This window comes from Amphibalanus amphitrite, unplaced genomic scaffold (assembly GCF_019059575.1).
Source record: "Amphibalanus amphitrite isolate SeventyFive unplaced genomic scaffold, NRLGWU_Aamphi_draft 000816F_arrow, whole genome shotgun sequence".
Lineage (NCBI taxonomy): Eukaryota > Metazoa > Arthropoda > Thecostraca > Balanomorpha > Balanidae > Amphibalanus > Amphibalanus amphitrite.
In genome coordinates, this window is record NW_024882310.1 from 1 (window position 1) to 52,316 (window position 52,316).

Sequence of the window (52,316 nt, forward strand, 5' to 3'; positions counted from 1 at the left end):
CGCGTGCTTTCAACCTCAATCGATGACGCAGTTGCAACTAGAACTGTAACGCGATATCAATCGATACAATTGGATCTTGCCTGTAAAGTTAAAACATACAAACGTCCCTGACAATATCCTCGGTCGCCTAACCTTATTGCTGAGGAACACGCTGCTCATGGAGATGACATAGAGCTGGCTGCGCGTGGAGGCGGCCACCAGCGTCTCCTCGGAGGGGCTGACCGCCAGGCCGGTGATACCCTCCTGCGGCGGCGCCTCCTGGGTGACCGCCATCCTGCCCGGGTCCTGCGGCACGTGTACCGTCCGCAGCAGACGGTAGAACTCGGTCGTCTGGTCTTCGGCGCGGTCAAACACGTGCGCGATGCCCACGCCGCACACGGCCACGAAACCCTGCCGGATGGGATGGGACTGGTCAGGTGATGCCACTTATCGTCACGGGTCAGATCAGAAAAGAACGGCTAAAAATGACGGGACAATTGGCTGTGGAAACTGCTTGAGATCATGCCAAGGGAGGATCATAAAATGTTAAGCTTGGAAATGTAGTAAAAAGGAACCTTTTTTAAGCACATTATACAATTCAACTGAATCCGTGAAAATTCATCAATTTCTGGACGTTCTTGATTAATTTTGTCACAATCGTAGTCGCAATCAGCAAGCGACATTCAATTGACGATACCGCTGAAACCCATCACACAAAATCAGAAGACATCCGAGCATAGGCACCTCACCAAGCCTGCACCCCACGCTCACCTTGGAGAATGTGACTATGCTGGTGACGGGTGTGCCGGCGCCAACACCTCCTCCGGACACCACCGAGCCGGAGCGGGTACCGTTCACCGAACGACGATCTGCCTCCGAGGAGGAGTCCTTCCCCAGCACATCGCCCAGCCGGAACTCGGCCTTCAGTTCAGCAGCGTCATACAGCACCACGCGACCCTGGTCCGTACCCACCAGCAGACGGTTCTGACCTGAGGAACACACAGAACCGTGAACACCAATCTGCCTCATGTTGCATCATCTTGCTGTGGCTATTACCTACGGTCAGTTTCAGTATGTACCTACCTGCCCAGGCAGCGCACATGTAGTTGGTGTTTTCGACGCGCTGGTGGCCAAACTGACGCAGCGATCCTTCGGTGAGTCGCAGCATCTTCAGCAGGTGCTGGCCCACCACCACGATCACTGCCGGGTCCGCTGGGTTGTACACCGCCTGCGAAGGGAAGCGACGTTCAGTCTTGGTAGCAATAAAGCCTACACAAAGCAGCGATTGATATACATTGCTCAAAAGTCAGGATCTCACGTTCAGGGCAAGGAAGTGCATGCAGCATCTCCTTATTTACAACCCGATGTTTTATCTCATTAGGTATCTACCGCATCCTCTCACCTGGTTGACGGCTGCCCAGGTGTTGGGCATGTTCGGCTTGAGCGTGGTGACGATCTTCCCCTTCTCCCAGAGGTAGACGACAAGCGTGTAGTCCGGGCTGCCACCGAGCACCAGCACATACTTGTGGTCGCTGGAGAAGGACAGAGACACGACGTCCTTGGACTGCACCTCTGTGCAGTAGAGCGTCTTGCGCCGTTTGCTCGTAGACAGGTCATAGATGAAGATGGTCGGCTTGTCAACGCAGTCAGAGACGGCCAGATAACGTCTGAAAATAATGACAATCGTCAGGAGTTGTGGAAGTATTAATAAATTAGACTGACAACATATAAGAAAATTCACGTTGCATAAGACGCCCATCCATCAGAAGAAACAGATAAACAAAACGATCTGCTGGTCAGAAGAAATTGTGAAAATAATCAATATGCATCCTGAAAAGTCAACAAATATACTAAGTGCACCATAACGAAACAGCTGAGCAGTCAACAGCGTACACAATGCCTACATTTGTACCTAGCCGTTACCCCTGCCTACAATCGATCTAACAACCAGTAACGAGCCACGCCTGGCTGGCGTGAACTTCTAACGCATGTTGTAACCCGTAGAGATACATAAAGCTTATTTACGAGTTACGACAAAGCTAACGGAACTCACTTGTTTTGGCTCAACGCAAAATTCTTCAGATTCCTGAGCTTTCTTAGATCATCGAAATGCGTTTGATGCTTGTGAAGCACATTGTAGCTGAGTATCGTAGATCCAGCTGGGTAAATTATGTTCTGATCATCGCAGTAACATACGTTATTCGGAATGTCGTTCCTAAGCCCAAATATATGGACTAACGAGACCTCAGCGATAGACATTGTAAACCGTTCGAAGCAGTTCAATTATGTAGATTCACACACTGTCAAAGTGGACATTATTAGCTCTATATTATGAAAGCTATCAAGCTTCGCAGTGCATACGACGATGAGTAAAATGTGAAATCCATCAGTATGTCCAAAACATCTTTCCTTATGTTTCAAAATTTTGGGTGGCGGGATCGCATTGCACGTTCTCTTTGTCAGCCTCGTACTACTTAACGTCTGTAACAAAGATTCGGTAAGTTAATGCATTGCAGTAATGCAAGTTTCCAGAATTATGCTATAGCTGTATGTAGGGAAAAGCCAAACGACTTTCGTCTTTCACCAAACCACTTTTACACACCGGTCTTTCAACACGCTGCGCCACGATAGACAGCAGAGCGCTACTTCGGTCAATCGTCAATAACAACGGTTGTCATGGTAACAAACGCCCGGAGGGTACGGTTTCCGACGAAAACGGTTCCCTGACAGAACTGAACGAAAACGGTTCCCTGGCTGAACTGAACTGAACTGACATTGGTTTGCACAATGCATACCTATATCAACCTTACACGAAACAGCATGAAGGTGAATTAACCCGCGCCCCGCTGGGGTCTGCCGACCAACGCGCCCTGCTGGGGGTGGGGCAATTTGCCCCCCCCCCCCTAAGATCTCGAGAACCACGCAACATAGCGACAAGCGGTAAACGGTGTTAGATAGCCCCATCAGGGAACTACCTTGTAACCCAAATTCGTTGACCTAGGTCAAACCGATGACGTCACAGGTCAGGTCAAATGTCGAATTTTCACCGTTTACAGGCATTTCAAGAAATGCGTGGTAAAATCGAGTAAAATGCATTTCATTGAAAATCATCGATGGTGAAATGTTCGTCAAACACAAATTTTGCTTTTTGAGGTCACTGATACCAGGTCAGGTCACAGAGGTCAGGTCACTGAGGGTCACATTATGAAAATATCATGTGATTCATGTTTTATGGTCCGTTTTATATGCCAAATACGATTATGTGGGTCAGGCAGTCTTTAGGGTCAGTTTAGATTATGTTTCGGTAAAGGCATGGTGTGTCAAAAGTGGAAATAGCCGGTGCGCCGTCTGGCAACCCGGCAGCCCGCCGCCATAGGGAAATTCATGCTTTTTGTCGCTTTTTCGCTCCTTATGAGTCACTTGATCTAATTAGAGCTTAACTAGGAACGAGGCGGGTCACTTGGACGTATTCGGGAGCCGAATACGGGGTTTTGGAGCCAATACCTGGGAAACCCTACCCGCCCAATGCGAGTATTTAAGAGTCTGCATGCCCAAATTAACGCTGAGCGCGGCCGTTTTCGGTCGGTTTTCCGCGACCTTGTGGCGAAATCGCCTAATTTATTCAACCAGGGTGGGCTAATTCGCTTAACCCTATTAGTGGCAGGGGGGGGGGGTTGTTTTTATCTACCCCTCAGGTTTTTCGGGAATATCTTCGAAACCGCTGAAGCTACGATGCTGAAATTTTCTGACTTTTCCTAAAACTAAATTGGGCACGTTCCCTGTAAATTTCAAGTTCATAACTTTACCAGGGGCGGTTCCAGAGCACTGGGAATTGGGGGTCCTATTCGTGAAGCGAGTCATTTGGGCGAAGATCACGATGCTGCACCAGTTTTACGAACAGTGAATGAAAGGTATCATGTGATAACATATACAGTTATTGTGCATCCTCTTTTGACACGTTTTTGCTATAATAGGCGGATCCAGGCGTCCAAAAAGGGGGGTTATGTTTTACCCCCCAACATAGGTGCCCTGACACCGCCTATGCATGACCAATACAATTGTAGTCGTTCTCTCATAAGAAAATTGTAACATAACAAGACCATTACCACCCTTTTTAGAAACAGTACAAACAAAAACCTTATTTACCATACTTTTTGTGTACCCCCAATCTCAATGATCTGTATCCGCCTATGATTTTTGAAAATGCATATTTTTAGGATCCATGTGAATTCCTGGTTCATTCTCTATCGATCGGCAAAAGTTGCGTTAAGATTTGTTCAGAAACCTGGCCGTGATAAACAGTCTAAAATGTATCTGCAATTTGCCTGTTTTTACCCCCCTCTACCCCCCCTATTGACATTTTTTAATTTTTATTTTTTAGAAATGTAGATCACGTTGAGCGAAATCGAATGCCGTTTGAATTTTGAAAATCGGCCCGTTAGATCTCGAGATATCAAGGGGGGGTCGTAAACAGCCCCCCCCCCCTGCCACTAATAGGGGTATGCCAGGAGCCTGCCACTAATAGGGTTAACTAGGAATGAGGCGTTGAAGAGAATTATTCAAGGAATAGAGTTGTGCAAAAATATTTTTTGTATTGTTAAAACTGTATCCGCCCTCGAACGATAAATATTGTTGACCCATCAGGAACACATCCCCTGGAATGCGTTTGGACTTGGCTGGATCTAATATTAGCGAGTATCTGCTAATGCAGTTTCTTGGCTTACACAGTACGTACACAAGTATACACACTTCCTGCCCTTGGTTATTCCTCACTTGAATGAAAATTTTGCTATAATAATTATTCCAAGCAGTTAACAGGTTTTAGTGCAGTGCCAATTCGGAACCGTTCAGCGCCGCCAGTCTCCCAGGCGGCGCGTAACGGCTGCCGCCGGCCGCCGCTCTGGCAGGGTGTTTGACTTCATATCTCTGTTGCTAGAAAAGTTGTGGACTGATTTACTTGATTCTTGCATGAAAAGATCCGCCATTCAATTCTTAGCAGATAACGAAAATTTGACGTCAATTGCACGATCCGCTGCCCATATTGTGGTACTGCCATCTATTGACAAGGCTGGCGAACTAAAGCCGGGCGGCTATTTCCACTTTTGACACACCATGGTCAGGTCAAAGTTAGGTCAAGGTCAGGTCAAATTAGGTCAAATTTCAAAGTTGATATTTTTGCATAAAATGGTATCGATTCGATGCAGCTCGTCACGGGGAGTTCAATGGTGGTTTTTGTGTTGCGCTACGTGGTTTAGAATGACTAAAAATTGAGTTTAAAAATATGACGTCATCAATTTTGAACAGTGTTTTGAGTTTTCGCTATAACTTGGCCAAAAAGGAGGTATCGATTTAAAATTTGGTATGTATATAGAAGAGCGCGAGGACTATCACATGTAGGTAGGTATTCCGGTTTTTTTTCGAAATTCGGAAATTTTTTGGATTTTTTTAGTTTTGCAAAAAAAATCAATTTTTTGAATTTTTGGGGTCAAAATCTAAAAATTTTGAAAATCCGAGATAGCAGTTTTGTAGCGCTATCTTTTGTCTACATAACCATATAAAGAATTTTGAAATTATTTGGTAACTGTAGCTTTTGTGAGCGTTTCACGATTTCATGTTTTTGCTCATTTTTGCTCGAACATGACCTCAGTTTGACCTCAATAACTCCTGACCTAAGGTGACCTAAGACTTGAAATTTGATGTGAAGGTGTCAAATTGATGCCTGGAAAGGTACTAAAATTTGGCGGCACTGCGCGCCGCCGTTTTCTAACTATTTAGGAAAAACCACAGGGGGGCCAAATTGCCCCCCCCCCCAGCGGGACGAGGGTTAATATTTGGCTCAGAAACAATAAATGATAATTTTTCATTGTCATTCATGCAGGCAATAAGCTCATGATGCATGTCTTCATAATTACCTACACCAAAGTCGATACCTACCTACACCTTTCATGTCACGTGTTAAGCCATGTGTTCAATCACCGTCAGTGTTAGCGAGTAGCGCGGCTGCGTATGAGGGCATGGATCACGGTCACCCAAATATACGCTAATGGGCGTGTGGTCGACTGACGTTTCCATTTTATTGTAAACTACCGCCAGGTTCAGCTGAAACATCATGACGCGAGAACTTTGACACCTCATTACGTCAACACAAGGCTTTGAGAAAATATACCTATCACAGCAAAAAAAAACCTGCTTATGACGCAAAAGTGTGAATTAATTATTTGTGAAAAACGCACTGAATTCATAACTAACAATCACGCTGATTAGAGGAGTGCAATTATCAAAATCACCGTTATTTGCCTCATGCCCTAAGCTCACTCTCATACACAAAGTCGTCTGATCCTGTAACGCTGGCGGTTACATTTTCCCAATTTTACGGACCTCAACATAAGACTACAACTCAACCCCGCGGCGCGACTCAAAGAAGAGGAGAGAAAATGTAACGTTAATGCGGTTACATTTTCTATCATTCTTGCAAATAGCATCATTGGCTGCAACGGAGACCTTTTTCTAACTTCAATTCCGTTCTGTTCCTGGCTGCAAACACGGGCTACGACACTACGGCCGATCAGCGTCCCATCTGGCCACCAGGTCCCCACCGCGCCGAGATACCGAAAACATCCATTCGTAGCCCGGCCACATCGTCAAAAGGGTGTCGGAGCGGCATAACGGGCTTAGGGCCTGTTCCAGCGCCTCCAGAAACCTCCAGAAACCTCCAGAAAGCTCCAGAAAGCTCTAGAATCCTCCAGAGAGCGTTCCAGCGCCTCCAGAAAGCTCCAGAAAGCTCTCGCCAAAGCTCCAGAAACCTCCAGTAGCCTCCAGAGAGTTGAGAGGTCCAAATTTCTCTGGCGGCTCTGGTCTACAATTATGGTGCACATGTGACAATCACGAATGTAAACAAAGGACATTTGACTGATTATTTTACAACTTGAATGTAAAGAAAATTACATTGCTATAATTTTATTTATCTTTTTAACTAAAATTGAAAAACAAATTTTGCGTTTCAAGAGGGAACAATCGTCATTCTTTTGGTATCTAATAGTGGTGTCAATTTCAGAAAATGTGTGTCCAATGTCCGTCCAATTTCCAATGCTTACGTCGATTGTCCGTCCAAAAATGTCCAAGCCAGCCATTTGTCCAAAGATGTCCGAAACCTACGCAATAGTTTACACTCAACACTATTATTTAATTGTTTTTAATGTACTATTGCCAGCTTTAATGTGTTAATCATATCAAAAGCTGAGCTTTCTATTCGCCAATCAGTGTTAAACACGATTGCTTTATAAAAATGCTGAGGTGTAGCAAGTGATTGTCCAAAGTTGTCCAACGCCTGCCGTCATTGTCCAACCGAATTCCGAATTGGACATTGGACAAAATCGGAATTCCGAAGATTCAAGTTCCGATTGACACCACTAGTATCTATGACGCCAATCTCCAGAAATCTCCAGATTGCGTTCCAGCGCCTCCAGTAAAACCTCTGGTAGAGCCTCCAGTCAAGAATTTCTTCTGGAGGCGCTGGAACAGGCCCTAGTACCGTTATTCGAGATCTGGAATCGCCGCCCGTCTGCTGAACAACAACTTTTACAAGCATTGTATTTCTCGGTTCTAACATTTCAAACGTTTCGGCACAAAAGCAAACTGCTTCAAACAGACACCCGCCACGACAGCTGTGCGGCGTCAGCGACCAAAAGCGCGGTCATAACAGCCGACCGCCGACAGGACGCGAAGAGGGGGGACGGCCCGGTCACACGGTCGCGCATAACGGTACAGCACCTGCGCGGCCGGGCAGCCGGCACCGGCGTTGTCATGACAACGGCCCCTCCGGAGGCTGCGCGTCAGAAAACGGCGGAGTAAGGTCGACCAGCCTGTATAATAGGGTGGTTCGAAAAAATCGATTTTTGGAAAGTGCAGCCTACAACAAGTGCAAAAGTGGCCTCATACCTTTAGAACACCACATGCAAATTTTTAGTGCGATTGGAAAAGTGTCTACATGGGCGCTTTGCTGTTGAACGAAGGTCTGCACTCACGTTTCAGGCGTTGCAGTCTCCTATAGTGGGGCGGGCCGGCGGGTTGTATCTAACACCAGGTGGTGCGGCAACTTCTGTTAAGTATGCTGGGAAACGTTTTCTGGGCCAGATTGGTGATTTATTGTTACATTACGACTAAATGGAAGCATAATCATGCATTTATGGGAATTTTTAAAGTACAATTAATTATACGTAGTAAGCTTGCATTGTTGCTATAGTAAACAGTCAATAATACCAACCTAGTGGCTTCGCTGAGGAGCCATATGCTAGCAATCCTCCTGGGGTTCCTTGGTACAAGTATATTAATGCCCCTAAACGAGTAGACCATTAAGAAATTTGATATTTTCCTCAGTTGTAAAATTCTATGAAACTATTTATCCTTCGATAAAAGGTGTTTCCGGGAGGAGATTTTCTCCCATTGTGCTCGCTGTTTTCATCACTCCTCGTCACACAAGGCAGCCGGCAGCCGCCCCGTGCCCTTCTCGCCGTCACATGCCCGACCTCCAGGCGGCTGCACGAGCCCGTCGTCGCCCATGTCAATACAAAATGCAAGCTCACTGCATGTGCCAGAAAAAAAGGCAAGGTGCCTCCCGCTGAATGGAATTTTTTACGAGACTAAAGAGGAAAAAGACAGCAGGTGATTGGAGCAGTAGACGTGAAAGGGACACGAGCCATAGCTAGAAGGAGACGACGATCTGCAGGTCGGGACAGTCCTGCTGATGCCAGTGGTAGCACAGCACAGGAGCTGCAGGAGCACGCTGATATTAGCGTGGGTGCTGCACACCCAAGTCCTGCTGACTCTGTCAACGAGGCTGAAAATACGATATCAGGTACGACAGCGACGTCCTCCGAATCGGTGCAGAACCGAATTGTCATATCAAACTTCAATCCACAGTGTATATAAATATCAATCAAACTTCAATCAAACTTTTCAAAGCGCGGGTTAGACCTCACGGCAAACCACATCGGCGCGTAGACTTGCGTATACCTTACCAGGTGTACTAGGCTTTCGCTGGGTTCGTCTGTCCGGGTGTACAGTATCAGCAGCCGGGTGGCCAGTGTTAACCAGCGGGACAGGGGCGTCGACGCGTAAGGAAAACTGGTCCGACTTTTTCTCGGGGGGCCCCCACCGGTGGGGGCCCCCAGGGGCCCCCGTGGCCGCAGCAGGGCCCCCGAGAGCCCCAACAGGGCCCCCCGCGGCCGCAGAAGGGGACCCCGCGGGCCGCAGCAGGGCCCCGCGGTGTCTAGCAGGGCCCCAGAGGCGCAGCAGGGCCCCCGCGGTCTGCAGCAGGGGCCCCCGCGAGCCACAGCAGGGCACCGCTTAGTCGAAAAAGTGGTCCGACTAGTCGGAAAAGTCGGACCGGTGTCGACGCCCCTGCAGCGGGAGTAGTTTACTGGTCTGGGCTTTCTTCGAGCAGTGGTGACTGGTATCCGCCCAGCGGCGAGTGCCTGGCAATAGCTCAGTAGTAACTGCTGATCGGCGGAGAGATCCGACTGTGCGTCACCGGTCGGTTGCTAGACGTAGGTGGGTATGGGTTGATACTCAACCACGGGGAGCTGGTAGACGTCCCCGCACAGCCTCTGTCCCAGGGGACACTTTAACGTTTTTGGTCCAGTAGTGCCATGGCCACCGTCCATTGCCGTAAACAAGTGTCTGAGTGGCAGCTCATTCGCGTTAGGTAAGCATATCAGCCACTGGAAGTTTTAATCTCAATGTCCCTCTTACTTCGACTATTGCGCCGTTTCTCCAGCCTGCAGTGTTCACATTGGCTCCATCCGCTAGAACACCTTGCAGAGTGTCTTTAGATTCTGTTTCTCGAATGCGGTCAGTCACATTTCTCGCTACAGTCTTGCTGGTGCCAGAGTCGCGGGTGCTGTGGTCGATATATGTGCAGCCAGGCTCTGCCTCGTATATGTACTGGATGGTCTTCCCGTTTAGTGTTTTTAGGTTGAATAATTTCACCACCTTCGACGGTTTCCTCTATCACTTGTGATGTCTCGTTTACCATCAAAACCCACATACGTAGCTTTCCTTCAGCAGGGTGTCCCCAAAAAATGTACCTCATTTGAGATTAAGATATCTCAGTGTCTGAGCATATAATGATCCTAAATTTGGTACCATATGAAAGCTCATTCCATAGCATTTTGTTTGATATAAACTATTTTACTGTACGTTACGTGACAGCCGAGTGATAACGGAAGAGCAAAACCCTTGCAATTTCGCACTTGAATTACTGCCAAAGTATTTCTAAATTGTGTCTCATGTCAACTGAAGACATCTCAGAAAATACGCACGTGATAATAGCTATAATATATTTTATTAAAGCTTATTTCATGGCAATCAATGCTCCACATTTTTCATTTTGCACAATGGGGCAACTGAGCAAGGAGGAAAGGATTCAAGTTGCAAAATCCTACCCCCAAACCGGCTCTGTGCTGCAAACACAGCGGAAACTAAAGGCCCACTTCAAAACAAACAAACAAAAAAGCTCCTCCCAGACGTGTGCAAAAAGTGTGTGAACACCATCAGCCTCCAATGGCTACACCACACACTTCCGAGATCAACGATGGTCTGGCTCAACGAGCGCATGGGTAATCGGATCATATCCCAGCGTGCCAACGTTAGCTGGCCGCCACACTCCCCAGACCTATCGCCCCTTGACTTTTATCTGTGGGGGTTCCTCAAGAGTGTGGTATACGCAAAGAATCCTCAAACTCTGGACCAGCTAAGGAACTACATGCATCCGGAAAATCCCGCTTGAAACATGTGCCCGCGTAGCCCAAGAGTCCTAAAGACGCTCCGCCATGTGTGCCGAGCAAAAGGGAGAGCACTTCGAGCGTTAGCACGGCTGAACCTTTAACTGGGATGTGATGCGATGTGTGCTTGTTATGTTAGCAATGCATGAATGAAACCTAGTTTCAATATTTCTAATTGTTTTCTTCTGAGTTGCTGAAAATATCGGCAAAACAATTGAAAGCTTTTTCCCCAGGAAGACCCGTGGAAATAGTTGAAGAGCGAAATTGCAAGGGTTTTGCTCTTCCGTTATCACTCGGCTGTCACGTAACGTACAGTAAAATAGTTTATATCAAACAAAATGCTATGGAATGAGCTTTCATATGGCACCAAATTTGGGATCATTGTATGCTCAGACACTGAGATATCTTCATTTCAAATGAGGTACATTTTTTTGGGACACCCTGTATTTTTTCTCTCTCTAGGTGTCTGTACACTATTATTAATGTAGACCTCCTCACCTTGGACCTGGTAATAAGGCTCGACTGGTCCGTCTCTGAAACTATTTCGACGTGTCATCAGTGCAGAACCCAGTGCGGCAGCAGCTCCGTCACTGAGCTAGTACCGGTCGCATTCTCGAGCGAAGTTTGATATGACGATTCGGCTCTGCACCGATTCGGAGCCCGGAGGACGTCGCTGTCGTACCTGATATCGTATTTTCAGCCTCGTTGACAGAGTCAGCAGGACTTGGGTGTGCAGCACCTACGCTAATATCAGCGTGCTCCTGCAGCTCCTGTGCTGTGCTACCACTGGCATCAGCAGGTTTGTCCCGACCTGCTGATCGTTGTCTCCTTCTAGCTATGGCTCGTGTCCCTTTCACGTCTATTGCTCCAATTACCTGCTGTCTTTTTCCTCTATGGTCCCGTAAAAAATTCCATTCAGCGGGAGGCACCTTGCCTTTTTTTCTGGCACATGCAGTGAGCTTGTATTTTGTATTGGCATGGGCTAAGACGGGCTCGTGCAGCCGCCTGGAAGGTCGGGCATGTGACGGCGAGAAGGGCACGGGACGGCTGCCGGCTGCCTTGTGTGACGAGGAGTGATGAAAACAGCGAGCACACTGGGAGAAAATCTCCTCCCGCAAACACCTTTTATCGATGGATAAATGCTTTATAAGAATTTTACAAATGAGGAAAATTTTAAATTTCTTAATGGTCTACTCGTTAAGGGGCATTTATATACTTGTACCAACCCCAGGAGGATTGCTAGCATTTGGCTCCTCAGCGAAGCCACTAGGTTGGTATTATTGACTGTTTACTATAGCAACAATGCAAGCTTACTACGTATAATTAGTTGTACTTTAAAAATTCCCATAAATGCATGATTATGCTTCCATTTAGTCGTAATGTAACAATAAATCACCAATCTGGCCCGGAAAACGTTTCCCAGCATACTTAACAGAAGTTGCCGCACCACCTGGTGTTAGATACAACCCGCCGGCCCGCCCCACTATGGGAGACTGCAACGCCTGAAACGTGAGTGCAGACCTTTGCTCAACAGCAAAGCGCCCATGTAGACACTTTTCCAATCGCACTAAAAATTTGCATGTGGTGTTCTAAAGGTATGAGGCCACTTTTCCACTTGTTGAAGGCTGCACTTTCCAAAAATCGATTTTTTCGAACCACCCTAGTATAAATCTACAAGAGATTCAACCAAATTGAACCGGCCAGCGAGACCAGCCAGCGGACTGATAGTCTGGCGTTTTTCGTGTGTGCGAGATGTGTGTTTGAGTGCATGATTATGCTACGTTAGGTTATGTTTTTAGGTTAGGTAGGTTAGGTTAGGCTAGGTTAGAGTGAGTCGGAGTGTGAATGTGGTATATCCAGTGGGAGGTACCCCTCCGTGCAGTGGCCGGGACTGTGATGTGAAGTGTCGTTTCTTCTGTTTCAAGTAAACGTATTTAAAGGGGGGTCCCAACCGGGTTGAGAGAAAGCCTCGGGCAGCCAACCTGAGAAAATTAAATCATCCTCTTTGAATGCCCGATAGCCCAATGACCCATCACCGTACAGTGTAGCAGCCTATATGCCCCAGTGACTGACCAGCCTCGCAAACAAACAAACAAATAAATCTCTTGCAGCCACGCCCCGCTACAATCCCTGTCCGATACCGCTATCTCGCAGTCCGTGTATCGGTCCACTTCCCACCGAGAGGCGCTCTCGCGGTGTCGGGTACTGCCGGGGGTGACCGGGGAGCCCGGCGGAGCACCCGGCGGAACACCCGGCGGAGCACCCGGCACTGCCGACGGTCGAAGATCGGATCTTATCGACGGGCCGCCATCGAGAGCCCTCCACAGAGGCCGGGGAGACAAGGTCGCTTGGTGCGGACTGCAGGGGGATGCGGCACGAGCGCCTGGTCTGCGTCACTCCCCGTCACCCCCCGGGTCATTTGGCCAGCCGTGTCGACCGGGTCATAGAAAACACCCAGAAGGTGTGTTAGATGCCTGCCGCTCAATGTCAACTGCAGATGGAGTAAAACTGCAAAGTCGGCAAATTCTGTCGGAGCATGCGGGCGGCATGATCGTTGAACTGGTGGCACATTGAACTTGAACTGCCTTAAGTACCTACTGCTGCCTCAAGTCTCGTTTCATAACTAAACTTATCATTCCTTTCTGATGTAAGAGGCTGTGTATCCATATGATGTATTCTCAAAATTACCAAGTCGTTGGACCATCCAGAGGCCCTCCAATAAGGATCCCCAATTGACAGTTCCTTTATTTTTACATTTAAAATAATTTGTAGACTTTCAAGACATTTCACAAGTGATAGATGTCGATTTAGGTTACGTAACATGAGTTTTCAGCACAGATGCTTTCAAATTGATTCACTAATTTAATAAAGCACCTCGTCAGTGAGTCAGACATTGCAATAATTGACCCATGACCTGGTCCGTTGATAAGCGTCTTTGTTCGGTACGCGCCAACCTTGGAGGTGATGTGACCGAGAGCCTTCTCTGCCCTGTGACAGCGCCAAACGTGTCTGCGGGCAATCAAGTGTTGCCACTAAACATGCGGACTTCGATCCCTCTGGGTCACACGATATCGGCTTTGTTGCGGACACACTTGAAGGGTCGTCGTCGCCGGCGGCTCGGGCTCGAATCTGAGTCACTGTCGGTGTCTGGGTTCGGTGTCCTAGCTGTCCCAGGCACGTGACACGGTGCCTATGGATGAGGGCTGGAGGGACAGCCATAGCTTGATTCGTGGCTGCGGAGACGTCACAGACAGCCGTAGCTGGAGAAGTCGCAGTCATCTCTGAGTCAAATTATAGCGACAAACACCAGCATTTTTTTTTTTAATTTAAATTATTGTTTAAAAAGTGTCTTACCTGGATGCTTGTGCTCCACTTTTGACTTCAGGCCCACTCTTGGCAGATATTTCCTGGCCAGTAATAAGCAACATTTTCATAAGCAGCACGTCACATTTTCCATTTAGCAAAAAAAAGCTTTGTTTAGGTTACATTTACCATTTCCATTTCCTATTTAGGTTTTAAAACAAAGTGATCAGCGTGAAAGCGTCTGAGATGTGCATAATTATTCAGCGGAGGAGCGATTTGCCAAAGAAACACCGACCGCAAGCATGATATGGAACAGACTAGAAACCAATCGTAATGCTTTTGCTACAGGACGAATAGTCAGACCCTGTCATCTGTCCCCACACAGTGCCCGCCTCTGTAGCCGCCAGCTGTTTTACACAGTGTGTGCTGCCATATTTGACCTATACGAGCCTTAAAGTCCAGCGTCGTAGTGATCGCCAGCGTGTGAAATACGCAGAAATGGCAAACGTGTTATTGTGGAGGGAACACATCTGGACAGTGAGCAGAGACTCGGCGTGGGATTTCCGCGCAGTGGAATTGTATACAAACGCATTCACTAAACGAAGAAGCGATATCAACGCTCGCTATTTACGTTTAGTGACGACAGAATGTCAAAAGAATGAAGGTCACAGCATTCTTCGTATGTTACTAAGTCACAGGGCTACGAAAACCTGAAACTTGTCGAAAACAACGTTTTTATCCATCTGCATCTGTTAGGCTCGAACACCAACTGACGCTATTTCAAGTGTCATATGCACGTGTGTGTACAGTCAGAGATGGTCTATTCACAATTGGGCACAACAAATCAACAAATATTCTGTTGATTCAAATATTCTGGTCAACAAATATTTTTGGGCTTCTCCCATTTCTAATGTGTTTTTCGATGCCTTTAGCATATTCACGACAAATGTCATCAACGCACGCCGTGCGCCGCCGTTTTTGGGCACACCTGTTCATACATCTTTCCTATATACGTTGTGAGAATTTTAGATCCTGGTCCTTCAAGGTCAGATTACCATGTCACATCAAGTGACCTTATCTCAGAGAAAAAAGTTCCAATGCTCACTATAGCTACACCGAGCTAAAGATAGCTTTGAAACTTTCAGCGATGGATGAGAGTAACAGTATGTATAAAATGTTTATCTCGGAATTTTGATACCTGATGGGTTAAGGGCATGTCAATTTTGCGACCTCTCAATTATTAGTCTACGGGAGAAAATGGAAATGCGCCTCTTTTGGACCAACGTCGTTCTAAACACTTTCGAACATCGGTTTATAGTTAAACATGACGCAATGAATCGGGAAATTGCACCCGTTACCCCCTGTCCATGCCCTTAAGGTCATCTCAGGCCATGCAAGGTCCCCAGCAGTTTTTGTTTTGACAATGACTTTTGAAAGACATGCTAGAGCAGTAAAAACACCAGTTAGATGTGTTCACCTCAACGATACGGTTCGACTAAAATGCAACATGACCTTTTCCGGCCAGGTCGTGACCTCGTCTTGGTATCAAATTCTCGAAATGACCTTTAACCCTCGCCGGACCTATTGGTTTTCTACATACGCGCCGGCCGAGGGGGGGGGGGCGGGTACGACCCCCCCTCGCCGTTTCGCCCCTGGTGGAGCTAGCGCGTCGCGGAAAAAACGAGCGTGTGCGCCGTTACGAGACGCAGAGATTGGTACCCGATTTTAAGGTCCTAGGTCAACCGGTGACCTCTGAGGTCAGGTCAAGTGCCCCAGGGCACGGTTCAGTTTTTGTGAATAACTTCGCAAAAAACGGCCGCAGAGCCGCGATTTTGGCGGCATCGTGTTCGCCTCGCTCAGGCGCGTCGAATGATATACTTTTTGTTTGGGCCAGGTCAACTTGGGGTGTTGACCTCAGGTCAAGGTCAGGTCAGCACCCCCAGGTCACGAAGTAGGTCGAAAGAGGTCATGTCGCATATCATTCGATTCGGCAGGTCTTCCTGAGTCCATTGGCGGGTTTCTCGACTCGCTATCTCAATTTGATCGGAAGTTATTGACGAAAAACTAATATGACATTGATGACGTCATAAATGACGTCACGCAAGGTCAACATTGCAAAAGTGACGCATCTAACCTTGCAAGGAGTGCATCGAATCACGATTCTGTGTGCTTGAGATAGTTGGAGATCGTTCCCGGCGCCAGAATAGCAGTTTTCATTTTTCCCCATTGACTTATAATGGTGAGGTCACGAAAATGACCTGACCTCACATGACCTTTAGGAAAAATCCGAGATATACAAGTTGTGAGACTCATAATGGATACTAGATCCTGCAAGTTTCATTTCCCTGTGACATCTCCTCTGGCAGTGAGGGCATTGCGAAGTTGCGACATCTGAAGACCGTGCAGAGGTTCACTTATGACGTCATAGGTCAGTGACCTGACCTGACCCAAAAATGCGGTTGGTGTCAAAAGATGCGGCTTGGATCAAAGGTCAGGTATGCCAAGTTTCAGCTCTCTATCGCCAGCGTGTTTGGAGCTATCGCGAAAAAACCCTATGGGGGGCGGCACCCGCCCCGCCCCCCCCCCCCTCGGCCGGCGAGGGTTAAAGGTCAAATAATAGTTCCTTCGGCGCGTCTCGACGAGAGGAACACTGATGGCAAAAGTAATGTCGTGACTCTCTTGAGACAAAAGTTATTACAGGGGAGGACAAAATACAAAAAGAGCGTTAGAGGGGCTATCGAATGCGCTTTTCCGCGGAGCTGTCGCTGTTGAGTTCCCCGACCTCTCACGACCTGACCTTTGAACTGGCCTAAAAATGGCTGAAGCATTTCCTTCATTATTTTTTACGCTCTTTCGAATGCCCATTACCGCGTGTCGCTAAGTCACCCAGGAGCATAGTTAGACGGGGGGGGGGTTGAAAACGCCCCCCAACACGACACGGAAAACTTAAGACTACCAGCACGGCGCGGATTTTAACCCGCGCAGTGAAAAAAAAGAAACTTAGACTTCGTCGGATTTCAGCTGACCGTTCACTTGCAGGGGCGGCGGATTCGGGGGGGCAGGGGAAGCAGCTGCCCCCTGGCAAATTCGTGGGGGGGGGGCAAAAGTATATTTTTGCCCCCCCCCCCATAATTTGTGACAAAGCTTAGACAAGAAACCATATACCTGATTATGCTGTTCGATCATCTGAAGATGTAACCAGATGCCCATATACTTTATCATATACGTTGCCTTTCTTAAATGGCAAGCGTTCGCGTTCAATTGAAGTTTTCCTCTCTTCAACCTAGTTTTGGAGGCATTATAAGCGTCAACGTGACGCAGCAGCAACCCAGGCCTTCAGTGACCGCTTTGCAGGGGCGACGGATACGGGGTGGCAGAGGAGGCATCGTCCCCTAAGAAACTTTTGGAGGAGGGGCAAACGCATATTCTTGCCCCTCCATAATTTGTGCCCTAAACATGAGGAAAATTTCCATAACCTGATATTGCAGCTATGCGCTCCTACAGTTTGTCCAACAGTGCCTTTCGAATATGTGTAAATGCTAACCATTTCCGCTTTATATCATTTTTTGTCTTTTCAGATTCGATTTAGAGATATTTTAAGTGTGCAAGAGACGCAACTCATACCTTCAGTGGTCGTTTGCCGCTATTTTGTACCTACATAAATGCCAAATCGCAAGCGAGCGGAGACGGAAGGGCTAACCATTCGCTTGCGGGTAGTTAGGACTAATGAGCGCTCATAATAAGCCACTCCCCTGTTTTTTTTTCGAGCGCAACAGTTTCCAGCGCATAAAATGGTAAACGCCGAGGTCGTACACATTGACCACATTGACCAATGCACGGTATGGTATGACACCCAAAGGCCAGTCAGCAGAGATCTGCTTTGGGCATTCGGAGGCTTGTGTGGGGCCAGTGTAAAAACTGGATGTTCACAGTTCAGTGTCCGCTTTATTTCAATTTCACTATTAAAAAAGTAAAAATTAATGTTGGAAACTTTTGAGGGTTAGGGCACTGATCATTAGTGGGCCCCCCTCTGTCTAAAGGCTGGCTATAGAATAAGGTGCATCAAACACGAACAGTAGCGGCGGAACACCTTCAATTAAGGGGGGGGGGGGCACTGCCGACTTTTGGTCCCATTCTTTCCATGCAACTCCCATATCGCTAACGTTAAAATGCCAAAATCAAAGGGGGCACGGTGCCCCGGTGTCCTCCCCGTTCCGCCGCCTATGAACACGAAAGCAAAATCTAAGGCATTTTGGAAAAATGAGCATGCCCCGCAGCGTCCGATAACTACCACCTTCCAGTGGGTCAAGCCAACGGGGCCCAAGTCTATAATGGCACTTAACGATAGCACTAACCTTGTCTCACTTTTCGTTGAAGTCTGTTCCGCCAATGGTTTCGGCCACAGACTGCACTGAGAAAAATCCTGACTCCGCATGACACCCCCAGGGGGAGTTCACCAAAACGACACCCCAAAACTCCCAGGTGGTACTCCTCATTACACCCCCTCCAAAACTCTCCATTACACCCCAAAACTTCCCTCGAGAAACTCTCTGTAACTCTCCCTACCGTTTTAGAAACTCTTCATTACTCTCCCTTACCCTATCAAAACAAACAACATACTCCCTGAAACTCCCTTCCATTACTCTCAATGACTCTCCTACTGCCTCATAATTACTCCCGATTACTCCATTCCATTATTCCCCAAAACTCCGTTTACAGCTTCATGGTATACTTCTTGTTACTCCCCATCAAACCCACCCAAACTTCCCATCACTCCACTCCAGCCCCCCCCCCCCCCGAAAATAAATATTGGACGAATAGCGTAACCACCCAAAGCTCGTGTACCGAAGTACAGATAAAAAATATATTTCAAGAAATGTGTATTCATAGTCCGGGGCGGTGGGAGGCTTAAAAAAAACTAACAAACGCTTTCGACATCCCGCCGCGGCACGCTCTCCGGGGATCTCACTCCATATGCTTCACGGTCGCGAGTTTTGATGTTAAGAATCCAAAAGGCGGCCTACCACAGCGGGAATGCTTGGTCTGGTGGTGCCGCTACCCTACCACCTCCTGGGCCTCGACGAATACTGCGTCTTCTTCGTCCGGCTCTCCTTTCACGATGGTGGGATGGATATTTTGATGGCCTCCGTTGGCTTCCGACGTGTCTTGCGGGATTGCAGGCTCTCCAGCTCATCCCCTGCAAAATGTTAATGACCATGAAATTATAGGTACACTTAACATTGCGTGGGAGGAATGGAGGAGAAAGAAAAAAGAGAAGGAGGGAAATAATGAAGGAGAAAGGGACGGATGAAGGAAGGAAGGAAGGAAAACAGGAAGAAAGAAAGGGAGAGAGAGGGGAGGGAAAGAGGGAGTGAGGAAGGAAGCGAGGAAAGATGGAAGGAAGAAATCCATCAAGAACATGGGGTTACCATATTTTCTCATCACAGCATTACCTATAACACTTTGCACTATAAAAGCATGATGAGAAATACAGCTAAGCTTACCTTTAAATCCAAAGTAAGGTCCAATTATCCGTCACTGTATAGGTCAGGTCCGTCTAAGTCAACACGCTCTTCACTAGCACCTCGCCCGCCGCCCCGCACAACGTGCTGTGTACTAAGCGCAAAAGATGGCGGTCACCGCGGCAGCCTCGCGACGTATGCTAAAACCCCTTCGTAACTCCCCTTTTACTCCTGTCGGAACGTTCGGGAAAGGTTTTTCGGGAGTAATGTAGAGTTGCGTCACAGAGTTATGGGGTGTCACACATGGAGTCATTTCGCCATCCATTAAGAACTCTTGAAAACTCTTTCGCAAAATGAGGAAGGCTCGAAGTTACCCTAGAACACACTCGATAACTCTGCTGGAAAGGGAGTTATCAATGGTTTTAAGGAGTTTTCAGGGGAGCATTTTCAAGAGTTTTGACCCATATGGAGTCAATTTTTTTCTCAGTGTGGCTGCACTGAGGTCGTTTGTTATGTGCAACTGTAATTAAAGCCACCTGAGGCGCCCTGACACCAGGCTGAAGCTGGGTTGGAAATGCTTCGTCTTTGCAGATATCACTGGCCGCTGATTCTCGAGTGCCTGAACCGGTAGATGTCGTGGCAAGATTCGGTGTGATAATTTGAACCTTTTACCGCAGTCAGCGCACCCTAAAGCCCTAATAAAGAAACGCCCCACCCAGAGCTTCTGGATTCTCGTTCCAGGCCACCGTACCTTCACCCCAGCCCGCCGCCGCGCTCCCTCACCTCAGCTCTCCGTTCCCAGCTTGACGAGCGTTTGGGCCTTATTAAGCCTTGCTGTAGGCTTCCTGTATAAACCCATCGAGATAGCCCGTCTCGGTGAGCTTATGTTGGCGAACCACACTGAAAGAAAAAATGACACCCTGTACGGGGTATTGACGGTCATGTCAAAAATAACACCCGAGTGGGGTGTTTTGAGGGGAGTCGCTGAGCTATTATAAATGGGGTGTTTGGCGTACACCCCAGGAGGGTTTCGACGCATAGTGGGGAGTCGCAGCCGCAAAAGGGGGGTCAGCGCCGGCCCACATGGGGTTCCGTTAGACTGCAGGTGACACCCCTCAAATATCAGCCGAGCACCCCTTTTTGGTCCCTAAGCACCCGACAGGGTGTCAAACTCCCAAATTAGGGTGTAAAATATAGCAGCTCAACTCCCCTATTTTTCTGATATAACTCCCCATATTGTTCCTGACCCCCACGCGGGGAACCGCGCGCCTTCAGCGGGGAATCTCTCAGAGAAGTTTCACTCCCCTATACTTCCGAAAAACTCCCGGCGAGGATTAAATGTCCTTCGGAACGAGAATCTCAGACTATATTTATAACCGGGTGAGGAGTTACTCTTTCCGTTCGCGGCCTTGCGGCGCCCTGTAGTGTGCACGACCAACGTATGACACGGTAATCAGTCTAGATATCATCATGATATAGTTGGCCACTCTACGCTATGCACGCTTTTGCCTTAGCTCCAAACATGCACCAGCCATTCGTGAAAAACAGGTCCCGATTTTACCAACTTTAGTTTGCGCCATCTATCGGTAGGATTTGAAGCTGAAAACACGGGGTGTCACTCCAGGATAATGACACCCCAGAGGGGTTTCAACGGGGGTGTCTCAGCGACACTCCAATTTTTTGGCCTGCAATTTTTGGGGAGTTCGCTAGCCGAACCTCTCCCAAGGGGGTCATGTACATTTTTGCGGCGTCAAAAGGTAATGGGGCTCCCGTGTCGGGTGTCACAACACCCATGACATCCTAAAATCATGAAAACGGAGCCTAATTTAGGAGTATTTTGGAGTATGTGGTGTCAGATTGTAAGAAATGGGGTTCCCCGATTTTTTTCAGTGCACTGCCATTGGGGAGGGTTTCTGGCGGATCGCTGTCCCAATAGGTTTAGATGCGACCGACTGTCTCTGAATGTTTGAGCAGTCTCCTCCCGCTGTGAGCAAGTTTCAGTTGATATCTGTCTCAGAAATACTTTTTAAAGGAAGGTTAAACGGAAATCGAACGTAAAATGAACAGAGGATATGCAGTAACGAGTTACCTCATTGAAGAATAGCGCTCGCCTACTTCAAAAGGGTTGGCACCGTTCTTCAACATCTGATATGCGATCGGGTTATAGCACAATTTTTCCCATTGGAGCTTTTTTTCTAATACAGCAATAAGAAAAGCGTTTCATCGTCCACTGGCGGATCCAGGGAGCGGGCATTTAAAGCAAATATTTACTCCCCCTCTCCCTGGCCCCTGCATCGCCCGAAATGGACAAAACGTACCTACCTCAACCTTATGTTTCCTAATTATAACACTTTTCTTTGATCAGGATTTCTGTGATCAGGATTTTCTTTGCTTTATACTGTTCAGCAGTAGGTATGTAAGGAATCGAAATCCGAGGAGTTTTTGGATTTTGGACACTTTTTTTGGGGGGTATGTCCCCTACAGCGTCGAAAACTTCTTCCTGGATCCGCCTATGACATCATCTCGACTGGGATCTTGCCCCCCCACGCCAAAATCGAATCCGCCGCCACTGTTCACTTGTGCATTTCGTATATACGCGCTAATAGAATCCACATTTCATAAATATCACAAAAAGTAGGTGTACCTACATAGGTAATCGGCGAAGTCATTGTTATGCTTTGTCATAGACCTCGCTTTGCTAATGAAATCGCTGAACCATTACAGTGTTCGGTTTGCAGTACTAGGAGTTAGGACACTATCAGGCCACGTTTCGGCATCTATGGCAGTCGCTCCACCTGATTCGACAGTCGACACTTCTAAGTAATACCCTGCGATGTCCAACCGGCTGGGTCATGCTCCCCCTTACGAAATTTCCGTAAGAGTAAGCCGCATAATGCACATTAGCTGAAACTAGCAGCTGTTCATTCAGCTGCTGGTGTTAGTACCCAGCCATTCAGTCAGTATCGGTGGAAGGGGAGACCCCGCGGGTCCCCTGTCCACCACCCCAGAATTAGCCGCTCCCCAACCGACCAGGGTACGGAGGGGTGACTCCAGTGACCGACAAACAGTAGGGGTGCTGCGGAGCTGCCCCTCTCCGGTCCAGTCCGCACCCGATGACGGTCACAGGGGAGGGAGGTTTGTCCCAGTCAGCGGGTACCTACTGAGGGGTGTGCGGAGCGAGCAAAGCAGAGCGGTAGAGGGAACACGAGTCGACGGGAATCCCAGCGGGCACTGCAGCTGGCCAGAGCTCGTAAGAATTAGGTACATATGTACGACAAGGTGGCATTGAAAGAACATTAAACATGGCATGTAAGTGCTAAATGCTAGGCTACTCTGATCCGCATTCTGCAGAGAGGAACACGTCAGGTAGGAGGCCTTTTCCTGGAGGTTTGCCCCTGCCAGCGGGTACGTAGGTAGTAGGTAGGTACTGAAGGGTGTGCGGAGCGAGCCTTCCATAGCCTGGGGCGTGGTAACCCCCTTTTAAGCCGCAAAGCCTATTTTTTAAAATGAATATGAAAAATGGATAGTCCTGTCAAAGATCTTCCATGGGCCAGGGCTTTCGTATAGTTGTATACGAAAGCCCTGGCCCATGGAAGATCTTTGACAGGACTATCCATTTTTCATATTCATTTTAAAAAATAGGCTTTGCGGCTTAAAAGGGGGTTACCACGCCCCAGGCTATGGAAGGCTCGCTCCGCACACCCTTCAGTACCTACCTACTACCTACGTACCCGCTGGCAGGGGCTCAGACACAATAGCCGTTTTCACGACGGGCTGTCTGGCGAATGCGCCTAATTTGACCAAAACTACACCAAGTCTCTTTTACAGCAAATATCGTCAAATCATGAATTTATTTCAATGTTTCAATTGATAATAATGCCTGATAATATGATAAAGCAGGCATAGCAGCAATTGGTGCAACCCTAGCTAATAGTTAGGGTAGCCTGGGGCAAGACGCCCCAGATAATTTATTTTGCTACATAACTTTTGTCCTACATCACCTGGAAGGCCAAATTTGTGCTCAATGCGTTCTTTGGACATTTTACTTTAAATTCCACCCCTCAAATTCATTCACTCATGATCGGACTCCAAGCTAGGAAGTGATTTGTGAAGCAACTGCAAATGGGGCATTTTGCCCCAACCCCAGGGCAAAACGCCCCACGGCCCGGGGCAAGAAGCCCCATACTCTAGATTAAAGATTAAACATGCTAGTTGACCAAATCTTATATGAGAGGTCCGTTAGACCTTGGGAGGCACGGCACTGAAGTTAGCACCTTCCATCCTATCAGGTGTTCAGCTATGACACTATTGTATGAGCAGGTTTTTCACCTGCCTCATAAGGCCAAATAATAAATTATTGCCATGCAACTGTCAACCAAATACTTCCTTTGCCATCCGGTTGCTGAGAAAACTACACATAAATGCATAGAAACTTACTGTTTGCCAGCTACCGAACATTAGGAAATGGGTAGTACGAACAACACATGAGGCAAAACGCCCCATGAGGCTTTTTGCCCCGCGACCTACTGGGGCGTTTTACCCCATCACGTAGTTGGCGGTCAGAAAACAACGCCTTGCACTCCAGCAAGACATAATTTAACACGAACCAACCCGGCATTATAAGCGTTAGATAATAGTTGTTCAAAATACATAAAAGTCGTTAACCTGATGTGGACCATAAAAGAACGCCATGATGCATAACATGACAACAAAACATAAAAATCACTCCAAAAACACATTTTTGGCTATATCTCCCTAAGGAGTCATCACAATTTCTTTCCAGTCTGGTCATATAATGATCATATAGTGCACGTTTTATAGAAGAGAGAATATTTCCCCAGATCCTTGCCAGTTCCGAGAAACATCGGTGAGGCGTTTTACCTCGGCGGGGCGACTTGCCCCGGTCTACCCTACTAAGAAATACTCCGAACCTAATTTGACCAAATGTGCACCAAATGTGTACCAGCTGGCCGTCGTGAAAACGGCTAATATAAATATTGTTCTGCATATTTCTATACATAAAAAGGTACATATCTGACGCTGCGCGTCACGAGAAACACAAAGGTATTTGGGGATAACATTATACATGAGGTCGAGAAATGCTACACTGTGCCTGTGTACAAAGTGAGTTCGAAAAAACGTGGGTACGTCATCAACGGTGAGTAGTTTTGATCGTCAGCAGCACTCCCTGGCAAAGGTAGCCCTGACTGTAAGTTATTTCCCACGATTGTTTGGAATAAGTCAGCCATGGAGAGCCAAAAGTTATCTTGCCTACCTGACCATTTAATTAATAATCCGAACACTTCTGCGCCCATCGCATGTTCAAATCGGGTCATGTCACTGACCCATGACGTCATAACAAAACCTCTTAGATGGAACCTCCAGCGGAAACTCGTTTCCGAATTGGCATTCTGATTCAATTCAGAACCATAATCAATGTATCCTGAATCTTACACAGATCACAGTTCAAAACAAATGCTTTCTTTAACATACTATAAGAGTAGGTCAAACACAGCCCCCGTTCACGAGCTCCAGAATCCCTTTATCGTGACGTCACCAAGGCGGCGGTAGAATCTCCCTTCACCCATAGGCATGCATGCAAATTTCATAATCTTTCGAGCGAGCTGGAGAAAGACAAGGATTATGTGTCATCAAAAGTTGTACCAATGTAACAATGAGTTCGCATCATTACGATGAATGGAGCTGAAACTAAAAAATAGGACTATATCGAGCCAAAATCAGCAATTCTAATGACCCCTTCATTTGAACGTGAAGGATTTCCTCTGATGGCGTCACCACGGCGCCTTTATTTCCCTAGTGCACCAACCTGAGTAGTAAAGGAATCTTGGGTCAAACATGGGTCAAAACATGCAAGGAATGGGTAACTAACCATTTATAAAGCTTGAAACTTGTCAGGCACCTGATTTCTGAGCGGTCTACTAATGATGGTCACAGGTGAGTTAATAAGAGTTAGGTGGATAATGGCCCAGTCTGTACCTAGCACAAACACAGGCACGCGCTGCACTGGTGACAATAGAGGTATACCGTCTCCCCTCGTCTGTGGCCGGTGACCCCGCCTTCCGGCCGTGACCCCTGGGTCAGCCGGTCGGTGGGGAGGGCAGGTCACAGGGCCCGGTGACCGCTCGGCCCGAGTGGCCGCACTCAGAGCACTGCGGACCGATAGCAGGGCGAGAGGAGCCCGGCATGGACTTCGCTCGGCCGCTCGAGCCGCCGCGCGGGGCGCCCGGGGCGCGGGGGGCACAGGGGTCTACATAAGGAGGTGCGCCGCCGGCGCCCGCCAGTGGTGACACTGGTCGCCTTGTGGTCAAAGTCGTCGACGCGACTGGGCCATCATGCGGCGGGCCGCCATCCTAGTGGCATTCCTGGCGACAGGAGCGCTCTCAGGTAAGCACGGGCCGACGGACGGCAGGGAAAGGCTCGCTTCATTTGTAACAGGAGTTTAAAGCCGACAACTGTTTCAGCTTGACATGGTTTACTGGATGCTGTGGTAATTATCAAGGTTAAAAATATTACATTTTGCAACTTGGCATAGGGGAACATAACCAATGCTCGTTAAGCTTATGCTAATGTTTACGACAGCCGATAGTTTAACTTTAACCAAAACAAATTCATTTATTTCGGATTTTGCTGTAAAAAATGAAATTCTGGCATCTGATCAAATGAGGGTTCGTTACACTTCAAACAGCGCCTCATGCAATGAAATAAAGGGGTATCAGAAGCTGCAATGTATCAAAATTGGTTGGTAAATCAAGCCTGTTTTAATTATTATTGTTTACCTCGGATGTTCAAACGGTTATCCTGATTCAGTGTAATGGGTTAAAATTGATTTAAGCCCAAGTCTTTTGCAGCATTTAAAAGAAATTCTGGCAAATGCTTAAAATTTCTGAAGCTTTGATGACGTTGTCGGTCATGCTTTAAGGACAAAATTGTATTATCTCATGTGACTGCAGTAGGTACCCTGCCGCAATCATTCAAACCATTCACGGGAAAGTCTCCCCTTGAGTTCTGGCTTCACATTTAAACATTAGAAATGTAATAAAAGCTGTTAGTTTTCTACAAAAACTCTTCAAATCTTGCGAAATGCTGGTCTTTATTTTCGAGGGGAAAGTAATCGGTCATTAGTCGAGCAGTTTACACCCATCTACCATCATTTTTAATTTAATTTCCTCCCTTTAGGTAGTCGAGCCTCGGTCAGTCGGTCAGTTCTCTCTAAGCCCCGTGACACGCACCCCACTCCCACCCACTTGGTCGGTCTCTGGTGTGCTGCGCAGGACCCTCTGCGCTCTTTGTGCGACGTTTCTTGTCCGAAACTGTGGCCATTCGCGGCCGTGTAATGTTTACCTCGTCAGCAGACGGCTCGGACAGACTGCCTGTGAGACCGAGCTCTGCGGCGCTGGTGTGTGTGTCCGCAAACGTCGGATCATCCCGGCCGGGCCGGACTCCGTGACCTTAGGCTCAGAGGTGCTGATCGATGTGGGCACCCGCCAGTCTCATATGTACAATTTAGTATGAAATGTCGTTTTATAGGTAATGCCGTATAGGCGTGTAGGACAAAACGTGAGACATTCCGTTATGCGTAGAATGATAAAGGAATAGCATTAGCATATGTCAGCATATGTAGCATATGTCCCTTAGCATATGTCACAACTCACAGTTCATTACGCACGCCATTTAATTCGAAATCCTGGCATAAAGTGGTTCCAGTGACAAAGTTAGAGTCAATAATGGTCTCACTTTATTTCAGCATTGCTATTTTATTTACCTGGCAACCTTCTCGAGTGCAGGAAAAACACTTTTCTACGCCACTGTAGCTTTATGTAACATTGGGGTACGCCTTGGCTGTTGAATTTCTAATTTGTTCACATGTACCAGCTCAAAGGGCATTTTCATCCATAGAAATAAAGCACTCCAACACTTATTGCACTAATGACACAATTGCCCTTGAAAGTTTTTTTTACCTTTAAAAATGCATCAGTTTTCAGTTAACCTTTTTTCATTTCCATAATTAAGACGATTTAGAATCCATGTTAGAGGTCGGCATGGGAAGGATCGGGTGCCGATTGTTTTTGGAAACAGTACAATGTAAATTAACTACACCTTTTTGCACTCAAAATAGGCATCTTTTCATTCAATTTCGGTGAATTGCATTCAATTTTAGCGATCTCTCATTTGTTTCGAATAGAGAGATCGCTAAATTGAATGCAATTCGCCGAAATTGAATGAAAAGATGCCTATTTTGAGTGCAAAAAGGTGTAATAAGATATGTCTACCCAGTATATAATAAGCTACTGGTATTGCCACAGAAAATATGGGACAATGGACATGGGAACAAAAGCCTATCACTTTAGGTACTTGATAGTTGATGTCACACATCATAGCTGATCTTTCACCAATCCGGGCCAAGGGGTTGTAGACTGCGTGTTTGCTCAAATTTCTGCTTCAGCGTATTAAGTACGTACATAACCCTTGCCAGGCCAGGGCTTCTTTCATGGCGCGGACAGGACTTCAGGAGATGTGTCAAATAAATACCCCCGCCCAAAGGGCGTCCGAATTTTGGTAGCGCTACGTGCCGTTGCATGCTCCGCGAAAAACTATTGTTCTGATGCAGCCAAAATATTCTAATTTCACCTCCGACTATGTAGGTGCCTACCGGCTTTGTGACCTGGGCCTCGTTTCATAAAGCGAGTCCGTAACTTACGCCGGTTTTTGGCATTGTATTGCAAGTGCATGTGAAGCGATGACGATAGCTTGAATCGTTGAATTTATTTATCTGGCAAGCAAGAACAGAAGGAAGAAGGGCAAATAAATTTATTGCTTCACATGCGCTTGCAATACAAGCCCAAAAACTGGCGTAAGTTACGGACTCGCTTTATGAAACGAGGCCCTGGTGACCTGATCTGAAATGAATGGAAATTTGAAATTTTTAAGGAATGTCAAAAGGATGTCCCATAGGTTTGCCGAATTTGGCAGCGATACGTGCCGCCTATTTACGAACAACTTTGGGGATTGCACCAATCCCTCCCTCCCCCCCCCCCCGCCTGGCTGGGCAAGGGATAATGTGTGGCACCCAAAGACAAAAACCTTCGTTCTGACCCGATATTAAATACTTAGTAGCATGCTTTGTTCGATCATTTGCTGCAAAAAGGATAGCATTGCAACATATCCGATTAAATGTCATGACATTAATCATCCCTGATAAACATTACACTGTTGATCACTTCGAAGCGTCGCAGATTCCGCCAGAGTTTACCAGATCAGCGAGAACCCCCTCCCCCGCGCTACAATCCCGGTCAGCTGCCTGTCGCAGTCGACCAGATAGCAGCGGCCTCCACTTGACGTTTGATCTGTTTGCTCCCGATCGCACCGAGTCACTTCGATAGCCGGGACAAAGTGCGGTCGACAGCCGGCTAACAACGCATCGCCACTCGAGCGGCCACTCGAGGCGGCAGTCCGGGCACAGCCCCCCACCGGGACATGGGGCCGGGAAGTGGCCAATCGGACAGAGCGCGATCCAATGAACTCACGTGGCACCGGGGCCGAATGTGAGATGGTTTTCATCAGTGAACGAGCGAGAGGGGATCAAGGGGTTCGCCTGACCTTGGACAGTGTATATGAGACAGACAGATCCAAATAATTTCATTAAAAAAAAAAACACTAAAAAATAAACAGTAGGTTGATGTAACCGTCCACTCAAATTGTTGCTAACTGAGCCATGCCCTTATTTAAAAATGTATGCCAAACATCATTGAAACATATTCAGGTCATCATTCAGCGTAATTATTTGCTCCTTAATTATCAGTTCGAGAGACTGAATATTTATTCCAAATGACGAGCAAAAATAAAAAACGAGGTGGTGTTTGTCCTGGCAAACATTGGCCAGACTTCCAGTCGACACGAGCACAGCCGTCAGCTGGCCGTGGTCACTACAAACACTGGCGCAGACATAAACTATTCCGAGGTTGGGCGAAAACCTCGGAGGGCGTTCTGTGCGCGTGATGCCCACCGTCCCCCGTTTCGCCGCGCTCATGAGACGGCGAGAGCTCGCGCTCCCCATACTGCACACTCAGGGTTCAGTGTTTCATGAGGAAGACAGAGAGGCAGAGGGGAGCATTTCGGGAGCAGCTGGACAGTCACAACAACATAGGGGGAGAGTGACACTGGAGTAGCGCGCACTGCGGACGGGGAGGTCGGGACGACGGTAGGGGAGCGGGCGCCGGCAGGGGCGTCCCCTGCCCTACCGTCGACTCCGACACGAGGCGGGCGGCGGGCCGTCGGTTCCGAAAGCGGTCGGCGGCCGGTCGGTCGGCGGCGGCCGGTCGGTCGGCGGCGGACCGACCGCGACCCTTGGACCTGTTGACAGCGGAGCAGCGCAGCGCTCCATCGGCCAGTCGTGCGGCGACAGCACTTTTCGAGCGCTGGTGTTTATCGAAATCCGCCTTAGCTGTACGATAAGTGCCACACCGGCCACACTGGTCGGACCTCAGAGAGCTTTCTATGTCTCCTTAGCACAGTGTAGAAAGGCTAAGAAATATTTGAGAATTGTTATGATGTAACGTAATTTCAATATGCTCCAAGGATGCAATGATGACTTACACCCATCAAGCTGCCATCACGTCATAGAAACATCACCTGCCCACTCAAATGTGGAAAGCTGCAAGTCTAAAAACATTGCTGCAAGATTCACTACCGCAAAATCATTCTAAGCATCAAGATCTTTGTTCGGATGAGTCAGAGTCGCGGAGCGTAGTATGAAGCAATAAACATTTGCAGTATTTATCTGGTACGAATCCTGCGCTAGTCATTGCACATTCCTTTACGACACAACGCATCATCTCCTGTGAAAGTCTGGGTATAGCAGCAGACCGAGCCGTGCACTCGTCTGCACGTGCGTGGCCCGTGCCGTCCTCGGAACGGGCAGCTGCACCGAATGACCAGTGAAATGAACTGCTCTGGTTCACTCAGAGATTCGCCGAGACAGGGGACCATCAGGGACCGACTAGGGACCACTATACCACTAGGGATACTAGGGGGAGGACCACTAGGGATCACTAGGGACAATAGGAGACAAAGAAATCACAGGGGAGCTGTGGGCCTCTACCGGGGGAGACTGTGGAAACCTGGGAGACCGCGGGGGACGATCAACTGACCACAACAAAGAAGGCCGCCCTCAGTACAGACGTACCAGTGCGCGTGGCGGCGGTGCACTCATCAGACTGGCACGGAGGGGGAAGTTCCAGAGCAGCGCTGACCGACAGCGAAAACTGCGTCTGTTCTGTGTTTCTGTCACAGTGCGCACCCGGCTGGTTTGCAGCGCTTCAGTGCAGTTGCACTGAATAGTGTAACGTTAGGAAAGCCATTTGCTGTTCAAAACTGGCGAATAATTTAGTAAATACAAGCACAATCCGTTTGTATTAGTCATAGTTTTAGCTATAATTTTACGTCGCACATCATGTCATTGACATGGAAAATAGAATTGGCAAAACTGTCATTTCAAAACACAGCTGCAGTTACGTTGCTTGCCCAATCATCTCAATCATTAATTGATCCATATTCCCTTCAACGCCTCCTCTGTGTTTGCTGCTCTTTTACGCGACCTTCTACGTCTGTCCTCCTTTGTCTCTCCTTCCCCCTCCCCCATTCCTCGCAGCTCACCCCTCCCCTCACTGAAGCAGTCACCGACCGGAGGTGCCCAGTTGAGCCGGACCGCCCCAACCATGGGACGCAAACAACCCTCTATTGGATGGTTCCGCCCCGCTAGCCGTCGCCGGATCACCGCGTGAATCATACATCAGCCGGACCCACGTCCGATAACTCTTTTTAGTCTGACCTTTTCTGACCTTCACTGTACCGTAAACCGGGGTGAGTTGATATGGATTTTGAGGTTATTCTAGATTTCGTTAAAAGCCACATTCATTTACGGAATTCTTTTTGTGCCAGTTTCATGGCACATGCCTTGGGGAGGCAATCAGCAAAAATGAATAAAAAATGTATATTTTAAGCCCCTTTTTTAAAACGCCAAAGTTCATATCAACTCACCACCCCACAGGGGGTGAGTTGATATGATTTTGGATTTTTCAAAATTTCTCGGCTAAAGAAGCTCAGAGGTGAGTTGATAAAATGCCAGTGTTTAAAAAAAGGATGAGAGAACACATCCTGAAAGAAACCATTAGAAAAATGCTAGTAGTTTGGCAGCAGACCTCACATTCATGAAAACGCAATCATGTCCAACACAGCGCGATCAAAATGGCTTGATTTTAGCAGCATCATTTTTTCGCTTTATGATACTTAGTTTTACTTAGAACATTCTGAACTTGGCTAGTCACGTGTCCTCAAGCCAACGGTATCAAAACTGGCAATATATTTTGGAATTACAAGTGTATTTTCTTGTAATTAAAACACATTGTCAGTTGCGGGTCAAGGTTGATATGCCTCTGACAGAAATAATGGATTGAAATGAAAGAATACATATACTTCTGAGCTTTTGTTGACTGGTAGTCAACAAAATATTAATGAAGTGAAGTGAAGCGAATCTAATTCGGACTGTATTCTAAGCGACATAAAACAGAATTCGGCATCAAAAGCCAAAATTAACCCTCGCACTTATAGGCGGGCGAACGGACCACCTCGGCTTTTCGCACATAACTCGCGCAAAAAGCGGCCGATCACGACGAAACTTTCAGTACCTCTCGAGTTTATCAATTTTACACATGTTCTAAAGATTTCATGACTCTGACTCAAATGGTTTTTGACTTGTGACCTGATTCTCGAGACCATGCTTGGCCGGAATCGCGATTTGGCGTAGTCGGCTCACATTATCCGCGCATTTCCAGTCTTTTTGTGATTGTAACGTCCAAACATGTAAATGATGTTGGTCCCACGCAGTATTTTGGGTGTCAACTGTCAAGGTCACCTGAAGGTCAGGTCAGGTCATTGACCTTTGGTGACCTCGGTTCACTTTTTGGAGTTTTACATGTTTCTAGGGTAGTTTTTTTCGGGCCGATTTCGAATTTAACATGCATTTGATCATTTATGAAGTAGTTTTAGTGCCTTCGTAACATGTTACGACACCGTCAGTGGTAGCTGACACTTGACACTCCCTATGGATAGCCGGCAGGACACCTACTGGTTGACCTGACCTGACCTGACCTGGCCTAAATGTACGAAGACATCTGTGAGCAAAACTAACATGACATTCGCGATCAGCAACAGCCAAAAAATAATAAACTCGCTTTACGAACTTCAAATAACCCCCTATTTTCCCGACTTCTGGGTAATTGACCTGGCCTGGAAGGTTAACCAATGACCAAGTTGGTTATCATCGGCTTCCTCGCGTCTCGGGCAACACGCTCATTTTTTCCGCGAAGCTCTAGCTCCACCAGGGGCCAAACGACGATGGGATTCCAACGGACGCCCCCCCCCCCATACGTTAAACGCTGGCAAAACACGAATACGGGCGAGGGCTAAACACCAGTCAATTTCTTTATATTGTTTGTTCCATTTCATTTTGCCTCTCATTCTCGGTTGGCAACTGCCAAGCAGGAAAACTTATCAGTTTCACGAGATCAGAATTCCCGCGCTGTTAGCCATACAGAAATGACAGTTCTGTCATTTTCGAAACTACGAATAAATATAACAGTTTTTTTAATCTGTATGTAATATAGGTGTTCTATAGTGTTCCTTTATAGCTTGTAGGGAGCCATCTTGAGACTTGACAGGGAGCTGTGCTGTGCCTTTTGCATGTTAGGTATGTCCACAGAAAAAAAAAACTTTGGGGTTACTGATGTTAGTTGTCGGACCTTCGTCCCCGTCTTGAGTTGAGATTCAGTTTCATAACGTTTCGGCCAGTTACTCTCCGGCCGTCGTCACTCGTCAGGTGTTCTTTGACCCTCAAGGACCTGGATGTTGGTGGCGTTGCGCTACGCGTCAAACAGTTCGAAAGCTCCTGTTGTCAGCGGGAATCGAACTCGGGTTTCCCCGGTGATGGTCCACGGCTGTAACCACTCCACTATCGAGGCAGGCTTGGCCACGGCCGGAGAAGCTACTGGCTGAAACGTTGTGAAACTAACATCTCAACTCAAGACGGGGACGAAAGTCCGACAACTAACATCAGTGATACTAACAGGCCTCGTCTCAAGCATTCAGAAAAAAACTAAAGCTTTTGGGGTTGATGGAATGATGTGGGGAAAGAAAAGGAGAAGAGTTGGTCTAATTGACTTAGTCTTACCTGCAGACCCATATTTTATGCTAATTTGCATGCCTACCAGCCTGGTATCAGCTTTTATCATGCATATCAACTCACCACCTGATGGCATATCAACTCACCACCTGTCACTTTTCTTAAAATTATAAAAAAGCGTTGTTATAGGTGAAACCCAAAACTACCTGGGATCAACAGTAAATTGATGGTAGTTTCTTTCCCAGTGCATGTTGTTTCATGAATATCCACCGTCTTTGCTGTAGGGTGGGGACTTTTCCTTAGTTTCAAAATCAGAAGAAAAAAAGGACTTTGAAAAAAGTAATGTGTTAAGAAGGCACTGCACCACATGCATGCTTTCTCAGCTATATGCATCACTTATTGGGTGCTTCACTTCACAGAAAAATAAAACTAAAAATTGGTTTACAAATGGATGAGCAGCACACATTTTAACATTTTTCGAGCAATTTATATCAACTCACCACCCCATATCAACTCACCCCGGTTTACGGTACCCCTCTTCGCCTCTATACTCTGGCTTAGCCTCTGTCTCAGCTAATACGCAGTCCCATTATTAGAAAATAACTTACTTGCACCGGAAAGCTCAATCACACAAATAAACCCAAATAACGGCAAAGGGAGAATTATATTGACCTACCAATCTGCCGTCGATCTGACCTCATTCTCTCCCTCCGCTTTGCTCCGCAGTGCCTACGGGAGAGCGGAAAGATGTTACGACATGCGCGCGGGTGTGTGAGGACCCGACCGGAGCCGGCGGGCCGTTCCAGCCCGGCAGCACGCACGTTTTCGACTACACCTCTGATGTGGTGACCACCCTGGCCGGAGCCACCGACGAGGAATCACGACTGCACGTCACGGCCACGGCAGAGGTCACGGCCAGCACGGCCTGCGATCTCACCCTGCAGGTGAGAGCAATCAATGCGTGGGCTGTGAACTGCTGAGTGTTTCATCGGCCGGACTAGCTGAGAGCACCAGCGCACAGCAGCGCTAACGGTTGAAACTTGAGATGCGTTTTTACAATGCGTTTTTAGTTTTGGTGATAATCAATTGTGCAATACTCACAGGCGTAGAAATATCTGTATTTACCATTCGCTGTCTGGTGAACCATTGGGTGTTTTCTTCTCCATTCGGCGAAATAGGTTGTGTACCCACGAGGGTTTGGTTTGTTGAGGTTCACGTCCAGTAAGCAATCACCACAACTATCAATAAACATCAACGACTTCTCAGAATATAATCCCTCCCAATCTGCTTATTGCATCTTCCCGACGGGTATGAAGAGTTCCCTGAGCACGAATTGGGCCGGCCGTGCCGTGCCCGTGCTGACACCCGATGCCCCGCGGTCACCCCGTCACCGATGCAGCCCGTCCGCATTGACCTGGTCCCGTGTTTATATCGCTCGGAGCGATGTACTGACTGACCTTCCTCGGTCCACAGCTGAGAGACGTCAGTCTGCAGGACTCGGACCCCAAGAACGCCAACAACAGGCAGGATGTGGACAACATGGCCCTGTTCAAGCAGGAGCTGGAGCGCAGGCCGCTTCACTTCAGGTAAACATGCCGCAGATCTCCGTGCGCTTTAGTATTTTAAGCATATATTTAGTCGCAAGCATCTCTATAGGTATAAGAAGTGAGCTATAATTCAGTAAGACTCAGTATCAGATTACTTTTCTATTTGCGCTTGACTTGTAAGGTAGCATAGCCGATTTGCGTCTCGCTGGAAAGCGCAGTGGTCGGCCGGCTTGGATAAGTCACTGTAGGTATGCTGTGCCGCAACACACAGGTGCCGGGCGGCACAGTATTCACTGTGAGGCAGAGACGGGCGATAAGTCCCAGCGCTGGAGATTTACCGTAAATTTGACCACACATGAGCATTTTAGCGGTACGGTAGAATGCGTTGCAACGGTTGCTAGCTCTGGGCTATCCTTCTAAAAAAAGTTCATCTCTGACAAGTCCATAAGCATACCTCAGAGCACGTGTATAAGGGTCGTCCAAGCGATTCCGCGCTAATCCATGGTTTGTAACCATCCACTTACGTTGTCTCTCTACAGCTACCAGAACGGCGCCATCCGGCACCTGTGCTCCGACCCTGCCGAGCCCGTCTGGGTGGTCAACTTCAAGCGGGGCGTGCTCTCCACTCTGGTCACCGTCGACTCCATGACGGGGACGGAGGAGACGGTCCGGCAGGAGGTGAGACTCGACTATCTCACACCACTGATATTTTTCCACTAACAAAAAGTTCTTTTCAATTCATTTCAGGCACGTATCGTCTTGCTCGCATCCTCAATTTAACTTTAATTTGGCCTGAAGGTTATTACGAATGGCTGGGTGATGAGTCGAGAAAAGTTATGACCTGACCCCGCCGACCTGCGTTTGACCCGACAGGAGGACGTCAGCGGACGCTGCTCGGCCCGGTACTCGGTCTCCGAACACGGCGAGTCGCTGCTGATCACCAAGCGGAAGGACCTGCTGACCTGCTCGGGACGCGGCCACCTGGTCTCCTCCCTGCAGAGCACCCCCTACTCGTCCGGAGCCGACGTCCAGTCGCTGCCGCTCCTCAAGTAAGTAGTCACATGAGGCGTCTTGGATAAGGCATTGAAGCTAACAGTCGCATCCGCAACCCTGATGATATTGAAAAAAATTATGCATCTCACTATAAGCAGCACCTTTGGTAAATAAGACTTAATTTTCTGTAAGTGAGTTTAGTGAATTGAAGTCGTCGCCTGATGCAAGAAACTTTAAAGGGTTGTAGCTTTAAATCGTAACAATTGTCGTCCAAAGAACAGATTAGATGCTTCGCACATCATTGCCTCAAATAATCTAACAAACATTGTACTTTTGCTTTCATCTGATCCTTCAATCATTGACGAATGACACCACCCCTATAATGTTTCTCTTTTCTCCGTTCCAGGAGCACGCTGCAGTGTGACCAGAAGGTGCACCAGGGACGCCTGGTGTCGTCCGTCTGCCACGAGAGCCACATGTTCAAGCCCTTCTCTCACGGAGAGAACGGCGCCGTCACGCGCACCACGGTGACGCTCTCAGAGCGCACGATCCGCAGCGCCGGCAAGTGGTGGTGGCAGAGCTCCGACGCCGGTAAGATATCGAAAAACACTTGTTTTTCTCAAAATACTCGTTTTTCTCGTTTTTTTTTTTCAATACAAAATGAATGCTAAATTGCTAAGGCTTTCACAGTAGTTGAAACAAGACTAAGAGCTCTAGACCAGCCTCTCAAAATAAATTCACATGGTTGCACGTCAAGTGACATTGACTACTAATAGTGACATGAAACCATCTTTTCATATGCTTATATACAAATTAGTTGCGAGAAGAGGCTTGACGAAACATGAGTTGTGCTTGAATGCGCTTATGTCGTACCAACAAAACAAGCAAACTATATTAGTTGAGGCTTGCTCCGTGTGATCTTCTGTGCATGCGTGGGCGGTGCTGGTTGTTCCTTTCAATGACGCCGACCGTTGTGTTTCGCAGAGATGCCGACCACGAGGACCTCTCTGATGTTCGACCACACGGACGCCGAGCTGACCCAGCACGATCGTGTCCCGGCGGCGGTCGAGCTGCTCAACCAGCTGCAGGAGAAGACCGCCGACAACGTCCGTCCCGACGTGCCACGTCTCTTCACACGTCTCGTGCACATGCTGCGCCACTTCACCGAGGACGGTCTGCGCCAGGTTGACGCCCAACTGGAGTCGGGCAGCGCCGCCAAGCGCTACTTCGTTGACGCCCTGCCGCTGGCCGGCTCGGCGCCGGCACTGGCTCTGATGAAGGACATGATCCTGGCTGGCCTCGTCAACGAGGAGACCACCGACCGCTGGATGACCTCCCTGGCGTTCGTCCATGAGCCGAGCGTCGAGATGGTGGCCGCCGTGGCGCCGCTGCTGGAGGCTCGCGATGTGCGCCGCCAGACGCTGCTTGGCGTGTCTTCGCTGGTGCACCACTACTGCAAGACCAACGTCGACTGTATCGATGAGGCGGCTGTACGCTCGGTGGTCGCTCAGCTGGAGCGCACTCTCGGCTCCGGCTGCCGCGCCGTCTCCGAGGACGAGGAGATGAAGATGCTGACGGCCCTGAAGGCGCTCGGAAACGCTGGACGTCTCGTTGACGGATCCGCCAAGCTGCGCGCTTGCTTCCAGGACGAAGAGAACTCGATGGATGTGCGTCTGGCGGCGATCCGCGCCTTCCGCCGGATGCCGTGCAGCGTCGTCACCGAGAGTGGCCTGATGAAGACGTTCGCCAACCCGGGTGAGGACACCGAGGTGCGCGTCGCCGCCTATCTGGCGGTGATGCAGTGCCCGTCGTACGACATCGTCGACAAGGTGCAGGAGGTCCTCTCTGCGGAAACGGTCAACCAGGTCAGCAGCTTTGTGTGGAGCCATCTCACCAACATGCAGGAGACCAGTGACCCGAACAAGAGTTACATGAAGTCGCTGCTCTACAACATCAAGCTGGCGGACAAGTTCAACACCGACATGCGCAAGTTCTCTCGCTACTTTGAGAAGACGATGTTCTCCGAGTCGATGAACGCCGGTGCGACGGTGGACGCCAACGTCGTCTTCGCCGCTGACTCCTACATTCCCAGGTCTGGCATGTTCAACCTCACCGTTGATCTTTTCGGAGAGGCTTTCAACCTGCTGGAGGTCGGAGGTCGCGTGGAGGGACTCCAAGACCTTTCCGAGAGCCTGTTCGGCGACAACGGTATCTACCCGCAGGAGACCATCAGCCAGCTCATGAAGACGATGCAAGGCCGACAGGACAACACACGGTCTGCTAGGCGCATCCAGACGTCCCAGGCTTCGGCCTACATGAAGATATTCGGCAACGAGCTGCATTTCGGCAAGTATGACTCTCTGAACGAGCTGGTCGCTTCAATGGGCGCCAAGAACCCTCTGGACTTCCTCCAGAAGCTGGCCAAGGACATGGACTGGACTGAGAACTACCAGTTCTTGGATTCCTCCTACACCGTCCCGACTATCGCCGGTTTCCCTTTCACTCTGAAGGCCACCGGCACTGCCACTCTCTCGCTGAAGACCGGCGGTAGCTTTGACGTCCAGAGCTGGAGGCAGGTGAACATCAACGGTCACATCAAGCCATCGGCAGCCGTGGAAATCATGAGCGAGATGACCGTCAACGCTCACATCGCCCACACTGGACTCAAGATGAACACCAACCTGCACACTTCCACCATCCTCGACGGCCACGCCGTTGTGAACGGAGGTGAGCTGGTGTCCGTGCGCATCAACATGCCGCGCGACAAGGTTGAGGTCCTTGACGTCAGCACCCGGTTCCACAGCGTGTTCCGCAATAAGGCCCGGAAACTGGAGATGTACACCGACAACCGCTACGAGCTGAAGTCGTGCTCTGACAAGTACATCAGCACCGAGCTTCTTGGTGTCAACTTCTGCGCTGACGTCAGCTACTCTCGTGGCACGAACTCTCTGCCCAGCTGCCTGTTCTCCGGCCCGCTTACCGCGCGCTTCACTGTGGAGAAGACCGACACCATCAAGGCCTTTGAGTTCGAGTACCAGCACTCCAACGAGCAGGGTCTTCGCAAGTCCACCTTTGTCATCGACACGGTCGGCTCAGCCGTTGACCGTCGCATCAGTGTCGACTACCTCATCAACTTTGACAGCAGCGAGTTCAAGGCTGGCTTCCACACTCCCATCAAGTCGATGGACGTGTCCGGAGCGCTGGACCTGGCCGGCCGCACGAAGCGTGTCGACCTCTCGCTGAAGATGGACGACCGCGAGCTGTTCGGCGTGACCAGCAGCCTGGCCGTCGATGACACCGCCGTCTCTGTTCGCTACACGCCGTCTCTGAGCATCCGCAGCTCCGGCGACGAGCTGGCCAACTTCCAGGGCAACCTGATTGCTAACAAGAACAAGCACAAGTACTCGGTGGACCTCACCATCACCAAGGTCTTCCAGTCACCTCTAGTCTTCAAGGGTACGTTTGGTCATACTTAACCTATTTTTGTTGCTCACTCAGTCGCTGTTGCCTACACGTATTATATGTATGTATATTGAATAACATTTCAAGATCATTGCACTATGACGTTAGCAGCATGGTTTTGATTAGAGTAGACTTGTCTCTTGCAAAAGCAGTTTTTAGAAACAACAATATCAAAACCCAAACATTTTTGTAACAGGTGCAGTCAGATAAACAAATCATTAACACGTCATCTTTCTTGCAGGTGGTTTGAATGAGGCTGATGGTACGTACACGGTGACCACCTCCATGGAGTCGTTCCTCCTGGACGGCAACATGAAGGGAACGTTCCGTGTCGCCGGAGACAACCTGCTCATCCAGACCAACACCGAGTACAGCTTCGCTAACGGACAGCCGCAGACGATCGCCGTCAACGCCAAGCTGAGCCAGAGCGAGCAGGACGACGAGAAGGCGTACCGGCTCTTTGTGGATACCAAGGTACGACACGACGAGACCACTTGTGCTGTTCTGTTTTCATGTGCAATTGGTAAAAGATCTATACTAAACAAAACGTAAAATGGCTTACAGAACAGCAATCGTAAATCCGCAAACATCCTTCGCTCTCGAATCACGTCTATTCAATTCCTGGACTAGATCTCATCAGCACTGCGATCCATCCAGCGTCACCTTCGGTCTCGTGTCTGACCTGGTTGCTCTTCTGTCCGCCAGTTCTCGGGTATGCCGATGCTCGACTGCCAGTTGCGCGCGGAGCGCCGGGTCAGGTCTGACAGCTGCCAGTCCAGTGTCACCCTGATCCGCGGCGAGCGCACCTACGAACTGTCCTCCGGCCTCGAGTTCAGCCGCGGCAAGGTTGGCGCCAACGTCGGCTTCGCCGCGCAACACTGGGACATCGACTTCAAGCTCGGAGGCAACGCCGATGTAAGTACCTCTTATCATGCATTTCAAGCTGATCGGATAGTTTATATTTTCAGCAGATTGCATCAATGAAAATCGTCTACTAAAAACGCCTATGGAAAACTTTTCAGCATTGCAAGTCCGAAACTGTTCGTAGATGGCAATGAAAGGATAACGAACTACAGATGGCATCTATCAGGATAACGAACTTCAAGTGTAACTTTCAGTCTTGATTGTCAGTTCTGTTGTTGTTTGTATGTATATCCAGCCCTATTTTCTCACTGTTTCTCATTCACCCTTATTTTATCTCCCTCTCTCTCTCTCTCTCTCTCTCTCTCTCTCTCTCTCTCTCTCTCTCTCTCTCTCTCTCTCTCTCTCTCTCTCTCTCTCTCTCTTTCTCACTTCTACTATGTCTTTCTATTACTCTTTGTCGTTCTCAGTTTCTAAATCATCTGTTTTCCTAACAAATTTTCACCAACTGATAATACGTTCCCTGTGTGTAATCTACAGTTCAGCGAGTACAACAAGGTTATGGTGACTGGCGAAGCTCAGCTGAACCAGGACTATTTTGCCAAGACAAAGGTGGGCCTGAACTACAAGAGTGAGGAGTCGGGCTTCCACTACGGCGTGAATGCGGAGCTGGCGCTCCCGAGGTCCACCTACATCGTCAACACAGGCGTTCGGCAAGAGGAGAATAGCGGACACCTCAGGGTAAGTGCCTTCCGCTGTGCGATACACAGGAGAGACAGACGCGATTTGGAAATGTTATGTGGTCTGGTCATATTTGGAGACGAAGTAGGTACCCAACGTTTGTACTCGTACCTACCTTGACTCTGATACAAAACGTGGTCTGTCTGCATAGCGCATGACGTTGAAAAGTGTACCACAAGTTAAGCAGCGCAATCTATCGATTTTCAAATCAATGCAAGCTCAGTTTATGGACATAGGAGCATAAACTTTCCGGCCCTCAGAGCAGCGTTCGACCTCTGTGTGTTCGCAGGTTGTGGCTCGTCACGAGACCAACGAGGAGGTCAGCGAGGTGGCGCTGGTGGGCGCGCTGTCGCTGGACGCTGAGGAACTCGGAGGCGAGCTCACGCTCAGCATGCCGCACTTCCCGCGCTACGAGCTGTCGGCGCGCCTGGTGCCCGGCACGGGTGGCCTGTACCTGGCTCGCGCCGTGGCGCAGGCCGGACCTCGCGTCTACACTCTGGGTGCCGAGCTGAAGACCGCCCAGCGGCCGTACGAGCTGGACCTGCTGTTCGAGCGGCCCGGCGACCGGCGCATGTCGGCGCGTGTCACCGCCCTGGTCACCGGCGATCGGCCCGAGGTGACTGTCGACCTCCGCTTCGGACGCCGCATCACGGCCGTTCTCGCGGTGAGTCCGGGGTCCGACCTGAGCGCTGCTACCGCGCTCCCGAATACCGGCAGGTTCTACTACTCCTTCAGAGCCATCGCAGTCGTGTGTATTTCTTGACATTCTTAGGTCCCATGGCGGCATAAGGCAGGGCTCAGTATAACCTGATAGTCTCAAACACTCGAACAGCTTCAACCTAATACCTACAGCTGGGAGACAAAAATTGTCCGATTTGCTACCTAAATACATAAACAAACTAGCATGTTTATTGGCTTCAATAATCAATGCAGTGGTTGTATTTGTGCTCGTTTTACGAGCCATCACGCATGCTCAATCCAGTATGCTCAGTGCTCACCTACTGACGTACGGTCTTCAGGGTAACCTCTACCCGAGTGAGAACACGGCCAACCTGGAGATCTTCTGGAACAAGGACGTGGACGACACAGAGCGCGCCAGCGTGGAGGTGCTGCTGCGCGAGACGGACGTCTCGGCCAGCCTCAAGTACCCCGGACGGCAGATCAAGCTGATCGGCGCCCTGCAGTGAGTGAGACTTGCAAGCAGCCCACAGTTGTTTTTCAAATTCGTTATTACGCTATTCAAAGACGTCAAACACTTTTCGTTATTCAAACGGCACTCATACTTGACTCATTGACTCACACTATTGATTATGCATCAGAGCTGTTTGCTGATCTGTTGGATCTCCTTTATCAGCGTCGACACCTGGACCGCTGAGCTGAGCTACGCTCCGGGCAAAGTCATTCGTGCTGAGGGCAACGTGCCGCAAGACGACAGCTTCGTCCGAGTCAACGTCAATACGCCGCTCGAGGGCTTCACCACCCTGTCGCTGACCTACACCAAGAAACCGAACCAGGACTACAGCTCTAACCCGCTGGACTTCGAGGTATGCAGGCGTTACGCCGCCACAGCCAGTCTCCAGTGGGGCAGAGCCTGCTGGCACCCACTCCACAAAATAATGCGCAGTTGTGTTGCAGAATTTCGTTCGTAACAGTAATGAATGACTAGCATTTCAAATGAGCTCATAGTATTCCTAGGCATGATTTCGAGCTACAGCTAAAATGAGTGACACTAACATGTATATAAATCCCGGAAAAAAATAAGTCTTTGAGATAAATGCCGAAAAAAATCAACTCAACTTTCATGTCAGGTTCAATGCACTAATCACACATGCATTGCGATGCATTGCATGTTTCGTTCAAATGTCTTGTATTAAGTTTATATTGGACTGAATGAGGGCTCTTTATTGTAAACATGTGTGCAATAAACTGTGGTCTTAACAAGTTCCAGAAACCTCGCACCTTTCCCTTAAGGAGAGGAGAGTATCGTGTTCCGAGTGACCGACACATGTTGTCCCTCCTCACAGATCGTCGGGCGCCTGGAGGAGCAGGAGGCTCGCCTGGTCGGTCATCTCCTGCTGCACTCGGCCATCGAGACAAGGCTGGAGCTCTTCACTCCGGTCCCCGGCTGGGAGAAGAGCCAGCTGAGCTTCCGCTACCTTCTGGACTACAACAGATTCGACGGTCGCGTTCTCCTCGCCAAAAACGACGACGAAGTCGCCCTCGGCGGATCGTTTGAGATGCGCCAAGATCTTCTGCTATCAAAGATTCACGCCGCCTTGGACCTGGCCCTGCCAATCGACGCGTTCCGTAAAGGAAAGGTCGGCTTCGACCTGAAGTTCGGCGATGCTCACCTGGATGGCGGCGTGCTGGTGCAGTGGAAAGATACCCGAGAGCACGAGCTCTCTGTGTCGCTCACCAGCCAGCACTCTTTCGACCACGAGGCCCACATGGACAGCGTCCTCACAATCCACACACCGTTCGAGGGCTTTGAAGTCATGAGCTCTCATCTCAAGTTCAGCAGCAGAGCTGGCCACTTCCATGCACTGATGAACATGATCCATGCCGATGTCAAGATGATCAACTTTGAAGTACTTTCGACCAAGGGCTTCCCAACAGACAACGTAAAGTTTGTATTCAACTGTGCCTTCTGCCCCCTCGAAATTCTTTATGAAGGTAACTTCGGTCTAGAAACGTCGCACACTGGCTCCGTGTCAACGCACTGGTATGGTAAAGAACTGTCTTTCTCTTTCAAGCAGGACCAAACTATGCCGCGTGAAGGCTCAGCGCGATCGGATGTCGCCGCTTCTCTAGTTCTGCCCATTGATCCCAGCAGGTACGCGATGAAGATCACACGCGAGGTGGATATCAGCGCACATGAAGTTTCTGAGCAGTCGGAATTCAGCTGGGGAAGCAAGAAGATCGCCAATGAAATGACCGTGAAGTGGGATGCGAAGATGAACGACGAAGATTCACTTGAATCACTGTCATTCACAGGAACTGGAAAGCTGACCACACCATTCCAGGGCTGGGAGTCTGTCGAAATTTCACATACTAGCAAGGTGACCAAACTTAACACTCGACCAAGTTACAGTGGATACACAAAATATGTTAACAACGAAGGGAAAACAGTGGAGATTACCGACCGCATGGAGTTCGAAGATTCACTTAACTGGCTTCTACAGAGGGATATTACGAGCGAGAGCAGGTGGGTTTCATCGGCTACTCATTCCATCCGCATGAGTGGTGAGCCCAGCAGCGTTCAGCTAACGGTGAACAGTCAGATGGCCGATGAGACAGCCCAACTGCAATACTCCCACCAGCTGCGCGACATCCAGTTCTCCGCTTCAGTGAGTGGGAACTGGTTCGGCTGCCCGACGCGTGGTCTGAAGGTGGCTGTTCGCAACGCTGCGGAGGCTGTCTACCCGTCACTGGACATCACTTACGACGAAGGCAAGACTATCCGCATGTATGGAAGCATCTCCAAGTCTCTGGAGAAGGGACAGTCTAGTGTCACCCTGGAGGCGCCGTTCACTGATAGAGCTGTCCTTTCCATCGAGCACGATTGTGACTACAACACCAAAAAATTCACAGTCGACTACCTGCACGGCGACAAACGCTATGTCTTTGATGTGGATGCGTCGACTAAGCGATATCTGACCTCTGACGCCAAATTGGCCATCAAGTTCAGTTCCCCACCCACATGTATGGGAGAAGGGTCAATCGTCTTCAAATACGACATGGAGGACGAGCTGAAACTCAAAGGCATGGTGACCTTCAACGATTGGAAGATGTCTACGAAGAGCAAACTGGGCATGATGAAGGGCCATTTCACCGTGAACACACCGTACACCGGATACACGCTGCTTTCAGCCAGCTACCTGTTCAAGGGAGACGAGGGTGAGATTCGCCTGAAGAAGGAGGATGCTCAGATTCTTGCGGTCCTCAGTCGAGCTTTCAGCGGCAGCGAGTCCACATACATCATGCGCGTCAATACTCCATGCGCCGGGTACGAATCGATGACGCTGTCTATCAACAAGCCCATGAATGAGAACAGGTTTAATGCCGAATACCAGCGCGGCCGCCTTGCCTCTATTTCCATCACCACCGAATACGAGATATCAGCTCCTGTCTTCTCAATTTCGGCGGAAGCGCAGTCAACGATCGAGGGATTCTCAACATCGGGACTTTACATTAGTTACAACATGTTTGATCAGGAGGCAAGGTTCGTGCTCAGCAAAGAAAACAAGAAAATTGACACCAAGGTCGTTGTGGGACTCAGTGCTCTCTATTCGGAGCTCTCGGTCGAGTATTCCAACACTCTCCTCGATTTCGGCCTTCCGCAGCAGCTGACTGTTACCGGTATGTACAACGTTCGTGATGTGAAGAAGTCCATGGAACTTGCTGTCATCAAGGGAGAAGAAAGATTCGTGTTTAATGCTGAGGCTCAGCTTGAGGATGAGCTCAATCTCTTCACCGTCACCATCAATACACCAATTGATGGGTATGAATCTGCGAAGCTGGAAGCCCGTCTCCATTTGACCGATTCGAAGATCCTGGCAAAGCTAGAGCTGTCCAAAAATGAGGACATCCTTAAAGCTGTTTTCCACGCCAAGCGTGACGAGGACACCGTGGGTGCATCTGTTGCGCTGCATACTCCTTGGGAAGCGTACCGTCTTACAACTCTGTCTGCTGAATACGGGATGGGAAGCCTTGGAGGCTACGTCAAGCTGGTCGCGGAGCGCAACTCGGACAGCTACGAGATAAAGGGAACAATGGAAGAAAAGGACGAAACCGTGCTGCTGGTCCTCACCACTCCGTTCACAGGTTTTGAAAGAATCAGCACGGAAGGAAGCTTTAGTAAGAAGGACAGCGGCGTGCATGCTCTTCTTGTTCTATCGCGCAACCAAGACGAAATTCGCCTCGCTCTTAAAACAGAAGTGTCCTGGACAAAGTCTAAGGTTTCGTTGGACATCACAACACCATTCCCCGGAGCACGTTTCTTGGGAGCGACAGCTATGTATGACATCCAGAGTGAGCAGAAGACCGCTAACGTGCTTGTTGCTGTGAATGAAATGCATTATGGGGTGAACTTGTTTGCCTACATGAAGCGAGGGGCTGCCACCGGGCTTGTTGAGCTGAATACTCCCGTTGAGGACTGGGAAAACGTGAAATATCAGGTCACTTATGACATCAACAACGATGAGAAGGTAATTGAAATCAGTTACGAGAAGAATGGAGTGAAGCAGGTCATCGCCGGCAGGGGTTCTTACGATGGAGAGAACGCCTACATCGACGTCATCACGCCCCTGAACGGCTATGAAAACATGGGAATCAATGGCCGCTATGTGAACCGAAGAGGCAAACGTGAGGCTGGTTACGACGCCCATGTGAACGACCATCGGCACCGCCTGTATGTCCTGTACGAGAGAAAGGGACTAGAAAGTGCTACGCTGAAAGTTGAAACGCCCATTGAAGGTATGCATAGTATCAGCGTGGACGCAAGATCGCAGGAGTTCCCCGATGGCATGGGCTACTACATCAACACTAACCGAGATGGCAAGCGTAATACAATCGAGATCCGCACTGTCAAAGACGATGACAGCATTGGTGCCGACATTAGCATCCAGTCGTACATCGAAGGCCTTGAGAACGTCCGCCTGTCCGGAAACATCGTCACCAGGGGTCGGAGGAGGTCGTTTAGCTTCAAGTCGGTCAGGGGAGAAAGTCAGGCGGAGATCTCTGGTCAAATCGTTATGAAGCGAAGATCTGGAAAGGGAAAATTCAAAGTTAACCTGCCGATGATCGAAGAATGGGGTGACATTGACGCATCGTTTGAATACGATCTTGGGCGAACAAAGACCTTCCAGCTGACGTCAACACGAGGTGGGGTCACCAGGGAGTACTCCGGTTCTTTGCAATATTCTGACACAAGCTTTGCAGTCACTCTGAACACACCATTCGATGGCTTCGAAACACTGTCCGCGGAGGCTAGCCGAACAGAAGGTCCTGATGGGACCATTACTGCGGATATCAAACTGACAAGGGGCGACAGAAAGGTAAAGATCGACTACAACTATAACTTGTCGGGAAGTGACGGTTCTGGTTACGTGAAAATCACCACACCATACGACGACTTCAGAACGATAAAAACATCACTGTCGTACAACATTGGAGCTTCTTCTCGCACGTTTGAGTTCATGGCACAACGGGACGCAAGGAAATGGCATCTCAAGACCTCTCGAAGCTGGGCAGACGGAGAAGATCACGCAAGTCTTGAGCTGCACACTCCTATCGAGGAGATCAGTGAGGTCAAAATTGAGCGCAACTTCAACCTGCAAAACCTGAAAGCAATGACATACAACGCTGCATACGAGAGGAACGGCAGGAAGTTCTCTCTTTCTGGAACCGGATCCATCAAACGCAAAGGCAAGGAGGCAAGCTTTGACGTTTCCGTCAGTACTCCTCTGGAGATCGGCAGCCTGGGCGCTACCATCGCCTACGACTTTGCAAGCAAGCCTAGGACCATCAATGGCAAGGTTACTGCTGGCAACAGGTATGCCAGTCTGACTGCCTCGCTTGCAGCTGATGGTGGATCAGTCAGTCTCGTCACAACGAACGAAATGCTGCCTAAGGCCGACTTCGTGTACACCGCTGACGTGTCAGCGTCCAAGCGAAGTGTTCAAGCTTCTTTGACCCTGTATGATGGACGAAAACTAGAACTGGACTACCTGGCGGACTATAGCCGGAAGAACAAGGCCAATGGTCACATCTACGTTCAATCGACCACGTTTGGAGACAGAAAGCTAATTTGGGACTACGCTACTCCAAAGGATGACTTCGCTGCCAACCTGAAGTACACTTCACCTAATGGTAATTTGGACTGGTCTGTGACAGTGGACGGAAAGAGGTACGTCCAGAGGAAAATTGTAGTCAAAAGCTCCATTGAATCGGAAATCTACACCAGCTCTTGGATGGCCACTATCCACTACAACACAAAGAACGGCTTCACCACCAAAAACAAACTAGTTTACAATGGGAAGACATACAGTCTCAATTTTGATGCCAAGGAAGTCAACGGAAAACGCGAAGTTTCTCTCAGTTACTCTGGTCAACTCCTGAAAGGACTTCAGATTGAAGGAACATGGACATTGCCATCCAACCCAGCTCCAAAGAAAGAGTTCGATATCAGTTACAAGCGCGGACCAAAAGAAGGATCACTCAAAGGCTCTTTCCAAGTTAGTCCAGGAGGCAAATCTGGATCGGTTGACATCAAAATTACGACACCCTTTAAAGTAGTGAAAAGTCTTGACGTAGACGGAAGCTGGGACTTCATCCTTCCCAACCGTATCCTCAATATCAACTACAACAGGAACGGCGGCAAGACCTATTCCTTGGACTTCGTCGCATCTCGACAGGAAGAGGAAGGAAAGCCTTACGGACAGTATAGGCTGAGTGTGACGACACCACCGCTCGAAATGAGGCCAAACGTCTTTGTAAGCGAACACAGCATCGAGGTCACTTTCGATATGCGCTACGGCACAATGTTCAAGTGGGTAGTGACTAGTCCCATCGAAGAAGAGCTGCTGATAGACGTCAAACAATCGGGCAATGTCAGAACCGTCAAGGCCCACTACCGTTACAACGACGAAATCGGATTGACCCCATACATGCCACCTTACGTTAACATTGACTTCAATTCGAAGCGCACAAACAGAAGGGCTGGTCCCAAAATCGACATGACCCTGAACACAAACTTTGAGGGCTTTGAAGACATTGAAGTCAATATTGATGTCTCTAGAGGGCGGCCCAAAAGTACAGTGAAGGTCAACTACCGGCGCGGCACCAGAACCGCCGACATGACCGCGGAATTCGAGATGAATCAAGCGGGCGGAGGCATTCGATTCGATATCAAGACACCAATTGAAGGGTTTGAACAAGTCAGTATTAGCGGAAGTTACGCCAAGGAGCCTAACTACGCCTTGAACCTGGACTATTCACGAGGTGAGAAGTACGTCAAGGTCACATCGTCGTTGCAGTATAACGCCGAGCGGTCGTACGGCCAACTGCAGTCGGGAAGCGTCGACGCCAGGTTCAAGCTGGATTCGTTCATTACGATGCCCATCGACCTGTTGGTCACCCTGGACGGCTCGATGGAGGCTCAACCTCGCCGATCTGGTCAGTTCAAGCTAGTGGCCACTCTGAACGGTGACACGTACTCTGTCGACCACCAGGTGAGCCGTGCCGAGGCCGGTCGTCGCACCGCCCGCATGGTCATCCTCACGCCGTTCAAGGGTCCCTTCAAGAAGATCGTCTACAACGCTGACGTATCGACGGCCGCCAACAAAGCAACGATCTCGCTGGAGTACGGCAGGAAGAGGATCGACCTGGACGTTTCCTGGTTCGCCGGCGAGGGCCGCCAGTACGGTGCAGAGATTCGCCTGAACACGCCTTACAAACCAGTCCAGGCTGTGGAGCTTGACGCCAAGGCCACGCTGCAGCCACGCGGTGACGTCGTAGACGTGCTGGTGCACTACCGTCGGGGACAGAAGATGGTTCATGTCACAGGCACCGTCCAGCCCTTCGCCGTTGACCTTCACTTCGAAACACCGACCTTTGGCAACTTTGGAGTCAAGGGTGGCTACACTCCGCTTGACAGTGCCCTCAAGGTCGAGGCTATCGTTTCCCTCGCCTCTGGTAGGGACATCGGCGGCAGCGTTACCGTCAAACCAGGCTTCAGGGCCAAAGACATGCAGCTGACGATCGACATCCGAACGCCTGTCGAGGGCTTCGAGCGTCTCGGCTTCGACATCGCCTACACCAATATCGACAACAGCAACATCATGCGAGTGGCCTTCGAGTCCCCCATGACAAAACGCGTGGAGCTGTCGTTTGAGCTGACCAACCTGACGGATGACTACAGCACCGACTTCAGAGCCGGCGTCACCACAAACTACCTGGGCAACGCCTTCACGTTCAAGACCACCATCCTGAGGGACAGACACGGCATGAAGTACGAGCTGGAGATCGAGTCTCCGTTCCACATCCTGCCATCCTTCAAAATCACGGGACGGCGCTGATCGCTGCGCCCGGAGAGTCCCGGCGCTCGGCACTAGCGGCATTCGATTCCGCTGCTTTCTTATCACCCTTAGTGCCGGTTTGTGAGTGTTGTGTAAATATCATTGTGCGTTATGTGCGAGAATCGCCGTACCATGTTATAGTCAATGTGTCGATGGGTGGTGAGAAAATACATGATGTAAATCCGGACATGCATACAGCACAGACAAATTAATGTGAGTTCAAACTTGATGCGTGGATTGCGGCAAATAAATTGAGTGTGTGAACACGTGCGTGTCCATGTGAGATGTGAAAGAAGGGCTATTGATGGGAAGGCGACGAAAATAGACATACACGGATTAGACACGGATATACTCAAGAAATCAATATAGGGACAGATACAAAAGTGGCGCAACAAGGTACACACAAAAAAGGCTCTCTAAAGAGCTATGTTATACACATAGGTGGGCGGTGGGCACCTTCCTCAAAGTTGTGGCGTTACTTGTTCCCCCGTTCCTACAGAACGTGACTTTTGTCATTCGTTGCTCTGCTCCTCTGCAAAATGTAATGCGTTAGGCGGCACGGGTGGACATCGATAGCAGCGCCTCTATCGGTCACTAGGGAAAGCTGGGCTGTAGGCGACGAAATACCGGCTGAGTTGTCACACGTTGAATAGGTTTATAGACATCCGTCTTGTGAAAAAGTTGAAATTTTGCCTTCAATATTTCTACAGGCAAATTTTAGAAGTGATCTTCACATCTTGCAAGGCCGTTTAGATTATTGTATCCACTTCAAGCCTTCCTTATTGTTCTTGACAATGGTGCTGGAACTATTTATAATATGTGTTTCTACCTTAGTTAACCCTCGCACCGACGGGGGGGCGGATATCCGCCCCCTGAGGTTTTTCGCGAATAGCGGGAAAACCGCGGCGCGTAGCGCCGCGAAATTTGGCATGACTATAACCTCATCAATTTTACACATGGTGTGCAAGTTTGAACCTCCTACCTTTTAAGGTCAGGTCACCAGGTCACTTTGAATGACCCAACCTCAAGTCACTTTTTTGCAACTTTGTCACCGTGCCAGAGCTACAGCAGATGTCGGAGGCCTTTGAAAGTCGCAGGATATTATAAGGTCATTAGTAGCTACAATTTGTATATCTCGGAATTTTGATATCGGTGACCTAAGGTCAGGTCAATTTCGCGACCTCCCCATTATAAGTCAATGGGGGAAAAATCAACTCCCTGTTTTTACCACTAAAACGGGTCGGAATGGCCCCATATACCATACATGACTTCATATACGATCAACCTTCACTACCTTGGTCTGTTTTGCTGTTGGGCAGCTGTGAGGTCATGTGACGTCATCAAAGGTCACCAAAGGTTTTTGGCCAATAACTCCGTACAGGAACAAGATACAGACGCGTGGATGGTCTCATTGTGTTCAGCTCGTCAATCCGCATCGAATGATATACATGATGACCTCGAGGTCACGTGACCTGAGGTCAACCTTTGACCTTGACCTTTCGAGGTCAACATATATATCATTCGATGCGGATTGACGAGAGGATCACGATGATGCCCTTAGTTTGTTCCTATCTTGATTAATTCGAAAGTTATTCGAGAAAAACTCTCCATATCTAGCGCCGCCATTTTGACTTTTTCGACCCCTATGACGTCATCTTTGACCTGACCTGAAAATGACCTGAGTAAAAATTGTAGATCTTGGCCGTGCGTATCCGATGCCGTTTACCGCTTGTCGCTATCTTGCTTCGTTCTCGAGATCTCAGGGGGGGGGGGCGGTCATCCGCCCCCCCCCCCCCGTCGGTGCGAAGTTGGCGCAGACCCCCGTCGGTGCGCGGGTTAAAGAATATATTGTGCAAACGATGGAAAAACATAAAAGGAAGATTTTAAATGCAATTTTATCTAACAATTAATAG

General features: G+C 48.9%; 2 protein-coding genes across 2 annotated transcripts; one reads left to right on the forward strand and one right to left on the reverse strand.

Moving 5' to 3' along the window:
- Positions 1-132: 132 nt before the first annotated feature.
- LOC122366573 (cilia- and flagella-associated protein 57-like) lies at positions 133-2,608 on the reverse strand (the record flags this gene model as incomplete). The annotated part of the gene is made up of 5 exons (XM_043338972.1): positions 2,033-2,608; positions 1,382-1,646; positions 1,063-1,207; positions 751-968; positions 133-390 (listed from the first exon to the last, which is right to left on the reverse strand). Coding segments are annotated over exons 1-5 (1,092 nt in total), but the record flags the coding sequence as incomplete, so codon positions are not given.
- Positions 2,609-25,830: 23,222 nt separating this feature from the next.
- LOC122366557 lies at positions 25,831-50,667 on the forward strand. Its single transcript, XM_043338942.1, has 14 exons — positions 25,831-25,930; positions 34,449-34,666; positions 35,196-35,308; positions 35,809-35,947; positions 36,143-36,318; positions 36,669-36,853; positions 37,247-39,718; positions 39,966-40,198; positions 40,430-40,639; positions 41,126-41,326; positions 41,616-41,990; positions 42,346-42,509; positions 42,681-42,870; positions 43,351-50,667. Exons 1-14 carry the CDS (start codon positions 25,879-25,881, stop codon positions 50,401-50,403), a joined length of 11,781 nt encoding a protein of 3,926 aa, XP_043194877.1. The 5' UTR covers positions 25,831-25,878; the 3' UTR covers positions 50,404-50,667.
- Positions 50,668-52,316: the final 1,649 nt, after the last annotated feature.

Excerpts from the sequence above, each read along its gene's own strand:
- LOC122366557 (XM_043338942.1), top strand. The coding sequence starts at position 25,879 with ATGCGGCGGGCCGCCATCCTAGTGGCATTCCTGGCGACAGGAGCGCTC. Across the intron at positions 40,199-40,429 it reads GGCTCTTTGTGGATACCAAG|TTCTCGGGTATGCCGATGCT; the intron begins GTACGACACGAC and ends TCTGTCCGCCAG. Across the intron at positions 42,871-43,350 it reads CTAACCCGCTGGACTTCGAG|ATCGTCGGGCGCCTGGAGGA; the intron begins GTATGCAGGCGT and ends CCCTCCTCACAG.